Source organism: Salvelinus fontinalis, chromosome 29 (genome assembly GCF_029448725.1).
Source record: "Salvelinus fontinalis isolate EN_2023a chromosome 29, ASM2944872v1, whole genome shotgun sequence".
Classification (NCBI taxonomy): domain Eukaryota; kingdom Metazoa; phylum Chordata; class Actinopteri; order Salmoniformes; family Salmonidae; genus Salvelinus; species Salvelinus fontinalis.
Genome location: NC_074693.1, coordinates 943,290 through 1,010,533, shown reverse-complemented (window position 1 = coordinate 1,010,533; position 67,244 = coordinate 943,290). Strand labels below are relative to the sequence as shown.

The following is a 67,244-nucleotide window of genomic DNA, read 5'->3' as shown; positions in this document are numbered from 1 at the left end:
CTATTAGGTTGACTCCAGGTTATAACACCATTAGACTATTAGGTTGACTCCAGGTTATATCACCATTAGACTATTAGGTTGACTCCAGGTTATAACACCATTAGACTATTAGGTTGACTCCAGGTTATAACATCAATGCATTAGACTATTAGGTTGACTCCAGGTTATAACACCATTAGACTATTAGGTTTACTCCAGGTTATAACACCATTAGACTATTAGGTTGACTCCAGGTTATAACACCATTAGACTATTAGGTTGACTCCAGGTTATAACACCATTAGACTATTAGGTTGACTCCAGGTTATAACACCATTAGACTATTAGGTTGACTCCAGGTTATAACACCATTAGACTATTAGGTTGACTCCAGGTTATAACACCATTAGACTATTAGGTTGACTCCAGGTTATAACACCATTAGACTATTAGGTTGACTCCAGGTTATAACACCATTAGACTATTAGGTTGACACCAGGTTATAACACCATTAGACTATTAGGTTGACTCCATGTTATAACACCATTAGACTATTAGGTTGACTCCAGGTTATAACACCATTAGACTATTAGGTTGACTCCAGGTTATAACACCATTAGACTATTAGGTTGACTCCAGGTTATAACACCATTAGACTATTAGGTTGACTCCAGGTTATAACACCATTAGACTATTAGGTTGACGCCAGGTTATAATACCATTAGACTATTAGGTTGACCCCAGGTTATAACACCAATTCATTAGACTATTAGGTTGACTCCAGGTTATAACACCATTAGACTATTTGGTTGACTCCAGGTTATAACACCATTAGACTATTTGGTTGACTCCAGGTTATAACACCATTAGACTATTAGGTTGACTCCAGGTTATAACACCATTAGACTATTAGGTTGACTCCAGGTTATAACACCATTAGACTATTAGGTTGACTCCAGGTTATAACACCATTAGACTATTAGGTTGACTCCAGGTTATAACACCATTAGACTATTAGGTTGACTCCAGGTTATAACACCATTAGACTATTAGGTTAACTCCAGGTTATAACATCATTAGACTATTAGGTTGACTCCAGGTTATAACACCATTAGACTATTAGGTTGACTCCAGGTTATAACACCACTAGACTATTAGGTTGACTCCAGGTTATAACACCATTAGACTATTAGGTTGACTCCAGGTTATAACACCATTAGACTATTAGGTTTAGTCCAGGTTATAACACCACTAGACTATTAGGTTGACTCCAGGTTATAACACCATTAGACTATTAGGTTGACTCCAGGTTATAACACCATTAGACTATTAGGTTGACTCCAGGTTATAACACCATTAGACTATTAGGTTGACTCCAGGTTATAACACCATTAGACTATTAGGTTGACTACAGGTTATAACACCATTAGACTATTAGGTTGACTCCAGGTTATAACACCACTAGACTATTAGGTTGACTCCAGGTTATAACACCATTTGACTATTAGGTTAACTCCAGGTTATAACATCAATGCATTAGACTATTAGGTTGACTCCAGGTTATAACACCATTAGACTATTAGGTTAACTCCAGGTTATAACATCAATGCATTAGACTATTAGGTTGACTCCAGGTTATAACACCATTAGACTATTAGGTTGACTCCAGGTTATAACACCATTAGACTATTAGGTTGACTCCAGGTTATAACACCATTAGACTATTAGGTTGACTCCAGGTTATAACACCATTAGACTATTAGGTTGACTCCAGGTTATAACACCATTAGACTATTAGGTTGACTCCAGGTTATAACACCATTAGACTATTAGGTTTAGTCCAGGTTATAACACCATTAGACTATTAGGTTGACTCCAGGTTATAACACCATTAGACTATTAGGTTGACTCCAGGTTATAACACCATTAGACTATTAGGTTGACTCCAGGTTATAACACCATTAGACTATTAGGTTGACTCCAGGTTATAACACCATTAGACTATTAGGTTGACTCCAGGTTATAACACCATTAGACTATTAGGTTTACTCCAGGTTATAACACCATTAAACTATTAGGTTGACTCCAGGTTATAACATCACTGCATTAGACTATTAGGTTGACTCCAGGTTATAACATCAATGCATTAGACTATTAGGTTGACTCCAGGTTATAACATCAATGCATTAGACTATTAGGTTGACTCCAGGTTATAACACCATTAGACTATTAGGTTGACTCCAGGTTATAACACCATTAGACTATTAGGTTGACTCCAGGTTATAACACCATTAGACTATTAGGTTGACTCCAGGTTATAACACCATTAGACTATTAGGTTGACTCCAGGTTATAACACCATTAGACTATTAGGTTGACTCCATGTTATAACACCATTAGACTATTAGGTTGACTCCAGGTTATAACACCATTAGACTATTAGGTTGACTCCAGGTTATAACACCATTAGACTATTAGGTTGACTCCAGGTTATAACACCATTAGACTATTAGGTTGACTCCAGGTTATAACACCATTAGACTATTAGGTTGACTCCAGGTTATAACACCATTAGACTATTAGGTTGACTCCAGGTTATAACACCATTAGACTATTAGGTTGACTCCAGGTTATAACACCATTAGACTATTAGGTTGACTCCAGGTTATAACACCATTAGACTATTAGGTTTAGTCCAGGTTATAACACCATTAGACTATTAGGTTGACTCCAGGTTATAACACCATTAGACTATTAGGTTGACTCCAGGTTATAACACCATTAGACTATTAGGTTGACTCCAGGTTATAACACCATTAGACTATTAGGTTGACTCCAGGTTATAACACCATTAGACTATTAGGTTGACTCCAGGTTATAACACCATTAGACTATTAGGTTAACTCCAGGTTATAACATCATTAGACTATTAGGTTGACTCCAGGTTATAACACCATTAGACTATTAGGTTGACTCCAGGTTATAACACCACTAGACTATTAGGTTGACTCCAGGTTATAACACCATTAGACTATTAGGTTGACTCCAGGTTATAACACCATTAGACTATTAGGTTTAGTCCAGGTTATAACACCACTAGACTATTAGCTTGACTCCAGGTTATAACACCATTAGACTATTAGGTTGACTCCAGGTTATAACACCATTAGACTATTAGGTTGACTCCAGGTTATAACACCATTAGACTATTAGGTTGACTCCAGGTTATAACACCATTAGACTATTAGGTTGACTACAGGTTATAACACCATTAGACTATTAGGTTGACTCCAGGTTATAACACCACTAGACTATTAGGTTGACTCCAGGTTATAACACCATTTGACTATTAGGTTAACTCCAGGTTATAACATCAATGCATTAGACTATTAGGTTGACTCCAGGTTATAACACCATTAGACTATTAGGTTAACTCCAGGTTATAACATCAATGCATTAGACTATTAGGTTGACTCCAGGTTATAACACCACTAGACTATTAGGTTGACTCCAGGTTATAACACCATTAGACTATTAGGTTGACTCCAGGTTATAACACCATTAGACTATTAGGTTGACTCCAGGTTATAACACCATTAGACTATTAGGTTGACTCCAGGTTATAACACCATTAGACTATTAGGTTGACTCCAGGTTATAACACCATTAGACTATTAGGTTGACTCCAGGTTATAACACCATTAGACTATTAGGTTTACTCCAGGTTATAACACCATTAAACTATTAGGTTGACTCCAGGTTAGAACATCACTGCATTAGACTATTAGGTTGACTCCAGGTTATAACATCAATGCATTAGACTATTAGGTTGACTCCAGGTTATAACATCACTGCATTAGACTATTAGGTTGACTCCAGGTTATAACATCAATTCATTAGACTATTAGGTTGACTCCAGGTTATAACATCAATGCATTAGACTATTAGGTTGACTCCAGGTTATAACACCATTAGACTATTAGGTTTACTCCAGGTTAGAACACCATTAGACTATTAGGTTGACTCCAGGTTATAACACCATTAGACTATTAGGTTAACTCCAGGTTATAACATCAATGCATTAGACTATTAGGTTGACTCCAGGTTATAACACCATTAGACTATTAGGTTGACTCCAGGTTATAACACCATTAGACTATTAGGTTGACTCCAGGTTATAACACCATTAGACTATTAGGTTGACTCCAGGTTATAACACCATTAGACTATTAGGTTGACTCCAGGTTATAACACCATTAGACTATTAGGTTGACTCCAGGTTATAACACCATTAGACTATTAGGTTTAGTCCAGGTTATAACACCATTAGACTATTAGGTTGACTCCAGGTTATAACACCATTAGACTATTAGGTTGACTCCAGGTTATAACACCATTAGACTATTAGGTTGACTCCAGGTTATAACACCATTAGACTATTAGGTTGACTCCAGGTTATAACACCATTAGACTATTAGGTTGACTCCAGGTTATAACACCATTAGACTATTAGGTTTACTCCAGGTTATAACACCATTAAACTATTAGGTTGACTCCAGGTTATAACATCACTGCATTAGACTATTAGGTTGACTCCAGGTTATAACATCAATGCATTAGACTATTAGGTTGACTCCAGGTTATAACATCAATGCATTAGACTATTAGGTTGACTCCAGGTTATAACACCATTAGACTATTAGGTTGACTCCAGGTTATAACACCATTAGACTATTAGGTTGACTCCAGGTTATAACACCATTAGACTATTAGGTTGACTCCAGGTTATAACACCATTAGACTATTAGGTTGACTCCAGGTTATAACACCATTAGACTATTAGGTTGACTCCATGTTATAACACCATTAGACTATTAGGTTGACTCCAGGTTATAACACCATTAGACTATTAGGTTGACTCCAGGTTATAACACCATTAGACTATTAGGTTGACTCCAGGTTATAACACCATTAGACTATTAGGTTGACTCCAGGTTATAACACCATTAGACTATTAGGTTGACTCCAGGTTATAACACCATTAGACTATTAGGTTGACTCCAGGTTATAACACCATTAGACTATTAGGTTGACTCCAGGTTATAACACCATTAGACTATTAGGTTGACTCCAGGTTATAACACCATTAGACTATTAGGTTGACTCCAGGTTATAACACCATTAGACTATTAGGTTTAGTCCAGGTTATAACACCATTAGACTATTAGGTTGACTCCAGGTTATAACACCATTAGACTATTAGGTTGACTCCAGGTTATAACACCATTAGACTATTAGGTTGACTCCAGGTTATAACACCATTAGACTATTAGGTTGACTCCAGGTTATAACACCATTAGACTATTAGGTTGACTCCAGGTTATAACACCATTAGACTATTAGGTTAACTCCAGGTTATAACATCATTAGACTATTAGGTTGACTCCAGGTTATAACACCATTAGACTATTAGGTTGACTCCAGGTTATAACACCACTAGACTATTAGGTTGACTCCAGGTTATAACACCATTAGACTATTAGGTTGACTCCAGGTTATAACACCATTAGACTATTAGGTTTAGTCCAGGTTATAACACCACTAGACTATTAGCTTGACTCCAGGTTATAACACCATTAGACTATTAGGTTGACTCCAGGTTATAACACCATTAGACTATTAGGTTGACTCCAGGTTATAACACCATTAGACTATTAGGTTGACTCCAGGTTATAACACCATTAGACTATTAGGTTGACTACAGGTTATAACACCATTAGACTATTAGGTTGACTCCAGGTTATAACACCACTAGACTATTAGGTTGACTCCAGGTTATAACACCATTTGACTATTAGGTTAACTCCAGGTTATAACATCAATGCATTAGACTATTAGGTTGACTCCAGGTTATAACACCATTAGACTATTAGGTTAACTCCAGGTTATAACATCAATGCATTAGACTATTAGGTTGACTCCAGGTTATAACACCACTAGACTATTAGGTTGACTCCAGGTTATAACACCATTAGACTATTAGGTTGACTCCAGGTTATAACACCATTAGACTATTAGGTTGACTCCAGGTTATAACACCATTAGACTATTAGGTTGACTCCAGGTTATAACACTATTAGACTATTAGGTTGACTCCAGGTTATAACACCATTAGACTATTAGGTTGACTCCAGGTTATAACACCATTAGACTATTAGGTTTACTCCAGGTTATAACACCATTAAACTATTAGGTTGACTCCAGGTTAGAACATCACTGCATTAGACTATTAGGTTGACTCCAGGTTATAACATCAATGCATTAGACTATTAGGTTGACTCCAGGTTATAACATCACTGCATTAGACTATTAGGTTGACTCCAGGTTATAACATCAATTCATTAGACTATTAGGTTGACTCCAGGTTATAACATCAATGCATTAGACTATTAGGTTGACTCCAGGTTATAACACCATTAGACTATTAGGTTTACTCCAGGTTAGAACACCATTAGACTATTAGGTTGACTCCAGGTTATAACACCATTAGACTATTAGGTTTACTCCAGGTTATAACACCATTAGACTATTAGGTTGACTCCAGGTTATAACACCATTAGACTATTAGGTTGACTCCAGGTTATAACACCATTAGACTATTAGGTTGACTCCAGGTTATAACACCATTAGACTATTAGGTTGACTCCAGGTTATAACACCATTAGACTATTAGGTTGACTCCAGGTTAAAACACCATTAGACTATTAGGTTGACTCCATGTTATAACACCATTAGACTATTAGGTTGACTCCAGGTTATAACACCATTAGACTATTAGGTTGACTCCAGGTTAAAACACCATTAGACTATTAGGTTGACTCCAGGTTATAACACAATTAGACTATTAGGTTGACTCCAGGTTATAACATCAATGCATTAGACTATTAGGTTGACTCCAGGTTATAACACCATTAGACTATTAGGTTGACTCCAGGTTATAACACCATTAGACTATTAGGTTGACTCCAGGTTATAACACCATTAGACTATTAGGTTGACTCCAGGTTATAACACCATTAGACTATTAGGTTTAGTCCAGGTTATAACACCATTAGACTATTAGGTTGACTCCAGGTTATAACACCATTAGACTATTAGGTTGACTCCAGGTTATAACACCATTAGACTATTAGGTTGACTCCATGTTATAACACCATTAGACTATTAGGTTGACTCAAGGTTATAACACCACTAGACTATTAGGTTTACTCCAGGTTATAACACCATTAGACTATTAGGTTGACTCCAGGTTATAACACCATTAGACTATTAGGTTGACTCCAGGTTATAACACCATTAGACTATTAGGTTGACTCCAGGTTATAACACCATTAGACTATTAGGTTGACTCCATGTTATAACACCATTAGACTATTAGGTTGACTCCAGGTTATAACACCATTAGACTATTAGGTTGACTCCAGGTTATAACACCATTAGACTATTAGGTTGACTCCAGGTTATAACACCATTAGACTATTAGGTTGACTCCAGGTTATAACATCAATGCATTAGACTATTAGGTTGACTCCAGGTTATAACACCATTAGACTATTAGGTTGACTCCAGGTTATAACACCATTAGACTATTAGGTTGACTCCAGGTTATAACACCATTAGACTATTAGGTTGACTCAAGGTTATAACACCACTAGACTATTAGGTTTACTCCAGGTTATAACACCATTAGACTATTAGGTTGACTCCAGGTTATAACACCATTAGACTATTAGGTTGACTCCAGGTTATAACACCATTAGACTATTATGTTGACTCCAGGTTATAACACCATTAGACTATTAGGTTGACTCCAGGTTATAACACCATTAGACTATTAGGTTGACTCCAGGTTATAACACCATTAGACTATTAGGTTGACTCCAGGTTATAACACCATTAGACTATTAGGTTGACTCCAGGTTATAACATCAATGCATTAGACTATTAGGTTGACTCCAGGTTATAACACCATTAGACTATTAGGTTGACTCCAGGTTATAACACCATTAGACTATTAGGTTGACTCCAGGTTATAACACCATTAGACTATTAGGTTGACTCCAGGTTATAACACCATTAGACTATTAGGTTGACTCCAGGTTATAACACCATTAGACTATTAGGTTGACTCCAGGTTATAACACCATTAGACTATTAGGTTGACTCCATGTTATAACACCATTAGACTATTAGGTTGACTCCAGGTTATAACACCATTAGACTATTAGGTTGACTCCAGGTTATAACATCAATGCATTAGACTATTAGGTTGACTCCAGGTTATAACACCATTAGACTATTAGGTTGACTCCATGTTATAACACCATTAGACTATTAGGTTGACTCCAGGTTATAACACCATTAGACTATTAGGTTGACTCCAGGTTATAACACCATTAGACTATTAGGTTGACTCCAGGTTATAACACCATTAGACTATTAGGTTGACTCCAGGTTATAACACCATTAGACTATTAGGTTGACTCCAGGTTATAACACCATTAGACTATTAGGTTGACTCCAGGTTATAACACCATTAGACTATTAGGTTTAGTCCAGGTTATAACACCATTAGACTATTAGGTTGACTCCAGGTTATAACACCATTAGACTATTAGGTTGACTCCAGGTTATAACACCATTAGACTATTAGGTTGACTCCAGGTTATAACACCATTAGACTATTAGGTTGACGCCAGGTTATAACACCATTAGACTATTAGGTTGACTCCAGGTTATAACACCATTAGACTATTAGGTTGACTCCAGGTTATAACACCATTAGACTATTAGGTTGACTCCAGGTTATAACACCATTAGACTATTAGGTTGACTCCAGGTTATAACATCATTAGACTATTGGGTTGACTCCAGGTTATAATACCATTAGACTATTAGGTTGACGCCAGGTTATAACACCACTAGACTATTAGGTTGACTCCAGGTTATAACACCATTAGACTATTAGGTTGACTCCAGGTTATAACACCATTAGACTATTAGGTTGACTCCAGGTTATAACACCATTAGACTATTAGGTTGACTCCAGGTTATAACACCATTAGACTATTAGGTTGACTCCAGGTTATAACACCATTAGACTATTAGGTTGACTCCAGGTTATAACACCATTAGACTATTAGGTTGACTCCAGGTTATAACACCATTAGACTATTAGGTTAACTCCAGGTTATAACATCATTAGACTATTAGGTTGACTCCAGGTTATAACACCATTAGACTATTAGGTTGACTCCAGGTTATAACACCACTAGACTATTAGGTTGACTCCAGGTTATAACACCATTAGACTATTAGGTTGACTCCAGGTTATAACACCATTAGACTATTAGGTTTAGTCCAGGTTATAACACCACTAGACTATTAGGTTGACTCCAGGTTATAACACCATTAGACTATTAGGTTGACTCCAGGTTATAACACCATTAGACTATTAGGTTGACTCCAGGTTATAACACCATTAGACTATTAGGTTGACTCCAGGTTATAACACCATTAGACTATTAGGTTGACTACAGGTTATAACACCATTAGACTATTAGGTTGACTCCAGGTTATAACACCACTAGACTATTAGGTTGACTCCAGGTTATAACACCATTTGACTATTAGGTTAACTCCAGGTTATAACATCAATGCATTAGACTATTAGGTTGACTCCAGGTTATAACACCATTAGACTATTAGGTTAACTCCAGGTTATAACATCAATGCATTAGACTATTAGGTTGACTCCAGGTTATAACACCACTAGACTATTAGGTTGACTCCAGGTTATAACACCATTAGACTATTAGGTTGACTCCAGGTTATAACACCATTAGACTATTAGGTTGACTCCAGGTTATAACACCATTAGACTATTAGGTTGACTCCAGGTTATAACACCATTAGACTATTAGGTTGACTCCAGGTTATAACACCATTAGACTATTAGGTTGACTCCAGGTTATAACACCATTAGACTATTAGGTTTACTCCAGGTTATAACACCATTAAACTATTAGGTTGACTCCAGGTTATAACATCACTGCATTAGACTATTAGGTTGACTCCAGGTTATAACATCAATGCATTAGACTATTAGGTTGACTCCAGGTTATAACATCAATGCATTAGACTATTAGGTTGACTCCAGGTTATAACACCATTAGACTATTAGGTTTACTCCAGGTTATAACACCATTAGACTATTAGGTTGACTCCAGGTTATAACACCATTAGACTATTAGGTTGACTCCAGGTTATAACACCATTAGACTATTAGGTTGACTCCAGGTTATAACACCATTAGACTATTAGGTTGACTCCAGGTTATAACACCATTAGACTATTAGGTTGACTCCAGGTTATAACACCATTAGACTATTAGGTTGACTCCATGTTATAACACCATTAGACTATTAGGTTGACTCCAGGTTATAACACCATTAGACTATTAGGTTGACTCCAGGTTAAAACACCATTAGACTATTAGGTTGACTCCAGGTTATAACACAATTAGACTATTAGGTTGACTCCAGGTTATAACATCAATGCATTAGACTATTAGGTTGACTCCAGGTTATAACACCATTAGACTATTAGGTTGACTCCAGGTTATAACACCATTAGACTATTAGGTTGACTCCAGGTTATAACACCATTAGACTATTAGGTTGACTCCAGGTTATAACACCACTAGACTATTAGGTTGACTCCAGGTTATAACACCATTAGACTATTAGGTTGACTCCAGGTTATAACACCATTAGACTATTAGGTTGACTCCAGGTTATAACACCATTAGACTATTAGGTTGACTCCAGGTTATAACACCATTAGACTATTAGGTTTAGTCCAGGTTATAACACCATTAGACTATTAGGTTGACTACAGGTTATAACACCATTAGACTATTAGGTTGACTCCAGGTTATAACACCATTAGACTATTAGGTTGACTCCATGTTATAACACCATTAGACTATTAGGTTGACTCAAGGTTATAACACCACTAGACTATTAGGTTTACTCCAGGTTATAACACCATTAGACTATTAGGTTGACTCCAGGTTATAACACCATTAGACTATTAGGTTGACTCCAGGTTATAACACCATTAGACTATTAGGTTGACTCCAGGTTATAACACCATTAGACTATTAGGTTGACTCCAGGTTATAACACCATTCGACTATTAGGTTGACTCCAGGTTATAACACCATTAGACTATTAGGTTGACTCCAGGTTATAACACCATTAGACTATTAGGTTGACTCCAGGTTATAACACCATTAGACTATTAGGTTGACTCCAGGTTATAACATCAATGCATTAGACTATTAGGTTGACTCCAGGTTATAACACCATTAGACTATTAGGTTGACTCCAGGTTATAACACCATTAGACTATTAGGTTGACTCCAGGTTATAACACCATTAGACTATTAGGTTGACTCCAGGTTATAACACCATTAGACTATTAGGTTGACTCAAGGTTATAACACCACTAGACTATTAGGTTTACTCCAGGTTATAACACCATTAGACTATTAGGTTGACTCCAGGTTATAACACCATTAGACTATTAGGTTGACTCCAGGTTATAACACCATTAGACTATTAGGTTGACTCCAGGTTATAACACCATTAGACTATTAGGTTGACTCCAGGTTATAACACCATTAGACTATTAGGTTGACTCCAGGTTATAACACCATTAGACTATTAGGTTGACTCCAGGTTATAACACCATTAGACTATTAGGTTGACTCCAGGTTATAACACCATTAGACTATTAGGTTGACTCCAGGTTATAACATCAATGCATTAGACTATTAGGTTGACTCCAGGTTATAACACCATTAGACTATTAGGTTGACTCCAGGTTATAACACCATTAGACTATTAGGTTGACTCCAGGTTATAACACCATTAGACTATTAGGTTGACTCCAGGTTATAACACCATTAGACTATTAGGTTGACTCCAGGTTATAACACCATTAGACTATTAGGTTGACTCCATGTTATAACACCATTAGACTATTAGGTTGACTCCAGGTTATAACACCATTAGACTATTAGGTTGACTCCAGGTTATAACATCAATGCATTCGACTATTAGGTTGACTCCAGGTTATAACACCATTAGACTATTAGGTTGACTCCAGGTTATAACACCATTAGACTATTAGGTTGACTCCAGGATATAACACCATTAGACTATTAGGTTGACTCCAGGTTATAACACCATTAGACTATTAGGTTGACTCCAGGTTAGAACACAATTAGACTATTAGGTTGACTCCAGGTTATAACACCATTAGACTATTAGGTTGACTCCAGGTTATAACATCAATGCATTAGACTATTAGGTTGACTCCAGGTTATAACACCATTAGACTATTAGGTTGACTCCATGTTATAACACCATTACACTATTAGGTTGACTCCAGGTTATAACACCATTAGACTATTAGGTTGACTCCAGGTTATAACACCATTAGACTATTAGGTTGACTCCAGGTTATAACACCATTAGACTATTAGGTTGACTCCAGGTTATAACACCATTAGACTATTAGGTTGACTCCAGGTTATAACACCATTAGACTATTAGGTTGACTCCAGGTTATAACACCATTAGACTATTAGGTTGACTCCAGGTTATAACACCATTAGACTATTAGGTTGACTCCAGGTTATAACACCATTAGACTATTAGGTTTAGTCCAGGTTATAACACCATTAGACTATTAGGTTTAGTCCAGGTTATAACACCATTAGACTATTAGGTTTAGTCCAGGTTATAACACCATTAGACTATTAGGTTGACTCCAGGTTATAACACCATTAGACTATTAGGTTGACTCCAGGTTATAACACCATTAGACTATTAGGTTGACTCCAGGTTATAACACCATTAGACTATTAGGTTGACGCCAGGTTATAACACCATTAGACTATTAGGTTGACTCCAGGTTATAACACCATTAGACTATTAGGTTGACTCCAGGTTATAACACCATTAGACTATTAGGTTGACTCCAGGTTATAACACCATTAGACTATTAGGTTGACTCCAGGTTATAACATCATTAGACTATTGGGTTGACTCCAGGTTATAATACCATTAGACTATTAGGTTGACGCCAGGTTATAACACCATTAGACTATTAGGTTGACTCCAGGTTATAACACCATTAGACTATTAGGTTGACTCCAGGTTATAACACCATTAGACTATTAGGTTGACTCCAGGTTATAACACCATTAGACTATTAGGTTGACTCCAGGTTATAACACCATTAGACTATTAGGTTGACTCCAGGTTATAACACCAATGCATTAGACTAATGCCCACATTTCAGAGGTTGACTAAATATGTTACGCTAACATGTGTCCACTGATAGCCTGGGGATACATTCTGATCCATAGACACCATACTTCCTGAATGTCAGTCTTTCAACCACACGCTAAGTCATGTCACTCTGATAGTAACAAGCTTGTTTCCAGGCTGTGTGTGTGTGTGTGTGTGTGTGTGTGTGTGTGTGTGTGTGTGTGTGTGTGTGTGTGTGTGTGTGTGTGTGTGTGTGTGTGTGTGAGAGAGAGAGAGAGAGAGAGAGAGAGAGAGAGAGACTGTATATATACATAATATCACATTTGAATTGTCTTCATTATTTTGGAACTTCTGTGAGTGTAATGTTTACTGGTCATTTTTATTGTTTATTTCACTTTTGTTTATTATCTACTTCACTTGCTTTGGCAATGTTAACATATGTTTCCCATTCCAATGAAACCCATTGAAATAGAGAGAGAGATAGAGAGAGAGGTGCAATGAGCATGAAACAGGTGGGACAGAGATGTTCAGATTAAAAAATAGAGATATTTTTCTTTCTGTTTGTTGTTACCTGTTTTGCATGTTATTTTGGCATTAATACGTGTCACACATCAGTTTGCAAACAATGTAAAAAAAACAGTGAATAAAGCCGCAAACAAACATGGTCTCTTTGTTTTCTTGAGGAAGGCAGCTCCAAAATGCAGGTGTTTCAGCTCAGTGCTCTCTGTGGTGTTGGGACTGCCTGAGGATAATACGGAGTGTAGGGGTTGGTAATGTTCTCTAGTTGTGTTGTGATTGGCTCAGTGTTCTGTCACTCATGGGGACACTACGTCACCACAAAATCTACGGGTAGAGCTCGAAAATTCAAGCCCCTTGGGTGCTGCCATAGATTTACATTAGAAGTGCCCATCCAAGAAGACTCAAGGTCATTGGCCACAGATAAAATGACGTCAAATCACAGTCATCATCATGAATCATGTAGACAATCTACTGGCAAATCCTCTTCAATCCTTGTCACATGAAGAGAAATGATAGATAAAACGTATGGGTGCTCATTGGCCATTGGACATAAACATTACACAACAAGTTGGACATCGTAAATTCAACAATGAGTTGTTTGGAAGGAATCAGCGGTTAACTGCATATGTTGCAAAGCAATCACTAGCCTGCTATTCAGTGGAGAGGGGGTGAGGTCCAAGTCTGGGTTTAAGGGTCTCTTTTCCAAGCTTAAAAGGATAAACATTCCCTCGCAACACACCATCGGCCAGAAAAAGTTGAATACATTGGCAACCATCATTTCTGCCGCGTTAAAAACAACTGGAAACTCGGAACTGGGAAATCTCAGACTTCAATGAGTTCAAGACAACTGGGAACTGAAAAAAAACGAGCTCCGACTAGGAAAACTCGGAATTCCAAGTCGGGAACTCAGGCCTCTTTCTAGATATGGCGGATATGGGATATGGGACATGGCTATTGCTGTTCTGTTCAGGGACTTTCCAGGACTACAATGAGTCAGGTAACTTGACGGCTCTAGAAATGTCCTGGAGGGAGGTGGTGTGAGGGAGTGCACAGGCAAGGGTGTTGCAAAAGGAGGAGAGAGAACGATAACGAGTAGTATCAGTGGAGAAAGAGGACGTGCTGGTTCAGGAAGAGGATTGTTCCATACTACTACTGTCATTTTCACCTTCGGGATTAGCGTGAGTTCATTCGATGGAGCTAGCTACCAGCCAGAGTGATGCTAGCTAGCTACCAGCCAGAGTGATGCTAGCTAGCTACCAGCCAGAGTGATGCTAGCTAGCTACCAGCCAGAGTGATGCTAGCTAGCTACCAGCCAGAGTGATGCTAGCTAGCTACCAGCCAGAGTGATGCTAGCTCGCTACCAGCCAGAGTGATGCTAGCTCGCTACCAGCCAGAGTGATGCTAGCTAGCTACCAGCCAGAGTGATGCTAGCTAGCTACCAGCCAGAATGATGCTAGCTAGCTACCAGCCAGAATGATGCTAGCTAGCTACCAGCCAGAGTGATGCTAGCTAGCTACCAGCCAGAGTGATTCTAGCTAGCTACCAGCCAGAGTGATGCTAGCTGCAAGTATATTGTATTTTTAGAATATTCAATAAATAATAAAAAAATATATATACTGTATATATTTTTAAAAGCAGACAATGAAAGCTCTTACAATATTCGATGATTACATTTATCTAAAACTGGCTATAGGCTACCTGCACCACCAAGTCAGAACTGTAGGCTAAGTTATGAGGGGGAAAGGGACCAAATTATTAGGGTGAGGCAGTACAGGGACTGCTGTACACCTACCAGCCCAACCACAACAAGGCAGCCTTCAAGCAGAACAAGGAGAACCTGGCGACAGAGAGGAGCGGCAGCAGGCAGACTGACGAGGAGGGGGACCTGAAAGGGGAGAAGGAGAAACGTGGGGTGGAAATCGGGGCCAGGTTCCCCATCTCTACCCCGGGCCGGACGCCACTCTGCTAAACACGGCAACAACAAGACCAGAATAGACAATCTGAAGATCTGAGAGGGTCTTAGGTTGCTGCGACGAGGGTCTTATAGGTTGCTGCGACGATGGTCTTATAGGTTGCTGCGACGAGGGTCTTATAGGTTGCTGCGACGATGGTCTTAGGCTGCTGCGACGATGGTCTTATAGGTTGCTGCGACGAGGGTCTTATAGGTTGCTGCGACGAGGGTCTTATAGGTTGCTGCGACGAGGGTCTTATAGGTTGCTGCGACGAGGGTCTTATAGGCTGCTGCGACGATGGTCTTATAGGTTGCTGCGACGAGGGTCTTATAGGTTGCTGCGACGAGGGTCTTATAGGTTGCTGCGACGAGGGTCTTATAGGTTGCTGCGACGAGGGTCTTATAGGTTGCTGCGACGAGGGTCTTATAGGTTGCTGCGACGATGGTCTTAGGTTGCTGCGACGAGGGTCTTAGGTTCCTGCGACGAGGGTCTTAGGTTGCTGCGACGAGGGTCTTGTAGGTTGCTGCGACGAGGGTCTTAGGTTGCCGCGACGAGGGTCTTATAGGTTGCTGCGACGAGGGTCTTAGGCTGCTGCGACGATGGTCTTAGGTTGCTGCGACGAGGGTCTTATAGGTTGCTGCGACGAGGGTCTTATAGGTTGCTGCGACGAGGGTCTTATAGGTTGCTGCGACGAGGGTCTTATAGGTTGCTGCGACGAGGGTCTTAGGTTGCTGCGACGAGGGTCTTATAGGTTGCTGCGACGAGGGTCTTAGGTTGCTGCGACGAGGGTCTTATAGGTTGCTGCGACGAGGGTCTTATAGGTTACTGCGACGAGGGTCTTAGGTTGCTGCCGCTGCGACGAGGGTCTTATAGGTTGCTGCGACGAGGGTCTTAGGTTGCTGCGACGATGGTCTTAGGTTGCTGCGACGATGGTCTTAGGTTGCTGCGACGATGGTCTTAGGTTGCTGCGACGATGGTCTTATAGGTTGCTGCGACGATGGTCTTATAGGTTGCTGCGAAGAGGGTCTTATAGGTTGCTGCGACGATGGTCTTATAGGTTGCTGCGACGAGGGTCTTATAGGTTGCTGCGACGAGGGTCTTATAGGTTGCTGCGACGAGGGTCTTATAGGTTACTGCGACGAGGGTCTTATAGGTTGCTGCGACGAGGGTCTTATAGGTTGCTGCGAAGAGGGTCTTATAGGTTGCTGCGAAGAGGGTCTTATAGGTTGCTGCGACGAGGGTCTTATAGGTTGCTGCGACGAGGGTCTTATAGGTTACTGCGACGAGGGTCTTAGGTTGCTGCGACGAGGGTCTTATAGGTTGCTGCGACGATGGTCTTATAGGTTGCTGTGACGAGGGTCTTATAGGTTGCTGCGACGAGGGTCTTATAGGTTGCTGCGACGAGGGTCTTATAGGTTGCTGCGACGAGGGTCTTATAGGTTACTGCGACGAGGGTCTTATAGGTTGCTGCGACGAGGGTCTTATAGGTTACTGCGACGAGGGTCTTAGGTTGCTGCCGCTGCGACGAGGGTCTTATAGGTTACTGCGACGAGGGTCTTATAGGTTGCTGCGACGAGGGTCTTATAGGTTGCTGCGACGAGGGTCTTATAGGTTACTGCGACGAGGGTCTTAGGTTGCTGCCGCTGCGACGAGGGTCTTATAGGTTGCTGCGACGAGGGTCTTATAGGTTACTGCGACGAGGGTCTTATAGGTTGCTGCGACGATGGTCTTAGGTTGCTGCGACGAGGGTCTTATAGGTTGCTGCGACGAGGGTCTTATAGGTTGCTGCGACGAGGGTCTTAGGTTGCTGCGACGAGGGTCTTAGGTTACTGCGACGAGGGTCTTAGGTTACTGCGACGAGGGTCTTATAGGTTGCTGAGACGAGGGTCTTATAGGTTGCTGCGACGAGGGTCTTATAGGTTGCTGCTGCTGCGACGAGGGTTTTAGGTTGCTGCCGAAGCGACAAGGGGCTTATAGGTTGCTGCCGCTGCGACGAGGGTCTTATAGGTTGCTGCGACGATGGTCTTATAGGTTGCTGCGACGATGGTCTTATAGGTTGCTGCGACGAGGGTCTTATAGGTTGCTGCGAAGAGGGTCTTATAGGTTGCTGCGACGATGGTCTTAGGTTGCTGCGACGAGGGTCTTATAGGTTGCTGCTGCTGCGACGAGGGTCTTATAGGTTGCTGCGACGAGGGTCTTATAGGTTGCTGCTGCTGCGACGAGGGTTTTAGGTTGCTGCCGAAGCGACAAGGGGCTTATAGGTTGCTGCCGCTGCGACGAGGGTCTTAGGTTGCTTGAAAGACATTCTTAGGGTTGGGACCCTAATGCCACCCTATGGCCCTATATAGTGCTTTTGACCAGGGCCTAAGACAACCTAAGACAGTCCAGGGCTCTGGTCCAAAGTAGTGGACTATATAGGGAATAGGGTGGCATTAGAAAGAAAAGGATGTGTCCAACAGACCGCAGGCCCTCCTGCCCCCAGCGGCCCGGTGGACAGCAGTGCTTTGACACACTGGGGGATTGACATTTGTAGGACACACAAACTTAACTGTTACGGTGGTAAAGCACGATCTGAAGGACCATTGGGTTTCATATGAGATGACAAACAGCAACGTTTTAGAAAACCCTCCTGGTCTATGTGGTACTAGGATATACGGATTATGTCCATTCAATACTACTATTTATTAGTGAATTTCAGACTGAAAATTAAGTGGATATATATTGTTGTTATGTTGTTATTTAACATGTGTGTTGAAGCACCGGGCCCATATTGGGGTGTTGAAGCACCGGGCCCATATTGGGGTGTTGAAGTACTGGGCCCATAATGGGGTGTTGAAGTACTGGGCCCATATTGGGGTGTTGAAGTACTGGGCCCATATTGGGGTGTTGAAGCACCGGGCCCATATTGGGGTGTTGAAGTACTGGGCCCATATTGGGGTGTTGAAGTACTGGGCCCATAATGGGGTGTTGTAGTACCGGGCCCATATTGGGGTGTTGTAGCACCGGGCCCATATTGGGGTGTTGAAGTACTGGGCCCATATTGGGGTGTTGAAGCACCGGGCCCATATTGGGGTGTTGAAGCACCGGGCCCATATTGGGGTGTTGAAGTACTGGGCCCATATTGGGGTGTTGAAGCACCGGGCCCATATTGGGGTGTTGAAGCACCGGGCCCATATTGGGGTGTTGAAGCACCGGGCCCATACTGGGGTGTTGAAGCACCGGGCCCATATTGGGGTGTTGTAGTACCGGGCCCATATTGGGGTGTTGAAGTACTGGGCCCATATTGGGGTGTTGAAGTACCGGGCCCATACTGGGGTGTTGTAGTACCGGGCCCATACTGGGGTGTTGTAGTACCGGGCCCATACTGGGGTGTTGTAGTACCGGGCCCATACTGGGGTGTTGTAGTACCGGGCCCATATTGGGGTGTTGAAGCACCGGGCCCATATTGGGGTGTTGAAGCACCGGGCCCATACTGGGGTGTTGAAGCACCGGGCCCATATTGGGGTGTTGTAGTACTGGGCCCATAATGGGGTGTTGTAGTACCGGGCCTATACTGGGGTGTTGTAGTACCGGGCCCATACTGGGGTGTTGTAGTACCGGGCCCATACTGGGGTGTTGTAGTACCGGGCCCATACTGGGGTGTTGTAGTACCGGGCCCATACTGGGGTGGTGTAGTACCGGGCCTGGTGTTGTAGTACTGGGCCCATACTGGGGTGTTGTATTACCGGGCCCATACTGGGGTGTTGTAGTACCGGGCCCATACTGGGTGTTGTAGTACCGGGCCCATACTGGGGTGTTGTAGTACTGGGCCCATACTAGGGTGTTGTAGTACTGGGCCCATACTGGGGTGTTGTAGTACCGGGCCCATACTGGGGTGTTGTAGTACCGGGCCCATACTGGGGTGTTGTAGCACCGGGCCCATACTGGGGTGTTGTAGTACCGGGCCTGGTGTTGTAGTACCGGGCCCATACTGGGGTGTTGTAGTACCGGGCCCATACTGGGGTGTTGTAGCACCGGGCCCATACTGGGGTGTTGTAGTACCGGGCCCATACTGGGGTGCTGTAGTACCGGGCCCATACTGGGGTGTTGTAGTACCGGGCCCATACTGGGGTGTTGTAGTACCGGGCCCATACTGGGGTGTTGTAGTACCGGGCCCATACTGGGGTGTTGTAGTACCGGGCCCATACTGGGGTGTTGTAGTACCGGGCCCATACTGGGGTGTTGTAGTACCGGGCCCATACTGGGGTGTTGTAGTACCGGGCCCATACTGGGGTGTTGTAGTACTGGGCCTGGTGTTGTAGTACTGGGCCCATACTGGGGTGTTGTAGCACCGGGCCCATACTGGGGTGTTGAAGTACCGGGCCCATACTGGGGTGTTGAAGTACCGGGCCCAAACTGGGGTGTTGTAGTACCGGGCCCATACTGGGGTGTTGTGGTACCGGGCCCATACTGGGGTGTTGTAGTACCGGGCCCATACTGGGGTGTTGTAGTACCGGGCCCATACTGGGGTGGTGTAGTACCGGGCCTGGTGTTGTAGTACCGGGCCCATACTGGGGTGTTGTAGTACCGGGCCCATATTGGGGTGTTGTAGTACCGGGCCCATACTGGGGTGTTGTAGTACCGGGCCCATACTGGGGTGTTGTAGTACTGGGCCTGGTGTTGTAGTACCGGGCCCATACTAGGGTGTTGTAGTACCGGGCCCATACTGGGGTGTTGTAGTACCGGGCCCATACTGGGGTGTTGTAGTACCGGGCCCATACTGGGGTGCTGTAGTACCGGGCCCATACTGGGGTGTTGTAGCACCGGGCCCATACTGGGGTGTTGTAGTACCGGGCCCATACTGGGGTGTTGTAGTACCGGGCCCATACTGGGGTGTTGTAGTACCGGGCCCATACTGGGGTGTTGTAGTACCGGGCCTGGTGTTGTAGTACCGGGCCTGGTGTTGTAGTACCGGGCCTGGTGTTGTAGTACCGGGCCTGGTGTTGTAGTACCGGTCCCATACTGGGGTGTTGTAGTACCGGGCTCATACTGGGGTGTTGTAGTACCGGGCCCATACTGGGGTGTTGTAGTACCGGGCCCATACTGGGGTGTTGTAGTACCGGGCCCATACTGGGGTGTTGTAGTACCGGGCCCATACTGGGGTGTTGTAGTACCGGGCCTGGTGTTGTAGTACCGGGCCTGGTGTTGTAGTACCGGGCCTGGTGTTGTAGCACCGGGCCCATACTGGGGTGTTGTAGTACCGGGCCCATACTGGGGTGTTGTAGTACCGGGCCCATACTGGGGTGTTGTAGTACCGGGCCCATACTGGGGTGTTGTAGTACCGGGCCCATACTGGGGTGTTGTAGTACTGGGCCCATACTGGGGTGTTGTAGTACTGGGCCCATACTGGGGTGTTGTAGTACCGGAACTGGTGTTGTAGTACTGGGCCTGGTGTTGTAGTACTGGGCCCATACTGGGGTGTTGTAGTACCGGGCCCATACTGGGGTGTTGTAGTACCGGGCCCATACTTGGGTGTTGTAGTACCGGGCCCAAACTGGGGTGTTGTAGTACCGGGCCCATACTGGGGTGTTGTAGTACCGGGCCCATACTGGGGTGTTGTAGTACCGGGCCCATACTGGGGTGTTGTAGTACTGGGCCCATACTGGGGTGTTGTAGTACCGGGCCTGGTGTTGTAGTACCGGGCCAATACTGGGGTGTTGTAGTACCGGGCCCATACTGGGGTGTTGTAGTACCGGGCCCATACTGGGGTGTTGTAGTACCGGGCCTGGTGTTGTAGTACTGGGCCCATACTGGGGTGTTGTAGTACTGGGCCTGGTGTTGTAGTACCGGGCCCATACTGGGGTGTTGTAGTACCGGGCCCATACTGGGGTGTTGTAGTACTGGGCCTGGTGTTGTAGTACCGGGCCCATACTGGGGTGTTGTAGTACCGGGCCCATACTGGGGTGTTGTAGTACCGGGCCCATACTGGGGTGTTGTAGTACCGGGCCCATACTGGGGTGTTGTAGTACCGGGCCCAAACTGGGGTGTTGTAGTACCGGGCCCATACTTGGGTGTTGTAGTACCGGGCCCAAACTGGGGTGTTGTAGTACCGGGCCCATACTGGGGTGTTGTAGTACCGGGCCTGGTGTTGTAGTACCGGGCCCATACTGGGGTGTTGTAGTACTGGGCCCATACTGGGGTGTTGTAGTACCGGGCCTGGTGTTGTAGTACCGGGCCCATACTGGGGTGTTGTAGTACCGGGCCCATACTGGGGTGTTATAGTACCGGGCCCATACTGGGGTGTTGTAGTACCGGGCCCATACTGGGGTGTTGTAGTACCGGGCCCATACTGGGGTGTTGTAGTACCGGGCCCATACTGGGGTGTTGTAGTACCGGGCCCAAACTGGGGTGTTGAAGTACCGGGCCCATACTGGGGTGTTGTAGTACCGGGCCCAAACTGGGGTGTTGCAGTACCGGGCCCATACTGGGGTGTTGCAGTACCGGGCCCATACTGGGGTGTTGTAGTACCGGGCCCATACTGGGGTGTTGTAGTACCGGGCCCATACTGGGGTGTTGTAGTACCGGGCCCATACTGGGGTGTTGTAGTACCGGGCCCATACTGGGGTGTTGTAGTACCGGGCCCATACTGGGGTGTTGTAGTACCGGGCCCATACTGGGGTGTTGTAGTACCGGGCCCATACTGGGGTGTTGTAGTACCGGGCCCATACTGGGGTGTTGTAGTACCGGGCCCATACTGGGGTGTTGTAGTACCGGGCCTGGTGTTGTAGTACCGGGCCTGGTGTTGTAGTACCGGGCCTGGTGTTGTAGTACCGGGCCTGGTGTTGTAGTACCGGGCCCATACTGGGGTGTTGTAGTACCGGGCCCATACTGGGGTGTTGTAGTACCGGGCCCATACTGGGGTGTTGTAGTACCGGGCCCATACTGGGGTGTTGTAGTACCGGGCCTATACTGGGGTGTTGTAGTACCGGGCCCATACTGGGGTGTTGTAGTACCGGGCCCATACTGGGGTGTTGTAGTACCGGGTCTGGTGTTGTAGTACCGGGCCTGGTGTTGTAGCACCGGGCCCATACTAGGGTGTTGTAGTACCGGGCCCATACTGGGGTGTTGTAGTACTGGGCCTGGTGTTGTAGTACCGGGCCCATACTGGGGTGTTGTAGTACCGGGCCCAAACTGGGGTGTTGTAGTACCGGGCCCATACTGGGGTGTTGTAGTACCGGGCCTATACTGGGGTGTTGTAGTACCGGGCCCATACTGGGGTGTTGTAGTACTGGGCCTGGTGTTGTAGTACCGGGCCCATACTGGGGTGTTGTAGTACCGGGCCCATACTGGGGTGTTGTAGTACCGGGCCCATACTGGGGTGTTGTAGTACCGGGCCCATACTGGGGTGTTGTAGTACCGGGCCCATACTGGGGTGTTGTAGTACCGGGCCCATACTGGGGTGTTGTAGTACCGGGCCCATACTGGGGTGTTGTAGTACCGGGCCCATACTGGGGTGTTGTAGTACCGGGCCCAAACTGGGGTGTTGTAGTACCGGGCCCATACTGGGGTGTTGTAGTACCGGGCCCATACTGGGGTGTTGTAGTACCGGGCCCATACTGGGGTGTTGTAGTACTGGGCCCACTACCTTGGACTAGGGCCCACTACCTTGGACTAGGGCCCACTACCTTGGACTAGGGCCCACTACCTTGGACTAGGTCCCACTACCTTGGACTAGGGCCCACTACCTTGGACTAGGACCCACTACCTTGGACTAGGACCCATAGGGTGCCATTTTGGATGTATACATATTCACATGAATGTAAAATATAACCACAACACCAGGTATTCCTCTTATCCAGATGGGTTAGGGCAGTGGGCAGTGTGAAGGCGATTGCATCGTCTGTGGACCTGTTGGGGCGGTATGCAAATTGCAGTGGGCCTAGAGTGACAGGTAGGGTGGAGGTGATATGATCCTTGACTAGTCTCTCAAAGCACTTCATGATGACAGAAGTGAGTGCTACGGGGCAATAGTCATTTAGTTCAGTTATCTTTGCCTTCTTGGGAACAGGAACAATGGTGGACATCTTGAAGCATGTGGGGACAGCAGACTAGGATAAGGAGAGATTGAATATGTCTGTAAACACACCAGCCAGCTGGTCTGCGCATGCTTTGAGGACGTGGCTAGTGATGCTGTCTGGGCCGGCAGCCCTGTGAGGGTTAACACGTTTAAATGTTTTACTCACGTCAGCCACGGTGAAGGAGAGGGGGCGGAGTCCTTGTTAGCGGGCCGCGACGGTGGCACTGTATTATCCTCAAAGCAGCAAAGAAGGTGTTTAGTTTGTCTGGAAGCGTGACGTCGGTGTCCATGACGTGGCTGGATTTATTTTTGTAGTCTGTGATTTCCTGTAGACCTTGCGACATACGTCTCGTGTCTGAGCCATTGAATTGCGACTCCACTTTGTCCCTGTACCGGCATGTCGTTTGTTTGATTGCCTTGCGGAGGGAATAACTACACTGTTTATAGTCGGCCATATTCCCAGACCTCATTTCATGGTTAAATGCGGTGGATCGCGCTTTCAGTTTTGTACGAATGCCGCCATCTATCCACGGTTTCTTGTTAGTGTCGGTTTTACTGGTCACAACATCTCCAATGCACCTCTTTATAAACGCACTCACCGAGTCAGCGTATAGATCGATGTTGTTCTCTGAGTCAGCGTATAGATCGATGTTGTTCACCGAGTCAGCGTATAGATCGATGTTGTTCTCTGAGTCAGCGTATAGATCGATGTTGTTCTCTGAGTCAGCGTATAGATCGATGTTGTTCTCTGAGTCAGCGTATAGATCGATGTTGTTCTCTGAGTCAGCGTATAGATCGATGTTGTTCTCTGAGTCAGCGTATAGATCGATGTTGTTCTCTGAGTCAGCGTATAGATCGATGTTGTTCGCTGAGGCTGACCGGAACATATTCCAGTCCGCTTGATCAAAACAATCTTAATGTGTGGCTTCCGATTGGTCGGACCAGCGTTGAATGATTGTCGTCACTGGTGTATCCTGTTTGAGTTTCTGCCTATAAAAGAAAGGTGGAGCAAGATGGCGTCGTGGTCGTCGAAGGGAGGTTGGGGGAGGGCTTTTTAAGCATCGTGGAAGTTAGAGTAGCAGTGGTCGAGAGTATTGCGCATGCGCGTAGTGCAATCAATATGCTGATAGAATTTAGGTAGCCTTGTTCTCAAATTTGCTTTGTTAAAATCCCCAGCTGCAATAAATGCAGCCTGTACAGTCGTGGCCAAAAGTTTTGAGAATGACACAAATATACATTTTCAAAGTCTGCTGCTTCAGTTTGTATGATGGCAATTTGCATATACTCCAGAATGTTATGAAGAGTAATCAGATGAATTAATTGCAATTCCAAAGTCCCTCTTTGCCATGCAAATGAACTGAATCCCAAAAAACATTTCCACTGCATTTCAGCCCTGCCACAAAAGGACCAGCTTAAATCACATCAGTGATTCTCTCGTTAACACAGGTGTGAGTGTTGATGAGGACAAGAAGCTTCAAAATAAGGGTGGTGCTTGGAATCACTGTTCTTCCTGTGTCAACCATGGTTACCTGCAAGGAAACACGTGCCGTCATCATTGCTTTGCACAGGAAGGGCTTCACAGGCAAGGATATTGCTGCCTAAATCAACCATTTATCGGATCATCAAGAACTTCAAAGAGAGCTGTTCAAATGTTGTGAAGAAGGTTTCAGGGTGCCCAAGAAAGTCCAGCAAGCGCCAGGACCGTCTCCTAAACTTTATTCAGCTGCGGGATCGGGGTACCACCAGTAGAGCTTGCTCAGGAATGGCAGCAGGCAGGTGTGAGTGCATCTGCACGCACAGTGAGGCGAAGACTTTTGGAGGATGGCCTGGTGTCAAGAAGGGCAGCAAAGAAGCCACTTCTCTCCAGGAGAAACATCAGGACAGACTGATATTCTGCAAAAGGTACAGGGATTGGAATGCTGAGGACTGGGGTAAAGACTGGGGTAAAGTAATTTTCTCTGATGAATCCCCTTTCCGATTGTTAGGGGCATCTGGAAAAAACAATGTGAGCACTACCATCAGTCCTGTATCATGCCAACAGTAAAGCATCCTGAGACCATTCATGTGTGGGGTTGCCTCTCAGCCAAGGGAGTGGGCTCACTCACAATTTTGCCTAAGAACACAGCCATGAATAAAGAATGGTACCAACACATCCTCCGAGAGCAACTTCTCCCTACCATCCAGGAACAGTTTGGTGATGAACAATGCCTTTTCCAGCATGATAATTATCACTTTTTCCAAGGTGCTCGGGGAACAAAACATAAATATTTTGGGTCCATGGCCAGGAAACTCCCCAGACCTTAATCCCATTGAGAACTTGTGGTCAATCCTCAAGAGGCAGCTGGACAAACAAAAACCCACAAATTCTGACAAACTCCAAGCATTGATTATGCAAGAATGGGCTGCCATCAGTCAGGATGTGGACCAGAGGTTAATTGACAGCATGCCAGGGCGGATTGCAGAGGTCTAGAAAAAGAAGGGCCAACACTGCAAATATTGTCTCTTTGCATCAACTTCATGTAATTGTCAATAACAGCCGTTGACACTTATGAAATGCTTGTAATTATACTTCAGTATTCCACAGTAACATCTGACAAAAATATCTAAAGACTCTGAAGCAGCAAACTTTGTGAAAATTAATATTTGTGTCATTCTCAAAACTTTTGGCCACGACTGTATGGTTTCCAGTTTGCATATAGTCCAGTGAAGGTTTCCAGTTTGCATATAGTCCAGTGAAGGTTTCCAGTTTGCATATAGTCCAGTGAAGGTTTCCAGTTTGCATATAGTCCAGTGAAGTTCCTTGATGGGTGTCTGCTTGAGGGGGAATGTACACAGCTGAGACTATAACTGACGAGAATTCTCTTGCTAGGTAAAATGTCTGGCACTCGAATGTAAGGAATTCTAGATCAGGTGAGCAGTATGACTTGAGTTCCTGCATGTTGTTATGATCACACCATGAGGTGTTAATCATAACGCATACACCCCCCCCCTTCCTCTTCCCAGAGAGTTGTTTATCTTTGTTGGCACGATGCAGGGAGAAGCCTTGTGGCTGAACCGATTGTGACAACATATCCCGAGAGAGCCATGTTTCCATGAAACAGAGAATGTTACAACCTCTGATGTCTCTCATCCACCTTGTTGTCTAGAGATTGGACATTGGTGAGTAATATGCTTGGAAGCGGTGATGGTGTGCTCTAATTCTGAGTCTGACCAGTAGGCCGCTCCGTCTGCCTCTCCTGCGGCGACCGCGTTGTTCTGGGTTGCCCTCTGGGATGAGATCCCATGTCCAGGGTGGAAGTCCAAACAAAGGATCCGATTCGGCAAAGACGTATTTCTGGTCGTAATGATGGTAAGTTGACGTCTTATATCCAATAGTTCATCCCGGCTGTATGTAATAACACTTGAGGTTTCCTGGCGTAACAATGATAATGATAACAATAAGAAATAATACATTAAAAAAACAAAAATACTGCATAGTTTCCTAAGAAGTCAAAGCGAGCTGACCAACTGTCGGCGCCCTGCGTAAACAAATAGGCAGTGATTATTTCTTGCAGACAAGTTTGTATGCCTTGTGCCAACAGCAGTGTCTGACCCCATTCTACTCTATAGTACCCTCATAGCCTGAATGGTTCAATTTAACGTCCTTGACCGTTCTAAGGTCACACATTAACATGGTGTCCTCTGCATTAAGGTTCATGTGCTAGTCGGAACTAGGAAAACGTCTGACTTGCTAATCTAACCGGAAGAGTTGGATCCTGAGTTACTCCACTTGGGAGGTATCAGAATCAACCAATAGGAAGCTCTGGGGAAACAACCTGTTTATTTTAACTTGGGAGGTCCCGGGTTTCTGACATGACGGGCATTTGATTTCCAGGGGGGGGGGGTATTTTTCCACAGTACCTCCAATGTGTGCACTTGCACAATATGAATGGTTTTATAGTAAAGACTTAATGTAACTGTAAAAATGTATTACATTTTAATATGACATGAACACATTAAACAGGGGTGCTGTTTAGTTTAATTTATTTAGACCAAAGAAAACAAGTGATAAACAGCAAAAAAAGATTAAAAAATAAAATTAAACTGTGTGCTGGTTGGAAGCCCAAGGGCTGCCATAAAAAACACAAGAACAAAAATAAGGCTAAAACATAAGCCGCACTAATGTACAAATGATCCGATCATTTTGCCAGATGGTGAAGCGTGATTCATCACTCCAGAGAAGGCGTTGCCACAGCTCCAGCGTCCAATGGCGGTGAGCTTTACCACTCCAGCTGACACTTGGCATTGCGCATGGTGATCTGAGGCTTGTGTGCGGCTGCTCGGCCATGGAAACCCATTTCATGAAGCTCCCGACGAACAGTTCTTGTGCTGACGTTGCTTCCAGAGACAGTTTGGAACTCGTTAGTGTTGCAACTGAAATTGGCATAAAAAAAATAGAATCTCTACACTGCCAAGATGGAGGCCTCTATAACTCACCCATGTCGACTGCTACCCCCAACATAAGCCCCTTTTTGACCCAGAAAAAAACCCTGGGTCATTGAGCCTCTGAGAACTGTGTATTGGTTATCAACTGTTCTGAACCTCGCTGTAATAATCTCAGTCGTCCTCATTTTCAAAGATCTCTGAAAGCAAGAAGTGCTCTCGTCGATCGTCTCTGGACTCAGTCTCCCCTGACTCAATCTGACTGTGTCGGAGGAGCTCTTCAAACTGGGGCAGAACACTATTGTACAGGAAATCAATGATCTCTGAAAGTAAAACACATACATTAAATCAGTAAATGTGTCCAGCAAACATGACTCTTCCTCAAATTATCATTATATTTAAAAAGGGATTACATTTTGGGGGGGGGGGGGGGGGGGGGGAATCACTGTTTTTACATGTGAAGACGTGGCACTTTCCTTATCTTTCAGAACATAGAAAAAAGCAATTTTCACATACAGAGCCTTTAAAGTATTCAGACCCCTTGACTGTTTCCACATTGTTACGTTACAGCCTTATTCTGAAATGGATAAAATAAACATCCTCAGCAATCTAAACACAATACCCCATAATGACAAAGCGAATACAAATTGAGAACTTTTGTTAAAATTAAAACAAATATCTTATTTACATAAGTATTCAGACCCTTTCTTATGAGACTCGAAATTGAGCTCAGGTGCATCATGTTTCCATTGATCATCCGTGAGATGTTTCTATAACTTGATTGGAGTCCACCTGTGGTAAATTCACTTGATTGGACATGATTTGGAAAGGCACACACCTGTCTATATAAAGTCCCAGAGTTGACAGTGCATGTCAGAGCAGAAACCAGGCCATGAAGTTGAAGGAATTGTCCGTAGAGCTCCAAGACACAGATCTGGGGAAGGGTACCAAAACATTTCTGCAGCATTGAAGGTCCCCAAGAACACAGTGGTCTTCATCATTCTTAAATGGAAGAAATGTGGAAACACCAAGACTCTTCCTAGAGCTGGCCGCCCGGCCAAACTGAGCAATCGGGGGAGAAGGGCCTTGGTCAGGGAGGTGACCAAGAACCCGATGGTCACTGACAGAGTTCTAGAGTTCCTCTGTAGAGTTGAGAGAACCTTCCAGAAGGACAACCATCTCTGCAGCACTCCCCCAATCAGGCCTTTATGGTAGAGTGGCCAGACGGAAGCCACTCCTCAGTAAAAGGCACACGACAGCCCGCTTGGAGTCTGCCAAAAGGCACCTAAAGGACTCTCACACAATGAGAAACAAGACTCTCTATTCTGATGAAACCAAGATTGAACTCTTTTCAAGCATCTAGAGGAAACCTGGCACTATCCCTACGGTGAAGCATGGTGGTGGCAGCGTCATGCTGTGGGGGTGTTTTTCAGCGGCAGGGACTGGGAGACTAGTCAGGATTGAGGGAAAGATGAACGGAGCAAAGTACAGAGATCCTTGATGAAAACCTGCTCCAGAGCACTCAGGACCTCAAGTCTGGGGGCAAAGGTTCACCTTCCAACAGGACAATGACCCTGAGCACACAGCCAAGACAACGCAGGAGTAGCTTTGGGACAAAATTCTGAATGTCCCTGAGTGGCCCAGCCAGAGCCTGGACTTGAACCCGATCTAACATCTCAGGAGAGACCTGAAAAAAGCAGTGCAGCAACTCTCCCCATCCAACGTGACAGAGCTTGAGAGGATCTGCAGAGAAGAAATGGGAGAAACTCCCCAAATACAGGTGTGCCAAGCTTGTAGCGTCATACCCAAGAAGACTCAAGGCTGTAATCGCTGCCAAAGGTGCTCCAACAAAGGACAGAGTAAAGGGTCTGAATACTTTTTATTTTTAACAAACATGTTGAGAAACCTGTTTTTGCTTTGTCATTATGGGCTATTGTGTGTAGATTTAAAAAATGACTTAATCCATTTTAGAATAAGGCTGGAACGTAACAAAATGTGGAAAAATTCCAGGGGTCTGAATACTTTCCTTAGGTGATGGAGATGAATAGGAGGTTAAAACATGCAGTCAAGGGGGAGCTAGCTACACTTTCTGTCCTTTGGAAGTGATGTCACTGATCATAGTGACTCGCATTCAACTATTCTATTGCATACCTCAACCGTATACTAAAAACCTAGTGCTGTGTATGAAAAAATAAATAAAATGTGTATTTGACAGAAGCTTATACCTACCACAGAAAGACATGCTCTGCCACAAAGGAACTTTGGATACTTTTAGCCTGTGGTAGTGCATCTGTACATAGCAAGGTGTAACACCCCTTTGGACATGAAAGAAATGTTAGCACATAACACTGCATTCCCACACACATAAACCACAATGACCCTGCCTTGTGCGGTTGTACTCCTCACTTCTAGAAGATAGGAAACAAAGGCTGTACTGTACAGATCCCCCTTTCTTTGACGTTTATCGACCGAGTTAGTAGACAAAACATCTGTGTTGTGTCAAGAGATTTGAGAAAATAAACGTAATACTAAACGTAATACAAACCTCTGTCAGTGGAACTGTCAGGAATAATACAAATGCAACATTGTCCAAAACAAAGTAGAATCTGTGTCTATTAACAACCTCTTACCCAATTGTGTCAGCAATTTCTTCCCAGTCAACATATACAGCATCTTCCACCTGCATTGTGTTCAACCTGAAAGGTCAAAATGACAATATAGCAATATTCCCAAAATACAAAATGTGGACCATGGCAATTTCATACGCCTTCATAACAAGAAAAAAAGACTACATTTGGCCCTGTAAATTAGCATATATTTTTATACATTAGTAAGTCACTAGGCTAATAAATCATATTATACCACATTAGTAAGTCACTAGACTAATAAATCATATTATACCACATTAGTAAGTCACTAGACTAATAAATCATATTATACCACATTAGTAAGTCACTGGGCTAATAAATCATATTACACCACATTAGTAAGTCACTAGGCTAATAAATCATATTATACCACATTAGTAAGTCACTAGACTAATAAATCATATTATACCACATTAGTAAGTCACTGGGCTAATAAATCATATTATACCACATTAGTAAGTCACTAGACTAATAAATCATATTATACCACATTAGTAAGTCACTGTGCTAATAAATCATATTATACCACATTAATAAGTCACTAGACTAATAAATCATATTATACCACATTAATAAGTCACTAGGATAATAAATCATATTATACCACATTAGTAAGTCACAAGACTAATAAATCATATTATACCACATTAATAAGTCACTAGGATAATAAATCATATTATACCACATTAGTAAGTCACTGGACTAATAAATCATATTATAGCACATTAGTAAGTCACTAGACTAATAAATCATATTATACCACATTAGTAAGTCACTGGACTAATAAATCATATTATAGCACATTAGTAAGTCACTAGACTAATAAATCATATTACACCACATTAGTAAGTCACTAGACTAATAAATCATATTATACCACATTAGTAAGTCACTAGACTAATAAATCATATTATACCACATTAGTAAGTCACTAGACTAATAAATCATATTATACCACATTAGTAAGTCACTAGACTAATAAATCATATTACACCACATTAGTAAGTCACTAGACTGGGCTAATAAATCATATTATACCACATTAGTAAGTCACTAGACTAATAAATCATATTACACCACATTAGTAAGTCACTAGACTGGGCTCATAAATCATATTATACCACATTAGTAAGTCACTAGACTATTAAATCATATTACACCACATTAGTAAGTCAATAGACTAATAAATCATATTATACCACATTAGTAAGTCACTAGACTAATAAATCATATTATGCCACATTAGTAAGTCACTAGACTGGGCTAATAAATCATATTATACCACATTAATAAGACACTAGACTAATAAATCATATTACACCACATTAGTAAGTCACTAGACTAATAAATCATATTACACCACATTAGTAAGTCACTAGACTAATAAATCATATTATACCACATTAGTAAGTCACTAGACTGGGCTAATAAATCATATTACACCACATTAATAAGTCACTAGGCTAATAAATCATATTATACCACATTAGTAAGTCACTGGGCTAATAAATCATATTATACCACATTAGTAAGTCACTAGACTGGGCTAATAAATCATATTAAACCACATTAATAAGTCACTAGACTAATAAATCATATTACACCACATTAGTAAGTCACTGGGCTAATAAATCATATTATAGCACATTAGTAAGTAACTAGGATAATAAATCATATTATACCACATTAGTAAGTCACTAGACTAATAAATCATATTATACCACATTAGTAAGTCACTAGACTAATAAATCATATTATACCACATTAGTAAGTCACTAGACTGGGCTAATAAATCATATTACACCACATTAGTAAGTCACTAGACTAATAAATCATATTATACCACATTAGTAAGTCACTAGACTGGGCTAATAAATCATATTATACCACATTAGTAAGTCACTAGACTGGGCTAATAAATCATATTATACCACATTAGTAAGTCACTAGACTAATAAATCATATTATACCACATTAGTAAGTCACTAGACTAATAAATCATATTACACCACATTAATAAGACACTAGACTAATAAATCATATTATACCACATTAGTAAGTCACTAGACTAATAAACCATATTATACCACATTAGTAAGTCACTGGGCTAATAAATCATATTACACCACATTAGTAAGTCACTAGACTAATAAATCATATTATACCACATTAGTAAGTCACTAGACTAATAAATCATATTATACCACATTAGTAAGTCACTAGACTAATAAACCATATTATACCACATTAGTAAGTCACTAGACTAATAAATCATATTATACCACATTAGTAAGTCACTAGACTAATAAATCATATTATACCACATTAGTAAGTCACTGGGCTAATAAATCATAATATACCACATTAGTAAGTCACTAGACTAATAAATCATATTATACCACATTAGTAAGTCACTAGGATAATAAATCATATTACACCACATTAGTAAGTCACTAGACTAATAAATCATAATATACCACATTAGTAAGTCACTAGACTGGGCTAATAAATCATATTATACCACATTAGTAAGTCACTAGACTAATAAATCATATTACACCACATTAGTAAGTCACTAGACTGGGCTAATAAATCATATTATACCACATTAGTAAGTCACTAGACTAATAAATCATATTATACCACATTAGTAAGTCACTAGACTAACGAATCATATTACACCACATTAGTAAGTCACTAGACTGGCTAATAAATCATATTACACCACATTAGTAAGTCACTAGACTAATAAATCATATTATACCACATTAGTAAGTCACTAGACTAATAAATCATATTATACCACATTAGTGAGTCACTAGACTAATAAATCATATTACACCACATTAGTAAGTCACTGGGCTAATAAATCATATTATACCACATTAGTAAGTCACTAGACTGGGCTAATAATTCATATTACACCACATTAGTAAGTCACTAGACTAATAAATCATATTATACCACATTAGTAAGTCACTAGACTAATAAATCATATTATACCACATTAGTAAGTCACTAGACTAATAAATCATATTATACCACATTAGTAAGTCACTAGACTAATAAATCATATTACACCACATTAGTAAGTCACTAGACTAATAAATCATATTATACCACATTAGTAAGTCACTAGACTAATAAATCATATTACACCACATTAGTAAGTCACTAGACTAATAAATCATATTACACCACATTAGTAAGTCACTAGACTAATAAATCATATTATACAACATTAGTAAGTCACTAGACTGGGCTAATAAATCATATTACACCACATTAGTAAGTCACTAGACTAATAAATCATATTACACCACATTTGTAAGTCACTAGACTAATAAATCATATTACACCACATTAGTAAGTCACTAGACTAATAAATCATATTATACCACATTAGTAAGTCACTAGACTGGACTAATAAATCATATTATACCACATTAGTAAGTCACTAGACTAATAAATCATATTATACCAGATTAGTAAGTCACTAGACTAATAAATCATAATATACCACATTAGTAAGTCACTAGACTAATAAATCATATTATACCACATTAGTAAGTCACTGGGCTAATAAATCATAATATACCACATTAGTAAGTCACTAGACTAATAAATCATATTACACCACATTAGTAAGTCACGAGGCTAATAAATCATATTATACCACATTAGTAAGTCAGACTAATAAATCATAATATACCACATTAGTAAGTCACTAGACTAATAAATCCTATTACACCACATTAGTAAGTCACTAGGCTAATAAATCATATTATACCACATTAGTAAGTCACTAGACTAATAAATCATAATATACCACATTAGTAAGTCACTAGACTAATAAATCATATTACACCACATTAGTAAGTCACTGTGCTAATAAATCATATTATACCACATTAGTAAGTCACTAGACTAATAAATCATATTACATCACATTAGTAAGTCACTAGACTAATAAATCATATTACATCACATTAGTAAGTCACTAGACTAATAAATCATATTACATCACATTAGTAAGTCACTAGACTAATAAATCATATTACATCACATTAGTAAGTCACTAGACTAATAAATCATATTACACCACATTAGTAAGTCACTAGACTAATAAATCATATTATACCACATTAGTAAGTCACTAGGCTAATAAATCATATTATACCACATTAGTAAGTCACTAGACTAATAAATCATATTATACCACATTAGTAAGTCACTAGGCTAATAAATCATATTATACCACATTAGTAAGTCACTAGACTAGACTAATAAATCATATTACACCACATTAGTAAGTCACTAGACTAATAAATCATATTATACCACATTAGTAAGTCACTAGGCTAATAAATCATATTACACCACATTAATAAGACACTAGACTGGGCTAATAAATCATATTATACCACATTAGTAAGTCACTAGACTGGACTAATAAATCATATTATACCACATTAGTAAGTCACTAGACTGGGATAATAAATCATATTATACCACATTAGTAAGTCACTAGACTAATAAATCATATTATACCACATTAGTAAGTCACTAGACTGCGCTAATAAATCATATTACACCACATTAGTAAGTCACTAGACTATTAAATCATAATATACCACATTAGTAAGTCACTAGACTAATAAATCATATTACACCACATTAGTAAGTCACTAGACTAATAAATCATATTATACCACATTAGTAAGTCACTGGGCTAATAAATCATATTATACCACATTAGTAAGTCACTAGGCTAATAAATCATATTATACCACATTAGTAAGTCACTAGACTGCGCTAATAAATCATATTACACCACATTAGTAAGTCACTAGACTAATAAATCATAATATACCACATTAGTAAGTCACTAGACTAATAAATCATATTACACCACATTAGTAAGTCACTAGACTAATAAATCATATTATACCACATTAGTAAGTCACTGGGCTAATAAATCATATTATACCACATTAGTAAGTCACTAGGCTAATAAATCATATTACACCACATTAGTAAGTCACTAGGCTAATAAATCATATTATACCACATTAATAAGACACTAGACTTGGCTAATAAATCATATTATACCACATTAATAAGACACTAGACTGGGCTAATAAATCATATTACACCACATTAATAAGACACTAGACTTGGCTAATAAATCATAATATACCACATTAGTAAGTCACTAGACTAATAAATCATATTACACCACATTAGTAAGTCACTAGACTAATAAATCATATTATACCACATTAGTAAGTCACTGGGCTAATAAATCATATTATACCACATTAGTAAGTCACTAGGCTAATAAATCATATTACACCACATTAGTAAGTCACTAGGCTAATAAATCATATTATACCACATTAATAAGACACTAGACTGGGCTAATAAATCATATTACACCACATTAGTAAGTCACTAGACTGGGCTAATAAATCATATTATACCACATTAGTAAGTCACTAGACTAACGAATCATATTACACCACATTAGTAAGTCACTAGACTGGCTAATAAATCATATTACACCACATTAGTAAGTCACTAGACTAATAAATCATATTATACCACATTAGTAAGTCACTAGACTAATAAATCATATTATACCACATTAGTAAGTCACTAGACTAATAAATCATATTACACCACATTAGTAAGTCACTGGGCTAATAAATCATATTATACCACATTAGTAAGTCACTAGACTGGGCTAATAATTCATATTACACCACATTAGTAAGTCACTAGACTAATAAATCATATTATACCACATTAGTAAGTCACTAGACTAATAAATCATATTATACCACATTAGTAAGTCACTAGACTAATAAATCATATTATACCACATTAGTAAGTCACTAGACTAATAAATCATATTACACCACATTAGTAAGTCACTAGACTAATAAATCATATTATACCACATTAGTAAGTCACTAGACTAACGAATCATATTACACCACATTAGTAAGTCACTAGACTAATAAATCATATTACACCACATTAGTAAGTCACTAGACTAATAAATCATATTATACAACATTAGTAAGTCACTAGACTGGGCTAATAAATCATATTACACCACATTAGTAAGTCACTAGACTAATAAATCATATTACACCACATTAGTAAGTCACTAGACTAATAAATCATATTACACCACATTAGTAAGTCACTAGACTAATAAATCATATTATACCACATTAGTAAGTCACTAGACTGGACTAATAAATCATATTATACCACATTAGTAAGTCACTAGACTAATAAATCATATTATACCACATTAGTAAGTCACTAGACTAATAAATCATAATATACCACATTAGTAAGTCACTAGACTAATAAATCATATTATACCACATTAGTAAGTCACTGGGCTAATAAATCATAATATACCACATTAGTAAGTCACTAGACTAATAAATCATATTACACCACATTAGTAAGTCACGAGGCTAATAAATCATATTATACCACATTAGTAAGTCAGACTAATAAATCATAATATACCACATTAGTAAGTCACTAGACTAATAAATCCTATTACACCACATTAGTAAGTCACTAGGCTAATAAATCATATTATACCACATTAGTAAGTCACTAGACTAATAAATCATAATATACCACATTAGTAAGTCACTAGACTAATAAATCATATTACACCACATTAGTAAGTCACTGTGCTAATAAATCATATTATACCACATTAGTAAGTCACTAGACTAATAAATCATATTACATCACATTAGTAAGTCACTAGACTAATAAATCATATTACATCACATTAGTAAGTCACTAGACTAATAAATCATATTACATCACATTAGTAAGTCACTAGACTAATAAATCATATTACATCACATTAGTAAGTCACTAGACTAATAAATCATATTACACCACATTAGTAAGTCACTAGACTAATAAATCATATTATACCGCATTAGTAAGTCACTAGACTAATAAATCATATTACATCACATTAGTAAGTCACTAGACTAATAAATCAAAATATACCACATTAGTAAGTCACTAGGCTAATAAATCATATTATACCACATTAGTAAGTCACTAGACTAATAAATCATATTATACCACATTAGTAAGTCACTAGGCTAATAAATCATATTATACCACATTAGTAAGTCACTAGACTAGACTAATAAATCATATTACACCACATTAGTAAGTCACTAGACTAATAAATCATATTATACCACATTAGTAAGTCACTAGGCTAATAAATCATATTACACCACATTAATAAGACACTAGACTGGGCTAATAAATCATATTATACCACATTAGTAAGTCACTAGACTGGACTAATAAATCATATTATACCACATTAGTAAGTCACTAGACTGGGATAATAAATCATATTATACCACATTAGTAAGTCACTAGACTAATAAATCATATTACATCACATTAGTAAGTCACTAGACTAATAAATCAAAATATACCACATTAGTAAGTCACTAGGCTAATAAATCATATTATACCACATTAGTAAGTCACTAGACTAATAAATCATATTATACCACATTAGTAAGTCACTAGGCTAATAAATCATATTATACCACATTAGTAAGTCACTAGACTAGACTAATAAATCATATTACACCACATTAGTAAGTCACTAGACTAATAAATCATATTATACCACATTAGTAAGTCACTAGGCTAATAAATCATATTACACCACATTAATAAGACACTAGACTGGGCTAATAAATCATATTATACCACATTAGTAAGTCACTAGACTGGACTAATAAATCATATTATACCACATTAGTAAGTCACTAGACTGGGATAATAAATCATATTATACCACATTAGTAAGTCACTAGACTAATAAATCATATTATACCACATTAGTAAGTCACTAGACTGCGCTAATAAATCATATTACACCACATTAGTAAGTCACTAGACTATTAAATCATAATATACCACATTAGTAAGTCACTAGACTAATAAATCATATTACACCACATTAGTAAGTCACTAGACTAATAAATCATATTATACCACATTAGTAAGTCACTGGGCTAATAAATCATATTATACCACATTAGTAAGTCACTAGGCTAATAAATCATATTATACCACATTAGTAAGTCACTAGACTGCGCTAATAAATCATATTACACCACATTAGTAAGTCACTAGACTAATAAATCATAATATACCACATTAGTAAGTCACTAGACTAATAAATCATATTACACCACATTAGTAAGTCACTAGACTAATAAATCATATTATACCACATTAGTAAGTCACTGGGCTAATAAATCATATTATACCACATTAGTAAGTCACTAGGCTAATAAATCATATTACACCACATTAGTAAGTCACTAGGCTAATAAATCATATTATACCACATTAATAAGACACTACACTTGGCTAATAAATCATATTATACCACATTAATAAGACACTAGACTGGGCTAATAAATCATATTACACCACATTAATAGGACACTAGACTTGGCTAATAAATCATAATATACCACCTTAGTAAGTCACTAGACTAATAAATCATATTACACCACATTAGTAAGTCACTAGACTAATAAATCATATTATACCACATTAGTAAGTCACTGGGCTAATAAATCATATTATACCACATTAGTAAGTCACTAGGCTAATAAATCATATTACACCACATTAGTAAGTCACTAGGCTAATAAATCATATTATACCACATTAATAAGACACTAGACTGGGCTAATAAATCATATTACACCACATTAGTAAGTCACTAGACTGGGCTAATAAATCATATTATACCACATTAGTAAGTCACTAGACTAATAAATCATATTACACCACATTAGTAAGTCACTAGACTGGGCTAATAAATCATATTATACCACATTAGTAAGTCACTAGACTAATAAATCATATTATACCACATTAGTAAGTCACTAGACTAACGAATCATATTACACCACATTAGTAAGTCACTAGACTGGCTAATAAATCATATTACACCACATTAGTAAGTCACTAGACTAATAAATCATATTATACCACATTAGTAAGTCACTAGACTAATAAATCATATTATACCACATTAGTAAGTCACTAGACTAATAAATCATATTACACCACATTAGTAAGTCACTGGGCTAATAAATCATATTATACCACATTAGTAAGTCACTAGACTGGGCTAATAATTCATATTACACCACATTAGTAAGTCACTAGACTAATAAATCATATTATACCACATTAGTAAGTCACTAGACCAATAAATCAAAATATACCACATTAGTAAGTCACTAGGCTAATAAATCATATTATACCACATTAGTAAGTCACTAGACTAATAAATCATATTATACCACATTAGTAAGTCACTAGGCTAATAAATCATATTATACCACATTAGTAAGTCACTAGACTAGACTAATAAATCATATTACACCACATTAGTAAGTCACTAGACTAATAAATCATATTATACCACATTAGTAAGTCACTAGGCTAATAAATCATATTACACCACATTAATAAGACACTAGACTGGGCTAATAAATCATATTATACCACATTAGTAAGTCACTAGACTGGACTAATAAATCATATTATACCACATTAGTAAGTCACTAGACTGGGATAATAAATCATATTATACCACATTAGTAAGTCACTAGACTAATAAATCATATTATACCACATTAGTAAGTCACTAGACTGCGCTAATAAATCATATTACACCACATTAGTAAGTCACTAGACTATTAAATCATAATATACCACATTAGTAAGTCACTAGACTAATAAATCATATTACACCACATTAGTAAGTCACTAGACTAATAAATCATATTATACCACATTAGTAAGTCACTGGGCTAATAAATCATATTATACCACATTAGTAAGTCACTAGGCTAATAAATCATATTATACAACATTAGTAAGTCACTAGACTGCGCTAATAAATCATATTACACCACATTAGTAAGTCACTAGACTAATAAATCATATTACACCACATTAGTAAGTCACTAGACTAATAAATCATATTATACCACATTAGTAAGTCACTGGGCTAATAAATCATATTATACCACATTAGTAAGTCATTAGGCTAATAAATCATATTACACCACATTAGTAAGTCACTAGGCTAATAAATCATATTATACCACATTAATAAGACACTAGACTTGGCTAATAAATCATATTATACCACATTAATAAGACACTAGACTGGGCTAATAAATCATATTACACCACATTAATAAGACACTAGACTTGGCTAATAAATCATAATATACCACATTAGTAAGTCACTAGACTAATAAATCATATTACACCACATTAGTAAGTCACTAGACTAATAAATCATATTATACCACATTAGTAAGTCACTGGGCTAATAAATCATATTATACCACATTAGTAAGTCACTAGGCTAATAAATCATATTACACCACATTAGTAAGTCACTAGGCTAATAAATCATATTATACCACATTAGTAAGTCACTAGGCTAATAAATCATATTATACCACATTAATAAGACACTAGACTGGGCTAATAAATCATATTACACCACATTAGTAAGTCACTAGACTGCGCTAATAAATCATATTACACCACATTAGTAAGTCACTAGACTAATAAATCATATTACACCACATTAGTAAGTCACTAGACTAATAAATCATATTATACCACATTAGTAAGTCACTGGGCTAATAAATCATATTATACCACATTAGTAAGTCATTAGGCTAATAAATCATATTACACCACATTAGTAAGTCACTAGACTAATAAATCATATTACACCACATTAGTAAGTCACTAGACTAATAAATCATATTATACCACATTAGTAAGTCACTGGGCTAATAAATCATATTATACCACATTAGTAAGTCACTAGGCTAATAAATCATATTACACCACATTAGTAAGTCACTAGGCTAATAAATCATATTATACCACATTAATAAGACACTAGACTGGGCTAATAAATCATATTACACCACATTAGTAAGTCACTAGACTAATAAATCATATTATACAACATTAGTAAGTCACTAGACTGGGCTAATAAATCATATTATACCACATTAGTAAGTCACTAGACTAATAAATCATATTACACCACATTAGTAAGTCACTAGACTAATAAATCATATTACACCACATTAGTAAGTCACTAGACTAATAAATCATATTATACAACATTAGTAAGTCACTAGACTGGGCTAATAAATCATATTACACCACATTAGTAAGTCACTAGACTAATAAATCATATTACACCACATTAGTAAGTCACTAGGCTAATAAATCATATTACACCACATTAGTAAGTCACTAGGCTAATAAATCATATTATACCACATTAATAAGACACTAGACTGGGCTAATAAATCATATTACACCACATTAGTAAGTCACTAGACTGGGCTAATAAATCATATTATACCACATTAGTAAGTCACTAGACTAATAAATCATATTACACCACATTAGTAAGTCACTAGACTGGCTAATAAATCATATTACACCACATTAGTAAGTCACTAGACTAATAAATCATATTATACCACATTAGTAAGTCACTAGACTAATAAATCATATTATACCACATTAGTAAGTCACTAGACTAATAAATCATATTACACCACATTAGTAAGTCACTGGGCTAATAAATCATATTATACCACATTAGTAAGTCACTAGACTGGGCTAATAATTCATATTACACCACATTAGTAAGTCACTAGACTAATAAATCATATTATACCACATTAGTAAGTCACTAGACTAATAAATCATATTATACCACATTAGTAAGTCACTAGACTAATAAATCATATTATACCACATTAGTAAGTCACTAGACTAATAAATCATATTACACCACATTAGTAAGTCACTAGACTAATAAATCATATTATACCACATTAGTAAGTCACTAGACTAATAAATCATATTACACCACATTAGTAAGTCACTAGACTAATAAATCATATTACACCACATTAGTAAGTCACTAGACTAATAAATCATATTATACAACATTAGTAAGTCACTAGACTGGGCTAATAAATCATATTACACCACATTAGTAAGTCACTAGACTAATAAATCATATTACACCACATTAGTAAGTCACTAGACTAATAAATCATATTACACCACATTAGTAAGTCACTAGACTAATAAATCATATTATACCACATTAGTAAGTCACTAGACTGGACTAATAAATCATATTATACCACATTAGTAAGTCACTAGACTAATAAATCATATTATACCACATTAGTAAGTCACTAGACTAATAAATCATAATATACCACATTAGTAAGTCACTAGACTAATAAATCATATTATACCACATTAGTAAGTCACTGGGCTAATAAATCATAATATACCACATTAGTAAGTCACTAGACTAATAAATCATATTACACCACATTAGTAAGTCACGAGGCTAATAAATCATATTATACCACATTAGTAAGTCAGACTAATAAATCATAATATACCACATTAGTAAGTCACTAGACTAATAAATCCTATTACACCACATTAGTAAGTCACTAGGCTAATAAATCATATTATACCACATTAGTAAGTCACTAGACTAATAAATCATAATATACCACATTAGTAAGTCACTAGACTAATAAATCATATTACACCACATTAGTAAGTCACTGTGCTAATAAATCATATTATACCACATTAGTAAGTCACTAGACTAATAAATCATATTACATCACATTAGTAAGTCACTAGACTAATAAATCATATTACATCACATTAGTAAGTCACTAGACTAATAAATCATATTACATCACATTAGTAAGTCACTAGACTAATAAATCATATTACATCACATTAGTAAGTCACTAGACTAATAAATCATATTACACCACATTAGTAAGTCACTAGACTAATAAATCATATTATACCACATTAGTAAGTCACTAGACTAATAAATCATATTACATCACATTAGTAAGTCACTAGACTAATAAATCAAAATATACCACATTAGTAAGTCACTAGGCTAATAAATCATATTATACCACATTAGTAAGTCACTAGACTAATAAATCATATTATACCACATTAGTAAGTCACTAGGCTAATAAATCATATTATACCACATTAGTAAGTCACTAGACTAGACTAATAAATCATATTACACCACATTAGTAAGTCACTAGACTAATAAATCATATTATACCACATTAGTAAGTCACTAGGCTAATAAATCATATTACATCACATTAATAAGACACTAGACTGGGCTAATAAATCATATTATACCACATTAGTAAGTCACTAGACTGGACTAATAAATCATATTATACCACATTAGTAAGTCACTAGACTGGGATAATAAATCATATTATACCACATTAGTAAGTCACTAGACTAATAAATCATATTATACCACATTAGTAAGTCACTAGACTGCGCTAATAAATCATATTACACCACATTAGTAAGTCACTAGACTAATAAATCATAATATACCACATTAGTAAGTCACTAGACTAATAAATCATATTACACCACATTAGTAAGTCACTAGACTAATAAATCATATTATACCACATTAGTAAGTCACTGGGCTAATAAATCATATTATACCACATTAGTAAGTCACTAGGCTAATAAATCATATTATACCACATTAGTAAGTCACTAGACTGCGCTAATAAATCATATTACACCACATTAGTAAGTCACTAGACTAATAAATCATAATATACCACATTAGTAAGTCACTAGACTAATAAATCATATTACACCACATTAGTAAGTCACTAGACTAATAAATCATATTATACCACATTAGTAAGTCACTGGGCTAATAAATCATATTATACCACATTAGTAAGTCACTAGGCTAATAAATCATATTACACCACATTAGTAAGTCATTAGGCTAATAAATCATATTATACCACATTAATAAGACACTAGACTTGGCTAATAAATCATATTATACCACATTAATAAGACACTAGACTGGGCTAATAAATCATATTACACCACATTAATAAGACACTAGACTTGGCTAATAAATCATATTATACCACATTAATAAGACACTAGACTGGGCTAATAAATCATATTACACCACATTAATAAGACACTAGACTGGGCTAATAAATAATATTATACCACATTAGTAAGTCACTAGACTGGACTAATAAATCATATTATACCACATTAGTAAGTCACTAGACTGGGCTAATAAATCATATTATACCACATTAGTAAGTCACTAGACTAATAAATCATATTACACCACATTAATAAGACACTAGACTAATAAATCATATTATAGCACATTAGTAAGTCACTAGACTAATAAATCATATTACACCACATTAGTAAGTCACTAGACTAATAAATCATATTACACCACATTAATAAGTCACTAGGCTAATAAATCATATTACACCACATTAGTAAGTCACTAGACTAATAAATCATATTATACCACATTAGTAAGTCACTAGACTAATAAATCATATTACACCACATTAGTAAGTCACTAGACTAATAAATCATATTATACCACATTAGTAAGTCACTGGGCTAATAAATCATATTATACCACATTAGTAAGTCACTAGGCTAATAAATCATATTACACCACATTAGTAAGTCATTAGGCTAATAAATCATATTATACCACATTAATAAGACACTAGACTTGGCTAATAAATCATATTATACCACATTAATAAGACACTAGACTGGGCTAATAAATCATATTACACCACATTAATAAGACACTAGACTTGGCTAATAAATCATATTATACCACATTAATAAGACACTAGACTGGGCTAATAAATCATATTACACCACATTAATAAGACACTAGACTGGGCTAATAAATAATATTATACCACATTAGTAAGTCACTAGACTGGACTAATAAATCATATTATACCACATTAGTAAGTCACTAGACTGGGCTAATAAATCATATTATACCACATTAGTAAGTCACTAGACTAATAAATCATATTACACCACATTAATAAGACACTAGACTAATAAATCATATTATAGCACATTAGTAAGTCACTAGACTAATAAATCATATTACACCACATTAGTAAGTCACTAGACTAATAAATCATATTACACCACATTAATAAGTCACTAGGCTAATAAATCATATTACACCACATTAGTAAGTCACTAGACTAATAAATCATATTATACCACATTAGTAAGTCACTAGACTAATAAATCATATTATACCACATTAGTAAGTCACTAGACTAATAAATCATATTACACCACATTAGTAAGTCACTAGACTAATAAATCATATTATAGCACATTAGTAAGTCACTAGACTAATAAATCATATTACACCACATTAGTAAGTCACTAGGCTAATAAATCATATTACACCACATTAGTAAGTCACTAGACTAATAAATCATATTATACCACATTAGTAAGTCACTAGGCTAATAAATCATATTACACCACATTAGTAAGTCACTAGACTAATAAATCATATTATACCACATTAGTAAGTCACTAGAATGGGCTAATAAATCATATTATACCACATTAGTAAGTCACTGGGCTAATAAATCATAATATACCACATTAGTAAGTCACTAGGCTAATAAATCATATTACACCACATTAGTAAGTCACTAGGCTAATAAATCATATTACACCACATTAGTAAGTCACTAGACTAATAAATCATATTATACCACATTAGTAAGTCACTGGGCTAATAAATCATATTACATCACATTAGTAAGTCACTAGACTGGGCTAATAAATCATATTACACCACATTAGTAAGTCACTAGACTAATAAATCATATTATACCACATTAATAAGTCACTGGGCTAATAAATATTCAAAAAAAATCAATTAAACACAGATCTACATTAGCATTTATGGAATGAAAATCGGCACAAAACTTACGCTTTGATCAAATCCACTTTTGCCTTTAAGGTTTTCACACCTCCACTGAATGCTGGTTGTCCATATGCCATTTTGTGTGCAACAAAACCCAACCTGGAAAAGTAGGAGAGAAGATACATCCTCATAAGGTGCACAATGTTCTGAATGCTTGGGGAAACAAAACTAGGGCGATATTTTCGTTTTTATTATCTTGCAAAGTTTTCTTAAACATGGTGAGTTATAAAGGAGGCGACTATTTCACTAGAGTTTAGTGAGCAATTCATCTGGGTCAACCCAGAACATCTTCTGAGATGTGTTAGATATGAATCATTTCTGAATTTCCCCGTTTAACAACCGTAACATAGAATCTTAGCAGTGCCCATATCATCCTTTTGTTAAAGCCACAGCAACAGTTGTCCTTAAAAGGGTTGACTTGCAAAAGAGCCATTTTAGCATGCTTGTCAACTGGCTATGGCAGAAGTTTGACATATCAGACGTGGCCAGGTTTGCTGTCTGAGGTCCCGTCTTTGCTCAGGAGACCGGTACACATTGTTCTCCCGTTACTGAAAGCTATACCCCAGTATTCCACATAATATTTATATAGGGAATATACAGGTAAGTGCCCAAATAAAGACAACACCAACATACAGTGTCTTAGTCAATGATGTGTACTGTACTGTTTCGTCTGTCCACAACAGACTAGTGAGCAACTTATTTCTTTATAAACGCACATTGTTGAAGAAAAGCTTCAAATTAAATCTCCCGGGTCAAATCATAATTCATTTTATGTTAATTTATGCACTTATTTTGCAATGAAAACGACGCCCAAAGTTAACCCTGAAACCCTGTAGTACCAACCATTTCATTCTACACTGGTCCCGGTGGCGTGTCCTAACCCTCCGGCATACATCTGTCCAGGGGATGTTGTTGTACAGCTTGTCTTTCCTGATGGTGGCATGTCCTCTGCCAGGCTCCACCTGTCCCAGCAGGTGGTCTCGCACAGCTTCCATTAGTCTCTTCAGTTCTTCCTCGCTCCAAGAACCTAAGTTTGCATCTGAAAAAAAAAAACGGGAGCATTGTTCAGACAAAGCTGAAAACAAATGTCCCAACAATATGAGTGGAGCAGGATGTCAGGCATGTAGTATCTGGGATCTCCATCTGTTTATATTAGTTACTATGCTGTTACTAAGCAGTGATGTATTACGGCAGTGTTACGTTAATACACCTAATAGGAAATGCACATGCGCACTAGTGTGCCCGGGAACTGTAGAGCACGAGGAGGTTTTGACTAAACAACAACTAACTGTACTCCCGTCTCCTGCCTTGTTATTTCTCCACAACACAAATATTACAAGGCAAAGGATCAAGAGTCATTATTTTTAATTCCCAAGTTCCTGATGACTTACACATCTGAGAAAAACGTTTCATAAGGGGTATTTCGCTTCGGCCAGTCAACTGCGAGATCTTCACCCATTTGTTGCCGTACAACATCTGCAGTTTTTTCAAAGAGGCAAGTTCATCTTGGCTAAACTGTCGGCTAAGAATTCAAAGAAATTATCATTCAAAGGAAGTGGTGCTATAGAGGAAGTGGTGCTATACAGGGAAGTGGTGCTATACAGGGAAGTGGTGCTATACGGGAAGTGGTACTATACAGGGCATTCAGAAAGTATTCAGACCTTCACCTTTTACACATTAAATAGATTACATTTTAAAAAACGTTCTCAAACGACACACAATAAATTAAATTGATTGGACATGATTTGGAAAGACACACACCTGTCTATATAAGGTCACACAGTTGACAGCGCATGTCAGAGCAAAAACCAAGCCACGAGGTCGAAGGAATTGTCCGTAGAGCTCCGAGACATTTTGCAAACATTTCTAAACCTGTTTTTGCTTTGTCATTATGGGGTAGTGTATAGATTTAAGAATCCATTTAATTGAACAAAAATGTGGAACAAGTGAAGGGATTTGAAAACTTTCCGAATGCATTGTCTGCAAATGTTAGCGAACTGTGAAGCGCTTAATGTCAGAAAAATAGCCCTGTTGTGAGTTCCAATTCAATATCACTACACTTTTGTACACAGTCAAAGCCGATTTATTAGCGTTAAGGTCAATTCCTTAAAGTAACTAGCCCAGACTTACCTGCCCTTGTAACTGCTGCCATCAAACATTTTCCTCCCACCACGACTATAGATCCTACCCCAAGGCCTTGGGATTCCTTCAGCTGGAACAGGTTAGGGAGAGGGGAGATACGTTTTACTGTAGACAATGGTAAAGACAGGGATATAATGTGGGTATGAAGCTTTATCTGACAAGTTATCTCATGAAGCTAGAATATAACGCACCTATTCTTTCAGGGAATCTGTGATGACTCTTCAACTTCTGGATTTCTGTTAATTCATCTTTGTAGCGTGTTGAATGGAAGAGCTTAGCGGCGTTCTCAATCCCTGTGAGAGCCAGGAAGTCGTTCACGTTACGCATGAGTTGTTTGTTCTCCTGTGCACTGTATCGTCCGGTTCGCAGGGAAATGCCTAGAAAAGACCAGATTGAACAAAGGCTTAAGCTAGGGCTCCAGACTAGCGCGTTGTCCTAGGGCTCCAGACTAGCGCGTTACCCTAGGGCTCCAGACTAGCGCGTTACCCTAGGGCTCCAGACTAGCGCGTTGTCCTAGGGCTCCAGACTAGCGCGTTGTCCTAGGGCTCCAGACTAGCGCGTTGTCCTAGGGCTCCAGACTAGCGCGTTGTCCTAGGGCTCCAGACTAGCGCGTTATCCTAGGGCTCCAGACTAGCACGTTATCCTAGGGCTCCAGACTAGCACGTTGTCCTAGGGCTCCAGACTAGCACGTTGTCCTAGGGCTCCAGACTAGCACGTTATCCTAGGGCTCCAGACTAGCACGTTATCCTAGGGCCCCAGACTAGCACGTTGTCCTAGGGCTCCAGACCAGCGCGTTATCCTAGGGCTCCAGACCAGCGCGTTATCCTAGGGCTCCAGACCAGCGCGTTATCCTAGGGCTCCAGACTAGCGCGTTATCCTAGGGCTCCAGACTAGCACGTTATCCTAGGGCCCCAGACTAGCGCGTTGTCCTAGGGCCCCAGACTAGCGCGTTGTCCTAGGGCTCCAGACCAGCGCGTTATCCTAGGGCTCCAGACTAGCGCGTTATCCTAGGGCCCCAGACTAGCGCGTTATCCTAGGGCTCCAGACTAGCGCGTTATCCTAGGGCTCCAGACTAGCGCGTTATCCTAGGGCTCCAGACTAGCGCGTTATCCTAGGGCTCCAGACTAGCGCGTTATCCTAGGGCTCCAGACTAGCGCGTTATCCTAGGGCTCCAGACTAGCGCGTTATCCTAGGGCTCCAGACTAGCGCGTTATCCTAGGGCTCCAGACTAGCGCGTTATCCTAGGGCTCCAGACCAGCGCGTTATCCTAGGGCTCCAGACCAGCGCGTTATCCTAGGGCTCCAGACCAGCGCGTTATCCTAGGGCCCCAGACTAGCGCGTTGTCCTAGGGCCCCAGACTAGCGCGTTGTCCTAGGGCCCCAGACTAGCGCGTTATCCTAGGGCTCCAGACTAGCGCGTTATCCTAGGGCTCCAGACTAGCGCGTTATCCTAGGGCTCCAGACTAGCACGTTATCCTAGGGCTCCAGACTAGCGCGTTATCCTAGGGCTCCAGACTAGCGCGTTATCCTAGGGCTCCAGACTAGCGCGTTATCCTAGGGCTCCAGACTAGCGCGTTATCCTAGGGCTCCAGACTAGCGCGTTATCCTAGGGCTCCAGACTAGCGCGTTATCCTAGGGCTCCAGACTAGCGCGTTATCCTAGGGCTCCAGACTAGCGCGTTATCCTAGGGCTCCAGACTAGCGCGTTATCCTAGGGCTCCAGACTAGCGCGTTATCCTAGGGCTCCAGACTAGCGCGTTATCCTAGGGCTCCAGACTAGCGCGTTATCCTAGGGCTCCAGACTAGCGCGTTATCCTAGGGCTCCAGACTAGCGCGTTATCCTAGGGCTCCAGACTAGCGCGTTATCCTAGGGCTCCAAACTAGCGCGTTATCCTAGGGCTCCAGACTAGCGCGTTACCCTAGGGCCCCAGACTAGCGCGTTATCCTAGGGCCCCAGACTAGCGCGTTATCCTAGGGCCCCAGACTAGCGCGTTATCCTAGGGCCACAGACTAGCGCGTTATCCTAGGGCTCCAGACTAGCAGGTTATCCTAGGGCCCCAGACTAGCGCGTTATCCTAGGGCCCCAGACTAGCGCGTTATCCTAGGGCTCCAGACTAGCGCGTTATCCTAGGGCTCCAGACTAGCGCGTTATCCTAGGGCCCCAGACTAGCACGTTATCCTAGGGCTCCAGACTAGCGCGTTGTCCTAGGGCTCCAGACTAGCGCGTTGTCCTAGGGCCCCAGACTAGCGCGTTGTCCTAGGGCTCCAGACTAGCGCGTTGTCCTAGGGCTCCAGACTAGCGCGTTGTCCTAGGGCTCCAGACTAGCGCGTTGTCCTAGGGCTCCAGACTAGCGCGTTATCCTAGGGCTCCAGACTAGCGCGTTATCCTAGGGCCCCAGACTAGCACGTTGTCCTAGGGCTCCAGACTAGCACGTTGTCCTAGGGCTCCAGACTAGCACGTTATCCTGGGGCTCCAGAACAAATGTGCATGTGTCTGCTCAAACGGTCAGAAACAGACTCCATGAGGGTGGTATGAGGGCCCGACGTCCACAGGTGGGGGTTGTGCTTACAGCCCAACACCGTGCAGGACGTTTGGCATTTGCCAGAGAACACCAAGATTGGCAAATTCGCCACTGGCACCCTGTGCTCTTCACAGATGAAAGCAGGTTCACACTGAGCACATGTGACAGACGTGACAGAGTCTGGAGACACCGTGGAGAACGTTCTGCTGCCTGCAACATCCTCCAGCATGACCGGTTTGGTGGTGGGTCAGTCATGGTGTGGGGTGGCATTTCTTTGTGGGGCCGCACAGCCCTCCATGTGCTCGCCAGAGGTAGCCTGACTGCCATTAGGTACCGAGATGAGATCTTCAGAGCCCTTGTGAGACCATATGCTGACACATGCACATTTGTGGCCTGCTGGAGGTCATTTTGCAGGGCTCTGGCAGTGCTACTCCTTGCACAAAGGTGGAGGTAGCGGTCCTGCTGCTGGGTTGTTGCCCTCCTACGGCCTCCTCCACGTCTCCTGATGTACTGGCCTGTCTCCTGGTAGCGCCTCCATGCTCTGGACACTACGCTGACAGACACAGCAAACCTTTTTGCCACAGCTCGCATTGATGTGCCATCCTGGATGAGCTGCACTACCTGAGCCACTGTGTGGGTTTTAGACTCCGTCTCATGCTACCACTAGAGTGAAAGCACCGCCAGCATTCAAAAGTGACCAAAACATCAGCCAGGAAGCATAGGAACTGAGAAGTGGTCTGTGGTCACCACCTGCAGAATCACTCCTTTATTGGGGGTGTCTTGCTAATTGCCTATAATTTCCACCTTTTGTCTATTCCATTTGCACAACAGCATGTGAAATTTATTGTCAATCAGTGTTGCTTCCTAAGTGGACAGTTAAATTTCACAGAAGTGTGATTGACTTGGAGTTACATTGTGTTGTTTAAGTGTTCCCTTTATTTTTTTGAGCAGTGTATATTCAGTCAGCGGGCCAAACACGTAACCCATTGGGTCTAAATGATAATATATTCAGTCAGCGGGCCAAACACTTAACCCATTGGGACTAAATGATAATATATTCAGTCAGCGGGCCAAACACGTAACCCATTGGGCCTAAATGATAATATATTCAGTCAGCGGCCAAACACTTAACCCATTGGCTCTAAATGATAATATATTCAGTCAGCGGCCAAACACTTAACCCATTGGCTCTAAATGATAATATATTCAGTCAGCGGCCAAACACGTAACCCATTGGCTCTAAATGATAATATATTCAGTCAGCGGCCAAACACGTAACCCATTGGCTCTAAATGATAATATATTCAGTCAGCGGCCAAACACTTAACCCATTGGCTGGGGTTAACAAGGGCTGTTGAATCTGCAGACGTGTTGCTGTGCGTTTTGTTGCTGTGCGTTTTGCTGCCAACTTTACTTTACTTTGCTAGCTGACAACTTTACGTTTTTTGTTTTGTTTCTGTTTTTAATTACCGTTTATATTTTTAGTTTTTCCATCGCAACTTTTTTCCCTCATTCAACTTTTTCACTCCGGACGCTTTATCTGGACATGGTTCGTCAACACCTTCAACAGCCGAAGCTAAGTAGTAACATTAACATGATGTCTTCTAATTGCAGTCGCTGTACTCATAATATACAGGAGAACGATCGCCTTATGGCGAGGATAGCTGTGCTGCAAGCCCAGCTTCAGACGCAATCGTTAGGCAAGGGTAATTTCAGTGTAGGAAAGGAAGAAACAGCGTCTGTGCCACCAGTAAGTACAGATAGTAACGTTAGTATAAATCCCCCCGCACAGTCCCCGCAGCCGGACAACTTTCTCATGGCTTCTGGAGGGAAATGCTGTTGGAATGCTCAACCGGTGTCGCTCATTCAGCCGACAGAAACTTTCAACCGGTTTTCCCCATTATGTAGCGAGTCGGAGTCTGAGTCTTCTCTTGTCTCTACTCCTCCCGTTACGGGGTCTGAGACGCCGAAGGCTCCCACCATTAGCTCTGACAAATTGAAAACCCTAGTCATTGGCGACTCCATTACCCGCAGTATTAGACTTAAAACGAATCACCCAGCGATCATACACTGTTTACCAGGGGGCAGGGCTACCGACGTTAAGGCTAATCTTAAGATGGTGCTGGCTAAAGCTAAATCTGGCGAGTGTAGAGAGTATAGAGATATTGTTATCCACGTCGGCACCAACGATGTTAGGATGAAACAGTCAGAGGTCACCAAGCGCAACATAGCTTCAGCGTGTAAATCAGCTAGAAAGATGTGTCGGCATCGAGTAATTGTCTCTGGCCCCCTCCCAGTTAGGGGGAGTGACGAGCTCTACAGCAGAGTCTCAGCACTCAATCACTGGTTGAAAACTGTTCTCTGCCCCTCCCAAAAGATAGAATTTGTAGATAATTGGCCCTCTTTCTGGGACTCACCCACAAACAGGACCAAGCCTGGCCTGTTGAGGAGTGACGGACTCCATCCTACCTGGAGGAGTGCTCTCATCTTATCTACCAACATAGATAGGGCTCTAACTCCTTTAGCCCCACAATGAAATAGGGTGCAGGCCAGGCAGCAGGCTGTTAGCCAACCTGCCAGCTTAGTGGAGTCTGCCAATAGCACAGTCAGTGTAGTCAGCTCAGCCATACCCATTGAGACTGTGTCTGTGCCTCGACCTAGGTTGGGCAAAACTAAACATGGCGGTGTTAGCCTTAGCAATCTTATTAGGATAAAGACCTCCTCCATTCCTGCCATTATTGAAAGAGATCGTGATACCTCACATCTCAAAATAGGGTTACTTAATGTTAGATCCCTCACTTCAAAGGCAGTCATAGTCAATGAACTAATCACTGATCATAATCTTGATGTGATTGGCCTGACTGAAACATGGCTTAAGCCTGATGAATTTACTGTGTTAAATGAGGCCTCACCTCCTGGTTACACTAGTGACCATTTCCCCCGTGCATCCCGCAAAGGCGGAGGTGTTGCTAACATTTACGATAGCAAATTTCAATTTACAAAAAAAAAAATGGCGTTTTCGTCTTTTGAGCTTCTAGTCATGAAATCTATGTAGCCTACTCAATCACTTTTTATAGCTACTGTTTACAGGCCTCCTGGGCCATATACAGCGTTCCTCTCTGAGTTTCCTGAATTCCTATCAGACCTTGTAGTCATAGCAGATCATATTCTAATTCTTGGTGATTTTAATATTCACATGGAGAAGTCCACAGACCCACTCAAAGGCTTTCGGAGCCATCATCGACTCAGTGGGTTTTGTCCAACATGTCTCTGGACCTACTGCCACAGTCATACTCTGGACCTAGTTTTGTCCCATGGAATAAATGTTGTAGATCTTAATGTTTTTCCACATAATCCTGGACTATCGGACCACCATTTTATTACGTTTGCAATCGCAACAAATAATCTGCTCAGACCCCAACCAAGGAGCATCAAAAGTCGTGCTATAAATTCTCAGACAACACAAAAATTCCTTGATGCCCTTCCAGACTCCTTCTGCCTACCCAAGGACGTCAGAGGACAAAAATCAGCTAACCAACTAACTGAGGAACTCAATTTAACCTTGCGCAATACCCTAGATGCAGTTGCACCCCTAAAAACGAAAAACATTTGTCATAAGAAACTAGCTCCCTGGTATACAGAAAATACCCGAGCTTTGAAGCAAGCTTCCAGGAAATTGGAACGGAAATGGCGCCACACCAAACTGGAAGTCTTCCGACTAGCTTGGAAAGACAGTACCGTGCAGTACCGAAGAGCCCTCACTGCTGCTCGATCATCCTACTTTTCCAACTTAATCGAGGAAAATAAGAACAATCCAAAATTTCTTTTTGATACTGTTGCAAAGCTAACTAAAAAGCAGCATTCCCCAAGAGAGGATGGCTTTCACTTCAGCAGTAATAAATTCATGAACTTCTTTGAGGAAAAGATCATGACCATTAGAAAGCAAATTACGGACTCCTCTTTGAATCTGCGTATTCCTCCAGTGCTTAGCTGTCCTGGATCTGCACAGCTCTGCGAGGGCCTGGGATCGGGAGAGACACTTAAGTGTTTTAGTACTATATCTCTTGACACAATGATGAAAATAATCATGGCCTCTAAACCTTCAAGCTGCATACTGGATCCTATTCCTACTAAACTGCTGAAGGAGCTGCTTCCTGTGCTTGGCCCTCCTATGTTGAACATAATAAACAGCTCTCTATCCACCGGATGTGTACCAAACTCACTAAAAGTGGCAGTGATAAAGCCTCTCTTGAAAAAGCCAAACCTTGACCCGGAAAATATGAAAAACTATCGGCCTATATCGAATCTTCCATTCCTCTCAAAAATTTTAGAAAAAGCTGTTGCGCAGCAACTCACTGCCTTTCTGAAGACAAACAATGTATACGAAATGCTTCAGTCTGGTTTTAGACCCCATCATAGCACTGAGACTGCACTTGTGAAGGTGGTAAATGACCTTTTAATGGCGTCAGACCGAGGCTCTGCATCTGTCCTCGTGCTACTAGACCTTAGTGCTGCTTTTGACACCATCGATCACCACATTCTTTTGGAGAGATTGGAAACCCAAATTGGTCTACACGGACAAGTTCTGGCCTGGTTTAGATCTTACCTGTCGGAAAGATATCAGTTTGTCTCTGTGAATGGTCTGTCCTCTGACAAATCAACTGTACATTTCGGTGTTCCTCAAGGTTCCGTTTTTGGACCACTATTGTTTTCACTATATATTTTACCTCTTGGGGATGTTATTCGAAAACATAATGTTAACTTTCACTGCTATGCGGATGACACACAGCTGTACATTTCAATGAAACATGGTGAAGCCCCAAAATTGCCCTCGCTAGAAGCCTGTGTTTCAGACATAAGGAAGTGGATGGCTGAAAACTTTCTACTTTTAAACTCGGACAAAACAGAGATGCTTGTTCTAGGTCCCAAGAAACAAAGAGATCTTCTGTTAAATCTGACAATTCATCTTGATGGTTGTAAAGTCGTCTCAAATAAAACTGTGAAGGACCTCGGCGTTACTCTTGACCCTGATCTCTCTTTTGACGAACATATCAAGACTGTTTCAAGGACAGCTTTTTTCCATCTACGTAACATTGCAAAAATCAGAAATGTTCTGTCCAAAAATGATGCAGAAAAATGAATCCATGCATTTGTTACTTCTAGGTTAGACTACTGCAATGCTCTACTTTCCGGCTACCCGGATAAAGCACTAAATAAACTTCAGTTAGTGCTAAATACGGCTGCTAGAATCCTGACTAGAACCAAGAAATTTGATCATATTACTCCAGTGCTAGCTTCCCTACACTGGCTTCCTGTTAAGGCAAGGGCTGATTTCAAGGTTTTACTGTTAACCTATAAAGCGTTACATGGGCTTGCTCCTACCTATCTTTCCGAGTTGGTCCTGCCGTACATACCAATACGTACGCTACGGTCACAAGACGCAGGCCTCCTAATTGTCCCTAAAATTTCTAAGCAAACAGCGGGAGGCAGGGCTTTCTCCTATAGATCTCCATTTTTATGGAACAGTCTGCCTACCCATGTGAGAGACGCAGACTCGGTCTCAACCTTTAAGTCTCTACTGAAGACTTATCTCTTCAGTAGGTCATATGATTGAGTGTAGTCTGGCCCAGGAGTGTGAAGGTGAACGGAAAGGCTCTGGAGCAACGAACCGCCCTTGCTGTCTCTGCCGGGCCGGTTCCCCTCTCTCCACTGGGATTCTCTGCCTCTAACCCTGTTACTGGGGCTGAGTCACTGGCTTGCTGGTGCTCTTTCATGCCGTCCCTAGGAGGGGTGCGTCACTTGAGTGGGTTGAGTTACTGACGTGAACTTCCTGTCTGGGTTGGCGCCCCCCCTTGGTTGTGCTGTGGTGGAGACCTTTGTGGGCTATACTCGGCCTTGTCTCAGGATTGTAAGTTGGTGGTTGAGGATATCCCTCTAGTGGTGTGGGGGCTGTGCTTTGGCAGAGTGGGTGGGGTTATATCCTTCCTGTTTGGCCCTGTCCGGGGGTTTCTTCGGATGGGGCCACAGTGTCTCCTGACCGCTCCTGTCTCAGCCTCCAGTATTTATGCTGCAGTAGTTTATGTGTCCGGGGGCTAGGGTCAGTTGGTTATACCTGGAGTACTTCTCCTGTCTTATCCAGTGTCCTGTGTGAATTTAAGTATGCTCTCTCTAATTCTCTCGTTCTCTCTTTCTCTCTGAGAACCTGAGCCCTAGGACCATACGTCAGGACTACCGGGCATGCTGACACCTTGCTGTCCCCAGTCCGCCCGGCCTTGCTGCTATTCCAGTTTCAACTGTTCTGCCTGCGGTTACGAAACCCCTACCTGTCCCAGACCTGCTGTTTTCAACTCTTAATGATCGGCTATGAAAAGCCAACAGATTTATTCCTGATTATTATTTGACCATGCTTGTCATTTATGAACATTTTGAAAATCTTGGCTCTCTCTAATTTTCTCCTTCTCTCTTTCTCTCGGAGGACCTGAGCCCTAGGACCATACGTCGGGACTACCGGCCGTGGTGACTCCTTGCTGCCCCCAGTCCGCCTGGCCTTGCTGCTATTCCAGTTTCAACTCTTCTGCCTGCGGTTATGGAACCCCTACCTGTCCCAGACCTGCTGTTTTCAACTCTTAATGATCGGCTATGAAAAGCCAACAGATTTATTCCTGATTATTATTTGACCATGCTTGTCATTTATGAACATTTTGAAAATCTTGGCTCTCTCTAATTTTCTCCTTCTCTCTTTCTTTCTCTCGGAGGACCTGGGCCCTAGGACCATGCGTCGGGACTGCCGCCCGTGGTGATCAGCTATGAAAAGCCAACTGAAAATTATTCATGATTATTATTTGACCATGCTTGTCACTTATGAACATTTTTGAACATCTTGGCATAGTTCTGTTATAATCTCCACCCGGCACAGCCAGAAGAGGACTGGCCACCCCTCATAGCCTGGTTCCTCTCTAGGTTTCTTCCTAGGTTTTGGCCTTTCTAGGGAGTTTTTCCTAGCCACCGTGCTTCTACACCTGCATTGCTTGCTGTTTGGGGTTTTAGGCTGGGTTTCTGTACAGCACTTCGAGATATTAGCTGATGTACGAAGGGCTATATAAAATAAAATTGATTGATTGAAATTGATTGATTGGCTCTAAATGATAATATATTCAGTCAGCGGCCAAACACGTAACCCATTGGGTCTAAATGATAATATATTCAGTCAGCGGGCCAAACACTGAATGTGGATTCATGTGTCAAGGGAGAAAATCACATTTTAATTTCTTCAGAATTAAATCAATTTGTCATCTAACATTAACATGTTCCATAACATTGTTTTCATGTGGACATGTTAGCTACATCATCCTACGATAAACACCACGAGGGTTTAAAGAATAAACCTACCTTGTCTTCGGAATTCCTTGAATCAATCAAGATCATACTTGATCATCACTCTGATCCTCTTAACAGGCCGAGACGCAACATTGGGAACAAACTCTTTGAGCTCATTCATAGCCCTCCATTCTTTTTCACTGTAACAAAGAGAGGGGAAGAAATATCTACATAACATCTAAAACATCTGTTTAGAAACCTCTGATTTGAGATGAAACTCTGGTACACAGCACAATGATTCACAAAGGTCTGGTTTCACCAGCAATTCCTACTGTCAATGGTTATGTTCACTACCACCAATAATGGAAATCACTCTTCAAAATATGCAAGATTCACACGTCAAACGAGTCTACGAGGTTCCTTTCTACTGACCTTAGAGGTTTTACTTTTAGGCAGCGTCTGCGTTGTTGGGCGCTTGTCTCAACCATGGTTGTGTGGGGACCATCTTTCTCAGGTTCTGGTCCAGAATCATGAGTCCCGTTATCATTTGAAGCTGTTAAATCTGTTATTTCAGACATAGAGGGGACACTGTCCATTCCCGTGTCGGACTCTCTGCAGCGTTGTCTCTTTCTTCTCCTGCTGCCCTCTACAGCCCCTCCATCTGGTTGTCTCTTTCTTCTCCTGCTGCCCTCTACAGCCCCTCCATCTGGTTGTCTCTTTCTCCTGCTGCCCTCTACAGCCCCTCTATCTGGTTGTCTCTTTCTCCTCCTGCTGCCCTCTACAGCCCCTCTATCTGGTTGTCTCTTTCTTCTCCTGCTGCCCTCTACAGCCCCTCCATCTGGTTGTCTCTTTCTTCTCCTGCTGCCCTCTACAGCCCCTCTATCTGGTTGTCTCTTTCTTCTCCTGCTGCCCTCTACAGCCCCTCCATCTGGTTGTCTCTTTCTTCTCCTGCTGCCCTCTACAGACCCTCCATCTGGTTGTCTCTTTCTTCTCCTGCTGCCCTCTACAGCCCCTCTATCTGGTTGTCTCTTTCTTCTCCTGCTGCCCTCTACAGCCCCTCCATCTGGTTGTCTCTTTCTTCTCCTGCTGCCCTCTACAGCCCCTCCATCTGGTTGTCTCTTTCTTCTCCTGCTGCCCTCTACAGCCCCTCCATCTGGTTGTCTCTTTCTTCTCCTGCTGCCCTCTACAGCCCCTCCATCTGGTTGTCTCTTTCTTCTCCTGCTGCCCTCTACAGCCCCTCCATCTGGTTGTCTCTTTCTTCTCCTGCTGCCCTCTACAGCCCCTCCATCTGGTTGTCTCTTTCTCCTGCTGCCCTCTACAGCCCCTCCATCTGGTTGTCTCTTTCTTCTCCTGCTGCCCTCTACAGCCCCTCCATCTGGTTGTCTCTTTCTTCTCCTGCTGCCCTCTACAGCCCCTCCATCTGGTTGTCTCTTTCTTCTCCTGCTGCCCTCTACAGCCCCTCCATCTGGTTGTCTCTTTCTTCTCCTGCTGCCCTCTACAGCCCCTCCATCTGGTTGTCTCTTTCTTCTCCTGCTGCCCTCTACAGCCCCTCCATCTGGTTGTCTCTTTCTTCTCCTGCTGCCCTCTACAGCCCCTCCATCTGGTTGTCTCTTTCTTCTCCTGCTGCCCTCTACAGCCCCTCCATCTGGTTGTCTCTTTCTTCTCCTGCTGCCCTCTACAGCCCCTCCATCTGGTTGTCTCTTTCTTCTCCTGCTGCCCTCTACAGCCCCTCCATCTGGTTGTCTCTTTCTTCTCCTGCTGCCCTCTACAGCCCCTCTATCTGGTTGTCTCTTTCTTCTCCTGCTGCCCTCTACAGCCCCTCCATCTGGTTGTCTCTTTCTTCTCCTGCTGCCCTCTACAGCCCCTCCATCTGGTTGTCTCTTTCTTCTCCTGCTGCCCTCTACAGCCCCTCCATCTGGTTGTCTCTTTCTTCTCCTGCTGCCCTCTACAGCCCCTCCATCCGGTTGTCTCTTTCTTCTCCTGCTGCCCTCTACAGCCCCTCTATCTGGTTGTCTCTTTCTTCTCCTGCTGCCCTCTACAGCCCCTCCATCTGGTTGTCTCTTTCTCCTCCTGCTGCCCTCTACAGCCCCTCCATCTGGTTGTCTCTTTCTTCTCCTGCTGCCCTCTACAGCCCCTCCATCCGGTTGTCTCTTTCTTCTCCTGCTGCCCTCTACAGCCCCTCCATCTGGTTGTCTCTTTCTTCTCCTGCTGCCCTCTACAGCCCCTCCATCTGGTTGTCTCTTTCTTCTCCTGCTGCCCTCTACAGCCCCTCCATCTGGTTGTCTCTTTCTTCTCCTGCTGCCCTCTACAGCCCCTCTATCTGGTTGTCTCTTTCTTCTCCTGCTGCCCTCTACAGCCCCTCCATCTGGTTGTCTCTTTCTTCTCCTGCTGCCCTCTACAGCCCCTCCATCTGGTTGTCTCTTTCTTCTCCTGCTGCCCTCTACAGCCCCTCCATCTGGTTGTCTCTTTCTTCTCCTGCTGCCCTCTACAGCCCCTCCATCTGGTTGTCTCTTTCTTCTCCTGCTGCCCTCTACAGCCCCTCCATCCGGATGTCTCTTTCTTCTCCTGCTGCCCTCTACAGCCCCTCTATCTGGTTGTCTCTTTCTTCTCCTGCTGCCCTCTACAGCCCCTCCATCTGGTTGTCTCTTTCTCCTCCTGCTGCCCTCTACAGCCCCTCCATCTGGTTGTCTCTTTCTTCTCCTGCTGCCCTCTACAGCCCCTCCATCCGGTTGTCTCTTTCTTCTCCTGCTGCCCTCTACAGCCCCTCCATCTGGTTGTCTCTTTCTTCTCCTGCTGCCCTCTACAGCCCCTCCATCTGGTTGTCTCTTTCTTCTCCTGCTGCCCTCTACAGCCCCTCTATCTGGTTGTCTCTTTCTCCTGCTGCCCTCTACAGCCCCTCTATCTGGTTGTCTCTTTCTTCTCCTGCTGCCCTCTACAGCCCCTCCATCTGGTTGTCTCTTTCTCCTGCTGCCCTCTACAGCCCCTCCATCTGGTTGTCTCTTTCTTCTCCTGCTGCCCTCTACAGCCCCTCCATCTGGTTGTCTCTTTCTTCTCCTGCTGCCCTCTACAGCCCCTCCATCTGGTTGTCTCTTTCTTCTCCTGCTGCCCTCTACAGCCCCTCCATCTGGTTGTCTCTTTCTTCTCCTGCTGCCCTCTACAGCCCCTCCATCTGGTTGTCTCTTTCTTCTCCTGCTGCCCTCTACAGCCCCTCTATCTGGTTGTCTCTTTCTCCTGCTGCCCTCTACAGCCCCTCCATCTGGTTGTCTCTTTCTCCTGCTGCCCTCTACAGCCCCTCCATCTGGTTGTCTCTTTCTCCTGCTGCCCTCTACAGCCCCTCCATCTGGTTGTCTCTTTCTCCTGCTGCCCTCTACAGCCCCTCCATCCGGTTGTCTCTTTCTTCTCCTGCTTCCCTCTACAGCCCCTCCATCTGGTTGTCTCTTTCTCCTGCTGCCCTCTACAGCCCCTCCATCTGGTTGTCTCTTTCTCCTGCTGCCCTCTACAGCCCCTCCATCCGGTTGTCTCTTTCTTCTCCTGCTGCCCTCTACAGCCCCTCCATCTGGTTGTCTCTTTCTCCTGCTGCCCTCTACAGCCCCTCCATCCGGTTGTCTCTTTCTTCTCCTGCTGCCCTCTACAGCCCCTCCATCTGGTTGTCTCTTTCTCCTGCTGCCCTCTACAGCCCCTCCATCCGGTTGTCTCTTTCTCCTGCTGCCCTCTACAGCCCCTCCATCTGGTTGTCTCTTTCTCCTGCTGCCCTCTACAGCCCCTCCATCTGGTTGTCTCTTTCTCCTGCTGCCCTCTACAGCCCCTCCATCTGGTTGTCTCTTTCTCCTGCTGCCCTCTACAGCCCCTCCATCCGGTTGTGTTTTCAGCCTCGTTGTTTTCCATTTTCTCTCAGTTTGTTCTAGAATACCTGGGAGCTCCGTTTCATCTGGACAAACGTTCAGTTGAATCTCTCCAACTTTTTCCTTCTTTCGTTTCCTCTTCTCCTTTACCTTCTTCTGTACCTCCGTTACCACATTTTCCCCTCCCTCAACCGCTTCAATGTATAGTTCTATGATTTCAGGATCATCTGCTAATCTTAAAACTGTCTGACGGCTTTCCGCTCCCTCTTCAAGCTTCGTTTGTCTGTTCTTGTGCTTCTTCTTACTCTTTCTGGCCTCCTCTGGCACCCTTACATCTGAGACATCTACTGCAGACGCTGAGAGGCCACTGTCCATCCCCTCTTTGGTCTCTCTGTCATTATAGTTTTTCCTTTTCTTCCAGCTACTCATCGCCTCGTCTCCCACACGTCGTGTTTGAAGATTGTTTGACTTTTTCTTCGTTTTCCCTTCAGTTTGTTCCTCAGGATCTGGAACCTCCATTTCAGCTTGAACATCAATTTGCTTCTCTTTCTTCTTTTGCTTCTTTTGCTTTTTGCGCCAGACTTAACGTTTTCCTTGATGGCCTAAAAGCTCAATTTTAGTCTCATCTGACCAGAGTACCTTCTTCCATATGTTTGGGGAGTCTCCTACATGCCTTTTGGCAAACACCAAACATGTTTGCTTCTTTTTCTCTGGCCACTCTTCCGTAAAGCCCAGCTCTGTGGTGTACGGCTTAAAGTGGTCCTATGGACAGATACTCCAATCTCCGCTGTGGAGCTTTGCAGCTCCTTCAGGGTTATCTTTGGTCTCTTTATTGCCTCTCTGATTAATGCCCTCTTTGCCTGGTCCATGAGTTTTGGTGGGCGGCCCTCTCTTGGCAGGTTTGTTGTGGTGCCATATTCTTAACATTTCTTAATAATGGATTTAATGGTGCTCAGTGGGATGTTCAAAGTTTCAGACATTTTTTTATAACTCAACCCTAATCTGTACTTCTCCACAACTTTGTCCATGATGTGTTTGGAGAGCTCCTTGGTCTTCATGGTGCCGCTTGCTTGGTGGTGCCCCTTGCTTAGTGGTGTTGCAGACTCTGAGGCCTTTCAGAACAGGTGTATATATACTGAGATCATGTGACAGATCATGTAACACTTAGATTGCACACAGGTGGACTTTATTTAACTAATTATGTGACTTCTGAAGGTAATTGATTGCACCAGATCTTATTTAGGGGCTTCATAGCAAAGGGGGTGAGTACATATGCACACACCACTTTTCAGTTTTTTTCTTTTTTTATTGTTTGAAATTTTGAAAAAAACTTCATCAATTTGGACTATTTTGTGTATGTCCATTACATGAAATCCAAATAAAAATCCATTTAAATTACAGGTTGCAATGCAACAAAATAGGAAAAATGCCAAGGGGATGAATACTTTTGCAAGGCACTGTAGTACAGTTTAGGTTAGTCAGAAAAATGATTGATGTGACTGAGGGGGAGTAGAGATTATTTACCTTGTCTGAAATATTTTCCCTGAGGGGTAGCTATGGCAACACAAATAGGAGATGTGGGTATGTGCGGGTGTATTGTGGTGGTGGGGGGGGAGGGGTTTGTGTTTGGAAAAGTTAAAAAAAGGAGTTAAGTGAGTGAAAAAGGAAAATGGTTGCAAATGCAAGAGCCCATGTGTGTCTGCAAGCAGGACACGTGACAGAGAGAGCTTTCAATATTGTGCAGATATAGGATATGATGGAACGGTCCCCAACCATATATCCTAGAAACCCACCTGAGCGACCCATGCGCTAAGGAGAAGTCCTTATCTGTGTTATAGATCTGGGGAAGGGTACCAAAAAATGTCTGCAGCATTGCAGCACCCCCAAGAACACAGTGGCCTCCATCATTCTTAAATAGAAGAAGTTTGGAACTACCAAGACTCTTCCTAGAGCTGTCCACCCGGCTAAACTGAGCAATCGGGGGAGATCCTACCCCGCCTTTCTAAGGTCTTCGAAAGCCAAGTCAACAAACAGATCACCGACCATTTCGAATCCCACCGTACCTCCCCCGCATGCAATCTGGTTTCCGAGCTGGTCATGGGTGCACCTCAGCCACGCTCAAGGTCCTAAACGATATCATAACCGCCATCGACAAGAGACAATACTGTGTATACAGTATTGAATACATGAATACAGCTGTATTCATTGACCTGGCCAAGGCTTTCGACTCTGTCAATCACCACATTCTAATCGGCAGACTCAACAGCCTTGGTTTCTCAAATGACTGCCTCGCCTGGTTCACCAACTACTTCTCAGACAGAGTTCAGTGTGTCAAATCGGAGGGCATGTTGTCTGGACCTCTGGCAGTCTCTATGGGGGTGCCACAGGGTTCAACCCTCGGGCCGACTCTTATCTCTGTGTACATCAATGATGTCGCTCTTGCTGCTGGTGATTCTCTGATCCACCTCTACGCAGACGACACCATTCTGTATACTTCTGGCCCTTCTTTGGACACTGTGTTAGCTAACTTCCAGATGAGCTTCAATGCCATACAACTCTCCTTCCGTGGCCTCCAACTGCTCTTAAATGCAAGTAAAACTAAATGCATGCTCTTCAACCGATCGCTGCCCGCACCTGCCCGTCCGTCCAGCATCACTACTCTGGATGGTTCTGACTTAAAATATGTGGACAACTACAAATACCTAGGTGTCTGGTTAGACTGTAAACTCTCCTTCCAGACTGAGACTAAACATCTCCAATCCAAAATTAAACCTAGAATCACCTTCTTATTTCGCAACAAAGCATCCTTCACTCGTGCTGCCAAACATACCCTCGTAAAACTGACTATCCTACCGATCCTCGACTTCGGCGATGTCATTTACAAAATAGCCTCCAACACTCTACTCAACAAATTGTATGCAGTCTATCACAGTGCCATCCGTTTTGTCACCAAAGCCCCATATACTACCCACCACTGCGACCTGTATGCTCTCGTTGACTGGCCCTCGCTTCATATTCATCGCCAAACCACTGGCTCCAGGTCATCTATAAGTCTTTGCTAGGTAAAGCCCCGCCTTATCTCAGCTCACTGGTCACCATAGCAGCACCCTTCCGTAGCACACACTGCAGCAGGTATATCTGACTGGTCACCCCCAAAGCCAATTCCTCCTTCGGCCGCCTTTCCTTCCAGGTCTCTGCTGCCAATGACTGGAATGAACTGAAAAAAGTCACTGAAGCTGGAGACTCATATCTCCCCAACTAGCTTTAAGCACCAGCTGTCAGAGCAGCTCACAGACCACTGCACCTGTACATAGCCCATCTGTAATTAGCCCATCCAACTACCTCATCCCCATACTGTCATCACGCACTGGTTTTGGAAACACACCACTGCTGGGAAAAAGTGCATCTTTTCTTTATGCGGATTTTAGAATATTCACATGAAACTCTGCCGGCAATTGGATGGAAACCAGAGATCAGTGGGAAGCCACACAGGACTCAGCTGCAGCTGCATTATGGTGACTGATCAGACTCTCACTCAGTGGCCATTTTAGCTTATAAATCCTGGTGGGGCAAACTCCCCAACATTTTTTGGGGATGCGTGCCAGCAAAGCCACTGCACAACACAACACTAAACAATACATTCATTGCACTATGACGGTGACAAACAGTGCCCACAACCTGTTACGGCCTACATAAAGTTGTCCCAACATCATGGCTTTCTTTCCAGCCCCATGGAGTGAATCCTTACCACCGCTACACCTGGCTATCAGCGGAGCCTTGTCTGGCAGCGAAACAGTTCATTCAGACTAATTTACTGCCTTTTAAATAACAGCTGATATGGATGACTTGCTTAAACAAATGGGATTTCTACTGACAATTGAGATGTACAAACTATGGCATGAGGCTACGACAAGCGGATAAGAGGCAAACCCGAAATTTAAATTAAGACCTTAATGAGCGAGCTAGGATGGACGTAGTCAATATAACTATTTGTTCAGCACTTCTGAAATGTACAGCGACAGAATTCAGAACATGGGCCATTATTACAGTGTTCTCCCTGTACACCAAGTCAGAAACGTAGGATAAATAAAGGGGGCATATAAGCAGACAATAAATGCTCTTACAAGATTCGATGATTACATTTATCTAAAACTGTCTATAGGCAGATTGCCATGTCTCATTTTCGTATTAATTGAAAATGATCCGTTTTTCAAAGTATCTCTCTTTTTCAAATAAGCATTGCAGAGCTACAATTTCAATTTCATCCCCCTGAAAAGATGGAATTATGGCTGAACTCAAATGTGCTGGTTGATAAAATACCTGTATTTATGGGAAAGTTGTTTGAAAAGGGTATTTTGTTCTTAAATGATATCGTAAATTGGAATGGTAGAGTTATGTCCTTCATGGAGTTATCGGA

The 67,244-nt window shown here is 41.4% G+C and overlaps 1 pseudogene; it reads right to left on the bottom strand.

The window, feature by feature from the left end:
- Positions 1 to 27,949: 27,949 nt before the first annotated feature.
- LOC129827198 (transcription termination factor 1-like) lies at positions 27,950 to 64,633 on the bottom strand (annotated as a pseudogene).
- Positions 64,634 to 67,244: the final 2,611 nt, after the last annotated feature.